This window comes from Vicia villosa, linkage group LG1 (assembly GCF_029867415.1).
Source record: "Vicia villosa cultivar HV-30 ecotype Madison, WI linkage group LG1, Vvil1.0, whole genome shotgun sequence".
Classification (NCBI taxonomy): domain Eukaryota; kingdom Viridiplantae; phylum Streptophyta; class Magnoliopsida; order Fabales; family Fabaceae; genus Vicia; species Vicia villosa.
In genome coordinates, this window is record NC_081180.1 from 196,258,664 (window position 1) to 196,330,752 (window position 72,089).

Sequence of the window (72,089 nt, forward strand, 5' to 3'; positions counted from 1 at the left end):
TCCACTCCATCCAGGTTAGGCTTTACAAGCTTTCAATTTACAGTCTTTGTTTAAATTACTGTCAAATATAGAACTGTTTACATATTGTTTAGAACTATGTTTGAGTGTAAACCCTAGGACAGTTAAACTATATATATATATATATATATTATAGGAATATGACATAGGATTGAGAATGTCTTCCCGGTGAAGGCTCTTTCCTAATTAGAGATCTGTAGTTCAAACCCCCAAGATGAATTATTCCCGGTGAAACATCTTGGCAAAAACCTTATAATCCAAAAAATAGGACACATCCACCCAAAGAGGAATTATTCCCGGTGAAACCTCTTACCCATTTGCTTAAAGCCAAAATAAGTTCAAACCCACATAGCTTTCTCTTGTGCTATAACAAGGACCCTCGATGACCCTCGATTAGCCTCCTCTCGGGCTTTGTACAAGGACCCACAGGCTTCTTAAAAGCATTTCCAGCTTCCTCTTGAGCTTGTATACAAGGACCCACTAGGTTTCTTATAAACATAGGAATAGGTCTTTAGTCACCTTTTAACATACCCTGGTGAGTTTTTTCCAATTTAAACCAGACTTTAAACAAGCTAAGTTTGTCTCAATTTTACATTGAGTACACCTTTTGGAATGAGAGACATGGACAGTCTCTGTCACCCTTATCTTCATCAATTTTCCTTAGCAGAGTCTAGGATCCATGTTTGCTTATCCTCAGCAAGAGTCAGCCTTCATCTTGGGCTTTAAACAAGAAGTCTCATTAGATAATCTTTCTGCCATCATTTTAATAAAAACCCCTGGAAAGGGTTAGCCTCCAAAATCACTTCTTCAAAAACCAAAGATTCATTTCTCTTAAGAGATAATTTCCCCAAAAAAAGAGTCAAAACCCCTGGAAAGGGTTAGCCTCCAAAGTCAATTAATAAAAACCTGTTTAAAAGGATAAAACCCCTGGAAAGGGTTAGCTTCCAAAAATCATTCTTTTCAAAAGATAAACTCACCAGCTGAGTCAAAATCCCTGGAAAGGGTTAGCTTCCAAAAAAAAATCAGTCTTTTAATAAATAAATCCTTCAGTAGAGTCAAAACCCAACAAAAACAGTTAGCCTCAACCTTGGGCTTCATACAAGGCACCAAAACAATAAAACTCCCCTGTTAATAGTCAGCCTCAACCTTGGGCATTGTGCAAGGCAGATAATAGAGCCTCCCCAGTGAGTCCTTCATTATTCAGTAGCCACAACCTTGGGCTTTATACAAGGCAGATAAACCATATGTCGTGTGTCAAAGATTCCTAACATCTAGGATCTTTTCCCATAGAGTCATCCATACTCAGTTTATTTAAGAGTCCGCCACAACCTTGGGCTTCATACAAGGCAGAAAATAATATTTCCCCTAGTTAGAGTCAGCCTCAATTCTGGGCTTTGTACAGAACACCAAATAAAACCCATCAAAAAGTAGATTTTCCCTAAGTAGAGTCAGCCTCAATTCTGGGCTTTGTACAGAACATAAAAATCCCTTGTAAATTAATCCCCAGTGGAGTTTTCTCCCAGAGTCATAATAATAATCAATCAATCAAAAAGCCTCAAGCTTGGGCCTCATACAAGCCAGCTAAAAATCAAATCTTTTATACAGTAGATAGACATAGCTTATCTCTATAGAGAGATCTTTCCTCTATCTCACCACATTCAAACAAACAAACATTACATTTCATTTTAATCAAGTCTCCCATTTAGGATTTTGAAAGGCATGAGCTGGCAGTAAAACCCAGACATGTGGTAACTTTCCCTAATTTGGATGAGCATCTTTCTTTCATTTAAGAGGCATTTGACTGGTATACTTACACATACATACACATGTAAGGTCCCCCTCTTGAATGAAATGAATTCAGTTATTCTATCACTCTTTTAATGTTTGTGGTGGAATAGTAGAAATACCTCTCTATAAAGATGACTTCATGTCTCTTTACTGTAAACAGAGATTTAATTCAAGCTTCAACCTTGAGCTTCAAGCAAGGCACCCAAAAAATAATTAATAATTAATTAGTTCCCCGAACTACATTAAGCTCTGACTTCCATTAGGGATATGTAGGCATGAGGTTCACAAGGAATCTCAGCGAGCTAATAAAATACCAAAAATAGTCAGTCTGTCTGTCTGTCTTTCTTTTATTCCATTCAATTCCTTCTCCTAATACAAAGGAGAAACTTTCCCAATAATCATTAGCAGCACAAACACATTTAGACACAGAGAAGGTTCCTGTAGAGTACTACAGATATGTAGGGTGTTTAAACACTTCCCTATGTATAACCGACCTCCCAGACTCCAAAATTTCTAGTCTAGGTGAATCCCCACACTTAGCAAACTCTTAGGGTTTAGTTGAGATCTTTTTTCCCCTTTCCTACTCGTAGGACAAATAAGAAAGTTCGTGTGATATCGTAGGAAGAACTGAAATAAAATTCATCCCACCACGGGCGCATTCTCCTTCCAAATTTCGCGTGAAGGGTCTAGCGTGCCGTCCTCCCAAGTGAAACGGGGAGGTAAAAAAAACGACAACCACATTTTCTTTTATTTCTTGTTTGATATTTGCATTTTCCATGAAATAAAAAATGATAAAATTAGTTTCTAACCAATTAGAGCTTTTAGAATTTTATAGATTTTATTTTAGAATTTAATTGATTTGTTTGCCATTTTTCTCTAATTTTTGATTGATGCACATTGAATATAAATACTTAGTTTTTGTTTTTAATTCAAAAATAGTCTTAAACATGGATAAAAAAATACGAAATGCTTGTGAGTATTTTCCTCTTTAGTTTAGATTTTAATTCTTTCTTTTTGTGAATATTTTCATACTTTGTGAAATGTCTAAAATACCCCTAGTTGTTTAAAGTCGATTTCGGTCAACTTAAACAACTTTCTTCTTAGTTGAATTCCCCTTAGATGCTAGTTTAGTCTTGAACTAGGAATTAGTCTTGTAAATAACAATTAGGCTAGAAAATAGGTTAGTCTCCCCTTTTTTCATTTCTTTTTTCTTTTCAATATTAAAACACTAATAAATAAAGACGCGAATCATACCTTACTAAAAGTGAGAGAGAAATGAGTGGGATTTATTCCCTAATATGTTTCTCACTCACTTAGTGGGAGAGAAATGAGTGGGATTTAATCCCTAATCTGTTTCTCGATCACTATATAATGGAAGAGAAATGAGTGGGATTTATTCCCTAATCGGTTTCTCTACCATTATACATTTTTATGTGATTCAAATTGCAAATAAATTCCCTTAAAAAATACTCAACCAAAAACACTTAAAACACCTAATAAAGGCTCAAATTAAAACAAAGTGATGAAGTGGTGCGAAACCTTGTATTGGGTTTTGTTCATCATGTAGTTACATAAAAAACACAAACCAAATCCTTGCTTTTCTTTTGCCTTGTTAGGCACCTAAGAACAAGTTAAGTCCTTTCCAAAATTAGGCGTATAAGTCTCCAAAGGTCGAGCATCGTGGATTGTGACCTTAACCTCTGTTCAACTAAAAAACACAAAACAAATGGAAATTATGGAGCCGAACTACGGTCGCTCTGATTCCTGAAAAGGATATGTAGGCATTGGGTCGCGGGGCCTAAGCGAGCACACTTGTAAATAATTCCTTCTTTTCCCCGTATTTTGTTTTGCATTCATTCGCATTTAGGTTTAGACATTAGATACACCCTTTAGATAGAAACAAACATAGGTGGATACCATCGAGTACGATGGGCGTGAGGGGTGCTAGCACCTTCCCCTTGCGTAACCGACTCCCGTACCCTATTCTCTGGTCGAAAGACCTTGTTCTTGTTCTGAGTTAGGTTTCCTGGTATTCCTTTCCCTCGATGGGATAAATATATTGGTGGCGACTCTGATTCCATTTTTCGCGGTAGCGACACATACGCATTTGCAAAGCAATCTTCTATGCAGGTAAGCTTGTCCACATCAGGGCGAGTGAATCCCATTGGTCCAGGTGAGCTTGCTAGGGCTATGGCAAGTAATCCTTTTGGGATTAATCAAAACTACGATAGTAAGCAGGTATGGCTAACTGCGACGACTTACTAACACAATAGTAAGTGGGCCACACCATCTACGATAAGCTTACTCCAACTACGATAGTGAGTAGGTATGACTAACTGCGACGACTTACTAGAACGATAGTAAGTGGGTCATACCATCTACGATAAACTCACTCCAGCTACGATAGTAAGCAGGTATGGCTAACTGCGACGACTTACTAGAACTATAGTAAGTGGGTCATACCATCTACGATAAGCTTGCTCCAACTACGATAGCAAGTAGGCATGGCTAACTGCGACGACTTACTAGAACAATAGTAAGTGGGCCACACCATCTACGATAAGCTTGCTCTAACTACGATAGTAAGCAGGTATTGCTAACTGCGACGACTTACTAGAACAATAGTAAGTGGGCCTACCATCTACGATAAGCTTACTCAAACTACGATAGTGAGTAGGTACGGCCGACCGCGACGACTTACTAGAACTATTGTAAGTGGGCCCTACCATATACGATAAGCTTACTCAAACTACGATAGGGAGTGGGTATACCAACCGCGACGACTTACTAGGACTATAGCAAGTGGGTTACCTACAAACTGCAAACCCTTGCTAACACCATAACAAGGTAACTACTTTCTACACAGCAAACCAAGAGTCCTCGCTATGTAAGTCTCAGGCGTTAGCAATGCAATTCCTCTTTTACTATCGGGTACAAGGCAAATTCAAGGGGTCTTCCATTATTTAATAACTCTTCGATCCAAAGACGTGAGAACTGCGTATCCTCACGCCATTCAATCCAAGGTGATTAAATAGGGGCAGCTGTCATACCCCAAAATTTGCCTTCCATATTTCATTCACAATGATTAAAGCTCAAGAGTTTCATCAAGGCATTCTCCTAAGCAAGGATCTCCTAAAACTAGGGTTTGGTACCTTGCTGAGGAAATTAACAAAATAAGGTCTCCAATGAAGTTCCCCATGGTTCATTATGTTTCAATTCACCTCCATGTCAAAGATCAAGGTTCAATTCCAAAGTTTGCTCATTCAATGGCTCAAATGGTCCACAGTCGACTAGGTTAACCTAAAAGTCAACCTTGGTCAAAGTACAATCAAAGCTCCTGACTTTTGGTCAACATCAAGAAGGGAAGATTATATCCATCATTTGATCAAGGGTTGATCACGATTCATCAATAAGAACTCAAAAATGAACAAATTCAAATGGTTCAAATTAGGGTTTTTTATCGGAGAAAGTCAACTCAACTTTGATTGGCCATAACTTTCACATGGAACATCAGAAATTGCTCACTTAAAGCCTATTTGGAAGGAAATTGGATTGTCTACAACTTTGTATCTCACAAGCCAAGGCCAGAAATGCTTCATTTGGAAGATATAATACAAAAGATTATAGGTCCTTTTCAAAAGTCAATCAAAGACAATTTTTTGTCAAAGGGCATATCATCAAGATAAAATCCCCAAATGAAAAGTATGTTCCAAAGTGACTTATAGAGGACATCTTGAGGTTTTTAAAAAGTCCTAGAACTCCTTCATAGCTTAAACATTGAGAGAGATATGCCTTGTCAAAGTTGGGTAATTTTGGAGGTAAAATGTGAAATAAAAGAGGTTCAAATTGGAATTTTTTTTGCAAATGGGCCTATCTTTTTATGACTCAAACTTGGTCCACAAGGTACCTAAGTTATCCAAACCATTGGCCACGAATTATAGCCTTTTATTTGATTTTTTATAAATTTTATTTCATTAAAAAATGATTTAAAGTGATATAATTGAAAGAAAAATCAAATATTGGATTAAGGGATTCACATTGATCAATTCCAATCAATATTTATTGCAAATTTGCAATATAATTTCGTGTTATAATGAGTGAAACAGATTGGTACAAGATTTGACAAAAATAGAAGGTTTCTATTCAAGTTTCAAATCAAATTTCCAAGCTTGGCAAGATTTGATTCAAAAGGCTTTTGGATTGTTTTGGTTGACCTAATTCAGTCCCCTAAAAATACATAACATAGGGCAAACGAATAAGGGTTGAAAATTCTGGTGAAGAACCCGATTCAAAGAACAAAAATTCCACTCAAGAGCATAATTCGGTTTTGGAAATTGGGAGAGTTTCAAAACATTTTGACGATTACAATACGTTCCTGGGATCACTCTGAAGCTACCTGGACCGTTACTCTGCATCAACATCCCCAGAACAATCTCCAATTTGCCAAGGTTCGTTCTTGAATTTCTTTGTTTCGAATGCATTTATTCATGATACATAAGCGTGTTTTGAATGTGTATATGTGTTTGTCGTGGTGTTTTGAGTCTTTCTGATTGATTAATTTGGTGTTAACACACCCATGCCGTAATATGCCATAGTCGGATTTTTAGGGTTTGAAAGAGGGCTTTCTGATTTAGAAGAAATTAGGGTTAATTACAGGAATAGTTGGGTTCGTGGGACTTGGACGAAACGAATGATACGGTCGCGAAACATTTATATTCATGTATGGGGTTTTTAGGGTGTTGGGTGCATCTGCTACGAATGTCCCTAGTAGCAAAGTCGTAGCAAATATTACAGGTTTTTTTGCAGGTTCTATGAAGAAGACGATGAGCTGGCTCTTTGCCAATGGTCCATTTAAATTAGCGCGCGCGTTTCATTTACAGTTTTTTTGGATTTTTATTTATTATATTTGGGAGGTACGTGTATATCAAAAGGGCGCGTTGGGTGGAGTGGCTTATGTGTGTGTGTGTGAACCCATGGGCGCGGGTTTGAACACCCCCCCCCCTTTTGCGTTTTTCCTAATGTATTTATTTCTTGATTCCATGCGCCTCAAATATGTGGCTTATCATGTGCCTTCAAGTCCACCCATAGGATCCTTCGTTCACTTAGATCTAACGTCCCAAGCCTAAGGACCATGCCATAAGCCTTAAGTGCAGCCACACCGAATTCAAATTCCTAATTCCTATCTTATTTCAATTACTTAAATATTTATTTAATTATTTTTTTTAATATTTATTTACACAATAATAAATCTAATTTTTTTATTAAACTAAAATATTATAAATGTTAAATTTTATTTTATTATTCGTTCCGATTAAATCTATTAATCATGATGGGTAATAATCGGTTCTTTTGAATATTTGATTAATTAAAATAAAAATAAGTTTTATTTGGTTAAAGGGTTTCAACCATCTTATTGGTTGCGATGATTAGCCTATTTTTCCTCTAAATTCATTATTATTTATAATCGAATCTATCGATTATGAGGGATAATGATAAAAATTAAATAATTAATTCTATAAAACATATTCATTTGTTATTAGTGATAATTGAACCTATCAATTAGAATTGGTAATAATGCACTACTAATCTATTAATTATGGTGGTCACATCTATTGATCATTGCGATTAATAGTACATATTAAAAATCAGGGTTGTACGCCCAATCCTAAAACACTTTCAAAAAAACTACGAATTATCATAACTACGATAAGGCAATTCAAAAAGCCTTCAAACCACTTCATATCAAATCCTAAGGGCGTACAACCCTTTTCCCAAACTAGGTTGACTCTGATCCTCTTCTATATGTTGGTCTTGCTCTTCTCCCAAGATGGCATTGACTAGGTATGTGAACTCTAAATTCGTAGCCTCTGTGGGTAATTTGGGGATATAATCCTCAATGAATACTTCACCAGTTGATGATGATGAATAGCAAGGTTTGTATATCTCTTTTGGCTGAGTGAGGTACTCATAATCAATGTTCCATCCAGTCAGAACAATGTCTTCAAGAGAGATTTTTGAGCTTTCAGGAGCGGAGTATTTCACCATGTAGTCGAATTTTCCACTCGGTTCTCCTAATGTATCCCAGGTTTCTTCGGGGATAGGAGGAACTTCTTCTGATGAACCATGACTTCTGGTGGTGAAGCTGTTGGTAACTTCGTCACTACTTGGTTGAGTCTTACTTTTAGAGTGTAGTGAAGCTATCCGGATAACAGCAAGGTGAATCAGACTCTGTTATAGAGACGTATCCTGCTCTGTGAAGATAGGATAGCCATTTCTCTTCATCGGTGTTTTCCGTCCTGATGGTATTGACTGTTTGTTGAACAGGTTGAAGAAAACCTCCGCTGCGGAAAGTTTCTTGAATTGGAAGAACTACCTCAATTCCTGGAATAGCCTTTGATGTTGGAAAGAATCCAACTCCTGTTCTGTTTTTGTTGTTGGTAGGAATCTCAATGTGCCCCCAACGATTGGTAGTGCCATCCTTTACAACTTGGATTGCATCTTTGTATGAAGAAATAGACGCTGCTTTCTCCTTACCCTTTTCCTTATCCAAGGAAAGTGCTTGAAATTTAGTTCTAGTGACTTCTTTTGGTTCTATGTCGGAGAATGATGACAGGTTGCTGACGATCAGAGCTGGTTCTCCACATACGGTTACCAATTTTTCATTTCGTAGGAACTTCGGTTTCTGATGAAGTGTTGAAGTAATTGCCCCAGCCGCATGAATCCATGGGCGACCTAGCAAACAACTCTATGCTGCCGGGATATCCATAACTTGGAAAGTGATTTTGAAGGTGTGAGGTCCAATAGTTATGGGAAGATCCACTTCTCCAAAAACTGACTTACTCGATCCATCGAACGCTTTGACGATGACGTGACTGTCCCTTAGCGGTAAATCCTTGAAGGATAATCTTGACAATGTTGATTTGGGCATGACGTTGAGAGAGGATCCGTTGTCTATTAGGACTCCTATGGGAACATCACCCATGCAGCTAACTGAGATGTTGAGTGGAAGGTTATGGTCCACTCCTTCTTCAGGAAGATCTTCATCACAGAAACTAAGGTTAGTTCCCGCGGAGATGTTGGCAACGATGTTATTGAATTTCCCTACAGTAACACCAGGTTCTATGAAAGCTTGTTCCAAAACTTTCTGTAGAGCTTCCCTATGAGCCTCAGAACTCAATAGTAGGGAAAGGACAGATATCCTACACGGAGTATGTAGCAGTTGATCTACAATGTTGTATTCACTCCTCTGGATTAACTTCAAGATCTCATCATTTTCTTTCGCTTGAACAACATTGGTCGGATGATTGTCTTGCTTATGTGGTGCTTCTTCTGAAGGTTTCTCCACATTTTCTATTGTTCTGTTGAAGACTCGTCCACTTCTAGTGTCTCGAATGATATCAGCAATGTTGATAACAGACGATAATGGTATCTCTTTACCATTTTCAATGAATGTAGCGTTGTACTTGTATGGTATAACCTTGCTGGACTCATACGGTACAGGACCTGGTAAGTAGATGACTAACGGAGCAATTGCTGTCTTTCTGCTGTCATACTTGACTTGTATTGGTTCAACTTGATTAATTTGAGGAGATACGGTAAAGACTTCGTCATCTTCTCTGTTGGCAAGAACTGTAATGGTATTTTCATCCATTAGTTTCTGAATGTCGTTGCGGACGCGCAAACATCCTCGTGAATTTCTTCGACAGATTCTGCATCTACTGTAAGGATGGAAATCCGTTCCAAAGTAGGCAAGTCCATTTAAAGTCTTATGGAACCTGACTACCGATCCTTCGATATCTTCAACTCTATAGATCTTGTATTCTCCTGGACATCCTTGAACCATGTTGACTTCGTATTCAGTTTTGACTCGGATGTGTTTAATCCATCCTAAGTCCATGTGTTTAATCCATCCTAGTATCTTTGAAGGATAGCATTCCGCTCTTTACTAATCTTTGGATGTCGATCTTGAAATTGAGACAACTCTCAATGTTGTGACCTGGTGCCCCCTGATGATAGGGACAAGATTGGTCAGCCTTGAACCAAGGTGATGATTCATTTGCAGGATTTGGAGGACTCTTGGTCTGAATGAGTCCTTTTGCTAGTGGAGATGGAAACAATTCCGCATACGGCATTGGTCGTCAAAGGGAGGATACCATTGTGCCCGATTGTTGTTGAAATTTGGAGGTCGAACCTGTTGCTGAGGTTGTTGTGACCTTTGTTGAAATGGTTGTTGAGAAACCTGAGGTTGATAAGCTGGCGCTGAGTTAACAACCGGAGTTATTGTTGCAACCTGAGGTTGAAACCTCTTTCTTGCTTTGTGTAAGATGCTGCTGATGTCTTAATCCTTTTTCTTTTGGAAAGAACTTCCATACTTCCTTGGACCAATAGAAGATTCTGGTTCTTTGTTCAAGCGTCCTTCTCGAACTGCTTCTTCTAAACGTACGCCCATGTTTACCATCTCGGTAAAGTCACTTGGTGCACTTGCGACCATTCGTCTGTAGTAAAATGGACTCAAAGTCTTGAGATAGATTTTTGTCATTTATTTCTCTTCAAGAGGAGGACAAATTTGAGCAGCAACTTCACGCCATCTTTGAGCGTATTCCTTCAAGCTCTCTTTATCCTTTTGAGTCATGGACCGGAGTTGATCTCTGTCGAGAGCCATATCCAGATTGTACTTATACTGTTTGACGAAGGCCTCTCCGAGGTCTCGAAAAGTACGAATCTCTAAACTGTCAAAGTTCATGTACCATTTGAGTGCAGCACCAGTTAGGCTGTTTTGAAAATAATGAATGAGCAATTGTTGATTATCAGTCTGAGTTGACATCCTTGGAGCGTACATTACGAGGTGACTTTGTGGGCATGAATTCCCTTTGTACTTCTCGAAATCTGGTACTTTGAATTTGTGAGGAATCTTAACATTTGGAACCAGACAGAGGTCTGCAGCATTCTTTCCAAATAGATCTTGTCCTCGGAGAGTCTTGAGTTCCTTCTGCATTTGCAGAAACTGTTCCTGGAACTCGTCCAATCTTTCATACACGCCAGCATCCTCACTGGGAGCGTGATGATACACTTGTCCGCCTGGTGGATGAAAAGTATGCATAATTGGCTGTGGAAAAGCCATGACGGCAGATCTTGGAATCTCAGTGTTCTGTTGCGCATAACCCATTGCCATTGCTCTTGGAACTTCAATTTCCAGAGATCTGTAACCCTCTGGTGGATGCATATCCATTGTAACTCTTGGAACTTCACAAATTGGGGGTATGTACCCGTCTGGATTGAAATTATACGGCATGCCCCAAGGTCGGTTGGGTGGCATGGTATACTAAGGAATAGGAGTAGAAACAATCTCGGAAACCACAGTCCTTTGTGGTTCTTCTGGCGGAGGTCGACTTTGTGCAACCACCGGGGCTTCTACCATATTGTTGAGTCTTTCAACAGATTCCTTGAGAGTAGTGACCTCTTCTCTGAGTTCTCCATTCTCTTGCTCTAAGTCGTCCATTCTTTTCTTGCGACTCGAATGAGTGTTGTATGAATGAGACAGCTTGAATGTCTTTGTTCACCTCCTTATCCTCCTCTCTTTCTGGAGAAAGGGAAGTGACGATTAGATCCGCGACAATTTTCGTGTCAGTGCGTACGACTAAAGCGATGCATGATGTGCAATTAAGTTAATATTTTTCAAGGAAACACCATAATTACGTTAAGAAACATCAAAATTTTATTGATTAAGCGAAAACGCCATTTTTTAAACACTTTGAAAAGGGAAATACAGAGAAACAGAGAGAAAGGACTCTAAAACTTTGACAAAGAGCCGACTTCACGTTCTAACATTTTCTTCTATTTCTTGAGCTGAGCATTCTCTGACGTGAGTTGATCGATGATCCAGAAGCAGGAGGGATATGATGAGAAGGTGACGTTTGTGTCACTTGACGATCGAGTACTTCTAGCAACTCATCCTTCCTTCTTAGGATGTTTTGAATCTCAACATTTTCCGTGTTGACGATTCGATACTTGTTTCTCCAAGAATTCCTTTCTTCACACACCTTGGATAATGCCGCTTGTAGTTTCTCAACATCGGTGTAGAAAAGGAAAATTGGTTCCCTTAGGGGAATAGGTTCTTGACGCTGATATGGCATCCTGAGCTTGAATGCCTGATGCGTACCCATTGAAGGTAAGGATCCAGGGAGATGCAAAGTTGTTTTCCTAACAATCTTCTCCCTTTGCTGTGAACAAGACGCCAGGCTTGGGTAATCTCCTTCTTCAGCATATTACCATGATCGTCGATGTTCTTACTTGGTATATTTTTCATTGGATAGCCGTATTGACGATGGGCTAAAGCTGGATTATAACTGATTCCTCCTTTAGTTCCAATAAGGGGTACGTTGGGATAACTTCCGCAACTAAAGATGATCTTGGTTTCGTCGTTGTCAGGACTACACCAATCAATGTCCGAATGAGTGAGGGACATGATTTTCTGTGACCAGCAAAGGCCATCCCTCATGTTCCAGAAAGTGCTAGACTTCGGCAGGTGCGAGACGAACCATTTGTATAACAACGGTACGCAACATGTGATTAACCCTCCTCGCTGCAGGTTTCTTGAATGCACAGAGTGATAAGCATTCGCAAGCTAGGTTGGAACTGGATTTCCAATTAGGAAACAAAAACAATCCATAGATAAGCAATGCCAAGATGTCATCAAAAGCGCTCATATCTTGGATGCTGACGAAGTACCGAGCTTGATCCAACAGGAACTTGGAGGGCAATCCTTGAATTCCTCCTTTACTCACCATATGAGTTCTAATGTCGACTACGTTCAAAGGAGTAGTTGCAGCAATGATGATGTCGTCAGGACTCTTTTCCAAACCGGAGTACGGATCTTGTGCGTACACGGGTATTCCAATTAGACGAGAGTACTCCTCCAACGTAGGCATGAGTTGATAATCTGGAAAGGTGAAGCAGTGATACGTTGGATTGTAAAACTGTACCAAAGTGGGAAGGATCCCACCCACAATGTTGGTATTGAGAAGAGGCAGAAGTTTTCCATACTTCTCCTTGAAAGCCTAGGGGTTGACCACCAGTTTTCCGAGCTTTTCCAATTCCTCGACCTTAGGAATTTTGAAGGTTTATTTCCTAGCTCTCTTTCTTCCGTAATCCATGGTATAGATCCTTAAGTCCTTTCTCCGTTTCTCTCTTTCTCTCTCTCTCCGAAGTTCAAAACGTTCGTTATTTAGTTTCCTTGAAAAATGACTCGAAAAAGACTATTTGGTTTTTAGTTATTATGATGTATGAATGCATGAATGCGCACACAAGAGTTTTTAAACAAACATGGCGTAGAAGGGTGTAGTGGTCATGGAGTCACAATGCAAACCTCGCCCCAGGGTAAACTAAGGATACGGGTTTTTGTACCTGTAGAACGGGTTCTAAGGGTCACAGAGCTTTTGCTCAATCTTAAAGATACGTTGACTAGTATCTCCAAGAGAGTTTTCTCTGAGTGTAGTATCTGCGTGACAATTACTTTCGTAATCACCGCTCTACGTCCTAAAAAAAGGCTTTAAGTGGGGTTAATGTGTTTCTAGGGCCTCTTGGTACAAATCAGTCTCGGAATGCATTGGCGCAGTTAATCACAACCAGCCAGGAAAATCCCAAGAGTAGATTTGGGAACCAAGATTAGAGGGTCTTCACCGAGAAGACATCCTTCATCCTATCTTATGTTGCACTCAAATCCGGGTATAGGATTTCTCACCACAAGAGGGGATCAAGCCCTTTCTCGATACAGAAAAAACAAAATGAACAAGTATAAATGCAGCAAACACATGAAATGACACAAAGGTTAGGCAGGACCTCTCTTGTTTGAGGGGAAATTTGGCATCCCTAATTCCTCATTGGGGGCTGGACCAGCACAGGTCAACCATTGGTTTGGATGAGAAACCAGGGTTATTACTTTCCCCAGCAGAGTCGCCATTTTTCTGTGGTGTCGTTTTTTTACCTCCCCGTTTCACTTGGGGGGACGGCACGCTAGACCCTTCACACGGAATTTGGAAGGAGAATGTGCCCGTTGCGGGATGAATTTTGTTTCAGTTCTTCCTACGATAACACACAAACTTTTTAATTATCCTACGAGGAGGAAGGGGAAAAGGATCTCAAATAAAACCTAGGTGTTTGCTAAGTGTGGGGATTCAACTAGACTAGAAATTCTGGAGTCCGGGAGGTCGGTTATACATAGGGAAGATTTTAAGCACCATACATATCCGTAGTACTCTACGGGAACCTTCTCTGTGTCTATGTGTTTGTGTTTGTTGCTAATGATTGGGAAAGTTTCTCCTTTGTGTTAGGAGAAGGAATTGAATTGAATTAAGAGAGATAGACTGACTATTTTTGGGTTTTTTATTAGCTCGCTGAGATTCCTTGTGAACCTCATGCCTACATATCCCTAATGGAAGTAAGAGCTTTTTGTAGTTCGGAGAACTAATTAGGGAAATTAATTGTTTTTGGTGCCTTGCTTGAAGCTCAAGGTTGAAGCTTGAATTAAATCTCTATTTACAGTAAAGAGACATGAAGTCATCTTTACAGAGAGGTATTTCTACTATTCCACCACAAACATTTAAAAGTGACAGAAAAGCTGAGTTTGTTTCATTAAGAGAGAGACCTTACTTGGTTGATCAAGTATGCCAGTCACGTGTCTCTTGAATGAAAGATTCTCGACCAAATTAGGGAAAGTTGTACAAGCCTGGGTGTGTTGCCAGAGCATGCCTTTCACGAGTCCTAAATGGGAGAATGTTTGAAATGATTGTTTGTTTGAAATGATTGTTTGTTTGTTTGTTTGATATGATTGTTTGTGGTGAGATAGGAGAAATATCTCCCTATAGAGATAATCTATGTCTATCTACTGTTTGAAAGATTTGATTTTAGCTGGCTTGTATGAGGCCCAAGCTTGAGGCTTTTTTAAAGGTTTTCTTTTATTGACTATGGGAGATGACTCCACTTGAAATTAACTTTTGATTGAATGATTTGTGTTCTGTATGAAGCCCAGAATTGAGGCTGACTGTAATTGGAGAGTGTTTTATTTTGTTTTATGATTGAAAGGTTTATTTAGTGTTCTGTATAAAGCCCGGAATTGTGGCTGACTCTACCTAGGGAGACTCTATTTTTGTGCCTTGTATGAAGCCTAAGTTTGTGGCTGACTCTAGCTAGGGAAGTCATTGTTTTCTGCCTTGTACGAAGCCCAAGGTTGTGGCTGATTGTTGAGGAAACTGAGTATGGATGACTCTATGGGGAAAAGATCCTAAAGGTTAGAAATCTTTTGACACAGGAAATGAGGTTTATCTGCCTTGTACAAAGCCCAAGGTTGTGGCTACTTGATGGAGAAGGACTCACTATGGAGACTCTATTATCTGCCTTGTACAAAGCCCAAGGTTGTGGATGACTCTGGATAGGGGGATACCTATGAGTAGGATTTTGACTCTAAAGGGGATATCTGCCTTGTACAAAGCCCAAGGTTGAGGCTGACTTTTAAAATGGGGAAAGATCTTCCAGTGTGGGATCTTTTGACTCAGAGGGGATTTTTGACTCTATTGAGGATTATCCTATTGTTTAGGAACTAAAGGTTGACCCTACTGCGAATTGTGCTTTTGTCAAGCAGGGATTGATGAATGAAAGATCCAGGTTTTGAAGATTGACTCTAATGGAGAATTTGTTTGAGTGGTTGACCTAAAGTAGACTGTACCGGAGAATTGGTTTTTATAGATTGAGATTGTCCTAGGTGGGATTCAACTAGTGAGATTATCTTTTAAAAGTTGAATTTTTGGAAGCTAACCCTTTCCAGGGAATTATGACTTTAAAGGACTGATTTTGGAGGCTAACCCTTTCCAGGGGTTTTTGTTAAAATGAAGGAATGGTGTGGAGGCTAACCCTTTCCAGGGGTTTTACTCAGCTGGAGATTTTATCTTTTGAAAGCTTAATTTTTGGAGGCTGACCCTTTCCAGGGGATTTTGAATGATGGCAGAATGATTATCTAGTTGAGACTTCTTGTTTAAAGCCCAAGATTAAGGCTGACACTGACTGAGGATAGACAGATATGGATCATAGACTCTGATAAGGAAGAAGATTATTGAAGGGTGACAGAGACTTTCTATGTCTCTCATTCCAAAAGGTGTACTCAATATTGAGATTGAGACGTTCTTAGCTTGTTTAAAAGTCTGGTTTAAGGAATAGAAGAAACTCACCAAGGTAGGCTAAAAGGTGACTAAAGTCCTGTTCCTATGTTTATAAGAAACCTGATGGGTCCTTGTATACAAGCTCAAGAGTAAGATGGGAATATGCTTTTAAGAATCCTGTGGGTCCTTGTACAAAGCCCAAGAGGAGGCTAATCGAGGGTCATAGAGGGTCCTTGTTATAGAACAAGAGAAAGCTATGTGGTTTTGAACTTATTTTGGCTCTAAGCAAATGGGTAAGAGGTTTCACCGGAAATAATTCCTCTTGGATGGATGTGTCCTAGTTTTGGTTCTAAGGCTTTTTTCAAGATGTTTCACCGGGAATAATTCATCTTGAGGTTTGAACTAAAGATCTCTAATTAGGAAAGAGCCTTCACCGGGAAGACATTCTCAATCCTAGGCCATAGTCCTATAATATATATATATATATATATATATATATATATATATATATATATATATATATATATAGTTTAACTGTCCTAAGGTTGTACTCAGACGTAGTCCTAAACAATATATATATATACATTTTATATTTGACAGTAATTTAAATGAAAGCTTATAAATTGAAAGCTATAAAGCCTAACTTGGATGGAGTGGAGGCCTTTGAAGATGTATGTACAAAGCCTTACCAGCAGCTTGGTTGTTTATTGATAACAGTTGAATATTTATTATGAACAGTTAAAGGTTTTTGAAAACAGAAAAAGTGAAGATGGACATTAGGTCACATAGGTATCTGAAGAGTTTCACCGGGAATAATGCACTTCAAATACCAGAAGAATGTTTTGAAAATAGATAGAAGATTTTGTAAATACAGTTTTGAAAACAAACTAAGAAAAGAAAAAGGTGTTGGGTCTTACACTTTATTAGAGGCCCAAAAGAAAATGATTTACTGTTTATGAAAAAAAGAGTTGAAAATGATTTGAAATGATACAAGGTTTTGTTGTTGGAAAACCTTAATCGTCTGTTTAATCGGAGATTGAAAACAGTTTTGAAATTTGACAAAAGTCAACTTAATTATGATAAAGGCAAAGCCTATACCTAATTAAGACCTAAATGGTTAGGGTTTTACATCAAAAATATTCACAAAATGGTTAGGTTTAAAAATCAAAAGGAAAATGTATATTAAAAGTATTTAAAAATAATTAAAAACACACCATTTTAAACCTAATAAAAACACATAAAATAAATAATATTTTTGTGATTTTTTTGATTATTCACAAAATAGATATATTAAATGACAAGTGTGTGAAAAATGAAGTTAAAATGAATTAATTTGATAGGTTAAATGAATGGTTGAAATTGTGAAGAAAATAAGTGAGAAAAGTGATAAAAAAATTAGTTTTGGTCCTAGCAAGGCTCGAACCTACGCCCTTATGATCACTTCACAAAACCTGGCCAACTGAGCTACGCGCCCAACTTGTAATATATACACACAGAATTCGTTATATTTTAAAAAGACCCAGGAGATTCAAATTTCGCGCGTCACCATCTTCATCTTCAACCTTGAGCTCAGAAAAATATGAATTTCTAACTCTCTCGTTTCTCAACCAAACCCAAAGATGTAAACATGGATTTCACTTGTTTTTGAATGAGGAACAAGATTATGGGCGCATAATTTATTTATTCTAAGTGTACTAAAGAATTTTAGTATAAACACGAAGAACACACAAACCCTAATTTTAAAATTAAATGATGATGAAGATGAATAAATGAATGATGATAGAGGGTTTTTAACCCTCTGATGATGCTGAACAAATTGATATCGAGATATATTAAAAAGGGTAATTGAATAAGAGTGTTAGAGTTTGAAAAAATACCTCTGAAAATGGAGGTCGATAGCTATGGTGGAGAACTTCTGGCTATGGATGAACGATCACAAAAGCTTCCTGGGGACTCAGTGTTGCTAACTGAATGCTTAGTGCAACTTGAATGCCTCAGAATTGCTCTACTCGACCCCTTCTATTTGAGCTCCAAGTGAAAATGGAAGGTAGTGATTCTGCCCTTACAGATGGGCTGCGACCATCTGGATAGCTTCACTACACCCTAAGGAACGTGTTTGAACGCTTGGACTTTTTTTACACCTTCTGAATTGTTGTGCAGACCTCCAACTGGTCGAGCTCCAAAATGAAAGTGGTTATAGTGTTCCTCCACTTACAGAGGTGATCCAGGTGCTTGGATCACTTCTAATGAACCTCCTTAAGATGTTAGAAGGCTTACTTTCAAAAGAAGAGCTCTGGTTTGAAGAATTCGATTCTTCTTGCCAAAGAACTTTTGAAAACCATAAGCATGAGGGAGAGAAGGAGAAAGCAAGAATTGGAGTTGCTTTGGTGTGTTTGATACAGAGGTATGCACTTGTATTTATAGGCAAAATGTTCAGTGTATTTGCAGAGAGTGAGCTTTGCTTAATGAGGTTAACTTAGTTTCTTGGTTATGAAGAAATGTGAGAAAGATCCATATGCAATGATGAGTTCTTTGATACCACTCCCTAGCCATCAATTTTGCTTGATCTTAGGGGACAAATTTGATGTAGAAATGAGCTCTAATTGGTTGGGAGAAGATTCCTTTGATGAATCACCACTTGGCCATAAATTCTCAAAATGCAATCATTACATAATCACATGTTTCAGTTTTGGAATATTCCCTTCAAATAATTGTGTAATGATGCAAACGACTCTCTCCTATCCTTGCAATGTTTCTAAAGTTTAGAGGCACCAATTAGTGTAAGCACTTGCATAAAATTGCAAATTTCAAACTTAGGCATGACCTATAATTTCACTTCAAATGCCTAACTTTGATCAATCATATCTCTTAGCTCAGGATGAATTTGGAGAAGGTTGAGCATAATTTGGAAAGCCCTTAACATGTAATTCAATTCATTAATTTGGAGTTTCTTCAAAATCATTTGGGAAATTTGTGAAAAATGGGCTTAAAGTTTGAAGAAAACTAGGGTTTTTTGTTAGTTTTATGGAGGCAGCAACTTTGAAGCTCCATATCTCTTCAATGGTTTATTTCTAGCCAAAAAATCATATGTGACAAAGTTAAAAGTGAAAAGTGATCTTGTACAGTTAATCCCTAAAATCATATATTAATCCCTAAAATTCTTGTTTTGATCCAAAACCCTAAAAGTCAAAAGTGATCTTGTACAGTTGACTTTTTCCAGATGAAGTGAAATTTTGGACTTTGGTAATGAATCAAGTCTTTATCCTCAAATGAGTGATATGAATGGATTATATTGAGGTAATAGAAGCTCTTGAGTCATGTTTTGAGTTGTGGACCCATGTCCTGATTAAAAGTCAACTGTCCAGGTGAATTAGGTCTAAAACCCTAATTGTCGACCAGATGAAATTGATGACTGTAGACCTTGAATTGAAGTACAATGCTTAGTGGATGTTGTTATATGGATCATTTGAAGATGATTGAATCCTTTGAGTGATGCCCTGGGGATATTTAGGGTTTCCCAAATGTGGTCCCTGATCTTAGTCCTTGATGGGCCCAAAACCTTAGTCTGGTGATTTGAGCAAACCTGAGCCCTGATGACTGATGTCTAATCAACATAGGTGGATAAATGAATCATTTGAGTCCCATGATTTTATTAGAGGTTATTCTCATATTGATTGATCTTTTGCCTGAACTCCTTTGTCCTTGAGCACCCTCGATTGGGTATCAGACAAACAAGTGACTGCTTTGAGTACCTGTCTTGAGTTTGATGAGATGTTTGGAGGTAAGACATCTCGGGGGGTCAAAATTAGGGTATGACACTTATGATTCTGATGAATCAGATAAAGAATCTTATATTGGTGATCTCACTATAAGTGAACTGTCTACTAGTTTCTTTGAGAACAGTCTAATGAATGAGAAACTGTGTGCAAAAGTAAGGGAATACAGAAGCATCAATAGATTTATGCTAGATGAAAGAGTAAGCCTTGTTATGGACATTATAGATCGGGAAAGAAAACTAGAAAAGTTAAATGTGAGCAATGATTCTAAAGTACAGTCTAAAATCAATGTCACAGAGAATGTTGCAACAACATTTAAAGACAATGTGGCAGAAAAGGGTATGTTGGGTATTTGCTACCAAAACTTATTATAGCAATTAACCAACGTGAGGGAATACTACTTGGGCTTTGTCAAAATCCGTGTTTTGAAATTTCCCTCACTCTGTGTGCATATAAAGCTCCCTCGATCCCCTAATATTCTAAAAACGACAAACCTTCCTAGTAGTACTGCTCACTACTCTCTGAGATTGATTTATTTCTTTTACTCTGACAAGTGTGAAACAAGTTCTGGCTCTCTAAGGTTCAGAATGTCTCAGCAATCGAATGATGAATCTCCCATTACAGACTCAGCAACACCTGAAGAGTCCTCTAACCCTAATAGGGTTCTTAAGGTTGTCTCTTTAAGGACGATTAGCAGTGACGAAGTAAAGGCCACAAAGCCTAAAACGACTCATGCAAAACAACCCAAGGAGGGCATTCACAACAAGGGTAACAAATCCTCAGCATATGCTACCATGGATAAACTTACTAAAGAAGGATCCAAGTATGTCGATAGTGCAATTACCAGGATTGTTAATCGTATTCTGAAGGAAAATCATCAAGTGCCTAGAATATATATTCCTCTTCAAACTATAATGGCTGATCCACTCAATAACACCAGTAAGGCTGACACTGTTCACATAGTTGATAGTGACCTAGAAAACAACAAGGATGAACAAGGGATTACTAAGAATACCAATGTCACCAAGGATGTCAATGACATTGACAATAATGAGCACCCTAAGGCCAATACTGAAACTAATACTAATGTGGTAGACTTAGATGAGTACTCTGAAGACGAATTACTTACTTCATTGAATCCTAGTGTAGCCAACAGGCTAATGACAAGAAGAAAAGGCAAAGCTGTTATTCAAGGATCATCAAAAGGGAGCACTCAAGTGAACAACCCTATCAAAGACACTGTCAGAAGGAAGAGTATTTCTCCAGGACCTGTCAAGAGCAAAGTTGTTACCAAAAGCAAAGGGGTTGGTCCCTCAAAATCTTGGAGCAGGGTCATTCCAAAGAAAAGAAAAGAGCGGGAGATTGTTGAACCTGAATCTGATGTTGAAGCAAATGTCCCTGACATTCCATCAAGAAAGAAGCCTACAACTAGTAAGCTTGCTTCTAACATCCCTGAAGTCCCCATTGATAATGTGTCTTTCCAGTATGCCTCTAGTGTCAGCAGATGGAAATATGTTCTCCAAAAGAGGTTGGTTGTTGAAAGGGAATTGGCTCCAAATGCACTTGAAAACAAGGAGGTCTTAGAGCTAATTCAAGAAGCTAGACTGCTAAAAACTGTATGCAATCTTCCCAAATGTTATGAGAAGCTGGTCAAAGAATTTGTGGTAAACCTGTCTGAAGATTATGGCAACAGCAAAAGTGCAGACTACATGAAGGTGTTTGTAAGAGGTAAGTGAGTATCATTCTCTCCTTCTGTGATTAATCAATTCTAGGGAAGAACAGATGAAGCTCAAACCAAGCTGGAAGTAACAGACAACCAAGTCTGTCAAGTGATCACAACCAAGCAGGTAAAAAGCTGGCCCATGAAAGAGAAGCTAACTGCAAGTAAGCTGAGCATCAAGTATGCAATGCTTCACAAAATAGGAGCAGCTAATTGGGTTCCAACAAACCACAAGTCCACTATCTCAACTGTGCTTGGTAGATTTCTGTATGATGTAGGAACAAAGGCAAAGTTTGATTATGGAGCATATATTTTTGACCAAACCATGAAGCATGCTGGAAGCTTCAGTATTAAGGGATCAATTGCCTTTCCATTTCTCTTGAGTGGTATAATTCTGGATCAATATCCAAACATTCTCAACGAACATGATCTGGTGTGCAAAAGAGAAAGTCCCTTGGCTATCCATTACAAACTATTTAAGGGAAAGCATGTTCCAGACATTGTCATGACATCAGCTGAAACCTCCAAATCAGGAGCATCAATCAGTAAAGCAGAAGTAATAGCAATCCTAAAAGAGACTTGCAAAGATTTGGAAGCTATAAAAATGTCTCTTGAACAAATGATACGAACTGTGGAGCGGGATGAGAATGAGGAGTTTGCAGATACAGAAGAGATGGAAGAAAAAGATGATCAAGAAATGGAGGAAGAAAGTGCTAGTCCTGCTGATGACTCTGAGAAAGAAAGTTCTTCAGACACCTCAGCTGGTTCTAACTCTGAGTAGTAATTGCAACTAGAGTCTAGTGTGTTTGTTGTTTTTGTTTGTTTGATTTGTTCTGTTGCATTTCGTACCGTCTGTTTTATTTTTATTTCGGTTTGTTTTATTTTTGGACTTATTTAAACTCGTTGAGCGAGGAGAAGACACTTTCTTTGGCTTTGGCAACATTTGTGGCCAAACTGAGGGAGAAGTATTATGTGTGTCACCCCTGCACAGCAAGACTGGTGGTTGTGTGTGATCAACAATTCTAATTTCTTATCTTTGTGTTGATCTGTTTGTGCTTGTGCTACTCTTATGCACTGTCTGTTATTTGTCTGAGCACTGTGTGCATACTGCTTATGTATGCTGATTGTTTGTATTAGCTTATGTTTGTTTTGACTATCCGTTGCAAGTGTTTCTCTGGTATGATGTGACAAGATGTTTTAGCCAAAAATTTGCCAAAGGGGGAGATTGATGGTGCTTTGCATGTTGGCTGCTTTATTGGTAAAACATATCAGGTTGTTTGTGTTTATGCAGATTGCATATATGTGTGGAGCTAATATAGGTTTTGTAAGGAATATCATGATCGATGTCATGACATCCATGTGTGACAGCAGGAGCTGTTATTGTTTATGAATTGTGTTTCCTGATTTATCCTTTTTATCAGTTTAGGAAACTTTTTTATTGAGTGCTGCATATTTCGTCTAGAAGATCCTATTGACAGTACATTATGTAACAGACAGTTGGCGTGTGAATTAGGTTAACTTTGTTAACCCTAATGTGTTTCTAAAAAAGCCCAAGGCCCAAGACTGCTTATAAAAAGACCTGCAATCCTAATTTGGAACGCAGACAGAAGATTTTGTATTGTGAAGAAGTGTTGTTTTGTAACTGTCTCTTGTGATCCACGCTATTATCTTTGATGATTCCGTTGGAATTAGTATGTGTTTTACTTATGTCACTCTAAGCTTTTAAACACGAGTGTGTGTCTCTTGATTGAAGCTTTTAAGCAGATCAAGGTGTGTTTTTGAATAGTGTCTTCTATCTGTAATTGTTTATTGTGTATGTGTATCACTGCTGTGATTGAGGGGGAGTGGAATGGAGATATTCCATTGTTACGACCGGCTTTAAAATTTTAAGCTATTAACCTAAAATACAGAGTCGCCACCTATGTTTTTATTCTATCCTAAGATAAGGGTAAACATGGGATAAAAACCTAAATAAGAGTTTCTAGGTAAGTTGAGAAATTAGGGTCGAGGGAAGGTGTTAGGCACCCTTGACCCTTCCTTAAGGTTTTCTAAATGTCTCTAAGGTTTGTAAGAGTATTATGGTAAGGTTTATGATGAAAATTTTGTGGTTGAAAATAAACAGTAGGGTAAAGAATAAAATCTCAAACCTACTTAGTTTTGGGGGACGGGGACTCGTTTCGGTTGTCCGAATGCCTACGTACCTCCTTAATGGAGGATCAGAGTCAACGTAGTTCGTAGATTTGTTGGTGTTTTTTATGGGATTATATGATTTATTGATTATTTGAATCGTTGTGGTGTTTTGAAGTGTACGCAGTTCGTAGTTTACGTAGATTCGTAGTTAAAAGAAACAAATTTACAATTTGTATATAATCCCTTATTTTTGTATTTAATATATTTAGATAACTGTTTAAGAATTTTAATTGGTTTCGAATAGTTGTATTTTGAATTTTAATTATGTTGAAATGTTTTAATTGAATTAAAAAAGTTAGGTGTTTTTAGATTAAATTTGAATCGTCGAAGGAGGTCAAGTCTCCATCAGAATTAAGTCGCTCTAGGCGAAGTAATTAATTCGATTAAGTCTTGATAAATAATTTTTTATCTTTATCAGAATTAATTCGCTCAAGGTGAAGAAATTTGACTTTGTTCATTTATCGCTTTGAGCGATTGCGTTTGATTATTGCTCTAGGCATAAACCAAATTTCGCATGAATTTTAATCGGTCCGAATTGAACAATGAATTGGTAAGTTTGATTATTTTGATTATATGCAAGAGTGATGAATTATTTCTTGAATTGAAAGAATAACTTATTTTTGTGTTTTTATGTTTAACCCCTAAATCTTGAAGCTAAGAAAAAAAAAAGGCTAAAACTAATAACATTTGGGCTTAACTTTGTTACAATCCAAAATACATGAAAGGCCCTTATTTAAAAATAAAATTCACTTAAAATTTAAACATATAATAAAATTAATAATAATAAATAAACAAACAAAAAAAAATCATAAACTTGAGATTTACATCTCTTTTCACGGTTCAACAACAAACTCTCCACAAAAAAAGGACCAAATCCAACAAGCATTGTAATTTAAATAAATTAAAAAAACAATAAATAATAGAAAAAGAAAATAAATTCTAATAGTTAAAACACACATATTTCCAAACACATCAATATCACTCACGTTTCACTTTTATTTTTATATCAATTTTCTTCAAATTCCAACTGGTAATGAAACTTTGGGATAAAAGGACTCACCGATGCAATACGGCGAAGTGCTTCCTCGCGGTGGCTGTGTCGACGAGCATGAACCAGACGCAATTTCAGCGAGTGGTGCGGACTGAGGCTTCGCAGGGTTCGTGGTTGTATGCGTCGGAATACGATTAGCGGATGGATCTGCGGCGGACCTGGATCTGAGAAGAGCGGTGCAGGATGATCGGGAATCGGATGTATGGAGAGGTGGCTCGAAGGCTGCGCGATGCGGTAGTCAGAGGTTGCTTCGTCGGGGGTGGGTGGCTATAGCGATGCGGTTCCGAAGAGGCTATCGGCGTTTGGGCATGTGAAATCGAAAACCTTTTAATCTCATTCTTTTCTTCTGGTTTGTTTTGTTTACTGTGTCATTTGCAGCTATGGTGAGAACTCTAATATGTGTTGTTGTGTTCAAGGTGGGAGATGGATATCAATGGAGTTTTATGGATTGTTTAGGTTGTTAGTGAAGGTTTTATGAATGGATAAAAGGATTTTTTTATGGGAATATTGATGAACATGATAAAGGGGTGGATTTTGGCTTTAGCTCCGCACTCTGATTTTTCGGCCTCCTCTAATGTATCAATCTTCTTCTGTTTATATAGTGTGAGAATCATGTTTAGAATTTAAGACGGATTAATTTGGTTTAAATGGTGAATTGAAATTTTGATTGAATGCGATTGATTTATTTTAAGAGTAATTTTATTATGATTTGATTCATGCAGATTCGGTGTAGTTTTTGGTTGATATTTGATGCAAATTTAATGAAGAATTTTAATGTTGGTTTTAATTTAGTTTGATTCTGCATATCTGGGAAACATTTTTGGAACCGAATGAAAACCGCATCTTTTTCTTTGACAGCCATGATGGAAATTGGTTTGATGGTTATTATATAAATATTCTTATGTAATGAGTGAAAAGAGATACAAGAAAAAAATTGAAATAATTTTAACTAATAATAAATCACTAAAGATCTAACTAAAATAATAATGTTAATAATGACTAATATAATGATAGTATTAATAACTACTACAAACTAATTTTAATAATATCAATAATTATAATTAATCCTAAAAAATAAAAAAACTACTTATTAAAAGGGAGATGAGATTAGAACTCAAGATTTATGGCAAGTGAATTCTTGAATATACTTCCTTGTCAATCGTGATATCCAGTTTATTCAACATAAAATTTCACAACAAAACATGTGAAGTGTCAAGCGAAATCTATTTATCTAGGCTATACAAATAATTTAAATTAACTGTTACATATACTTTTTTTAAAATAAGAATTACAGTTAAAATTGAATAAAACTTATAAGATCAAAGTTAAAAATAAAATAAAAAAATTTAAATGTTAGAATTAAGGCGGACAAATTTTGGGGTATGACATCCATATCTAGGTAGAACCTAGGTAGAAGGGTCATTGGGTAGTGATTAAGTGAGGAGTTGTAAACTGGGAGTTTAGCTCTGAATTGATACTGCTAATAGTGGACTTCATCCCTGACTTGGTAGCCCCCAGAGTAGGTTGTTTGAACCGAACTGGGTAAACAATTATGTGTGTTCTTTACTGTTTTATGTTGTTTACTATTATTGTCTGTGCTGCGTAATTGTGGATGTCATAACATCCAGTTTGACATCGAGCGTGTGTTACTAGAATTTTCAGCATCTATCATAGAAAGGCAACTGTTTCTTCAAACTATGTCAATAAAGACCAACAATACATTCTGTATTGTATTGGTAAACAAGAGAAGGTGGATCTTCCCTACATCATTTTCAACCACATGTGGAATCATGTGATAGACTCTAGGGAGCAAGCCAGAATGAAGTCTACAAAGTACAAAAGGAACATCATTCATTTTGGAAGGATAATCACAGATCTTCTAGTTCAGACTGGATTGGTTGGTGATCTGGAAAAGGCTGGTATTATTAAAGATCCTTTTGCAATGTGTGGAAGTACCATGAATGCCCACACTTTGAAAAAGATGAATCTGATTGAGACAATTGCTGCTACTCCCAGCATGGATCATGAAATCTTGACAAGAAAGGCTCCTGCTCGGGCTGATTTTGAATTGTTTTTCAAAAATGAGCATCCAAACATTGTTGTCAGCTATCTGAATCTCTGTAAAGAAGAAGGCTCTGCGTATGATCCTGTGTGGATAAGCAACAAAAAGCTTTTCACTACAACTGATCTTGTACCAGAAACAAAGGAAGAAGAAAAGAAGGAAGAAAAGAAGGAGAAAAAGAGGAAGACTGTTGGTGATGGACCTTCCAAGCCTCAGAAGAAGCAAAAATCTTCAGGTATTACTATTTCTGAGCCTGTTTTTATTCCTGTTTTAATTTCTAAACCTGCATCAACAGAAGCTCCACCAGAAAAATCACCAGAAAATCCCCAGAAAATCCTCCTCCAACCACCAAACCTTCTAACCCTCCATCTTCTGCCTCCACCAAGTCTAAAGGCAAACAGGCTATTCTTGATCTAACGCCTCTAAACACCATTCTTCCAGAAAAATCTACACCTTCTGAAACTCAACCCCCTCCTTCTGTATCTCAACTGCAATCCACTCCTCAAACTTCTGACCCCCAACGTGCTGTTGACATTCCAGTTTTCTTCAACCTCCCCTCTCCAGAATGATCCTTCTCTGATTCATTCATTCGTCTTATGAACACTTTTAAATCACCAAACACTACCTCTGACCCTATTGTCGTAGTCTTAGACTCTGACAATGAAGCTGAATCCTCCCTTCTGCCATCCTCTTCAAACACTTCCTTTGTGCTTGACAGAGAACCTCAACCTTATGCTTTCTTCAACCCAGAAAAACCAATTTCCATCCTCAACCCAAAATCTCCACTCACTCCTCTCAAAACCAACCCTCCAAAACCTTCTGTTGATATACGTTTTGAATCATTAAAATTAAAGGTCAGAACAGGGTTAGACGTTCTGAAGGTTGCTCATGATTCCAAGCTGGATCATGCGTCTGCTGAAAAGCTCTGGAGAGTTTTTGCTGAAGATGTGCAAGCAGAGTTTTTGGACCTCCAGAAGGATTGCCTAGCTGCTCCTGGTCCTGTTGGACTTGCTTTGGAGTACACTGCTGGTGTCTACTCTCATCCCATTTCAGACTGGAAGATTCTGGAAGAGAAGCCCTTTGTGGATGAAATGGAAGTAGAAATTCCTTTGCCTCTGGTCGTCTCGAAGCCTTATCTGTATTCAGTGCTAACTAGAGACTTTAAGGCTCTGTTTGAATGGTTCAGAGAGAACCCTCTATAAGAGAATCCTGACATGGTGTATCCTCAGATTGAGTATCCTCCAGAAGTAGAGATTCCTGCTGCAAAAGAGCAACAAGCTGAACAGCGTCATGCTGAAGAGATTCAAGCTCAAGAGATTCCTGTTGAAGAGGAACCAGTTGCTGATAATCAGATGATTCAAGCTTCTGATATTCCTACCTCTTCTGCTGGTCCTTCTACTTCTGCTCTATTTGAGACTCTGAAGGAACTCCAACAGAATCAAGCTTCCTTGGCTAGTCGTCTGGACAAGCAAGATGGCACCAATGAGGAATTCAGAACCTGGATGCAGAGACAAGAAGATACCTCCAAGAAGCAAGCTGAAGACACTGCTGAGATTAAGAACCTTCTGGCAGCTTTATCCTCTAAGCTTAACCAGTCGTAGTTTATGTCTTGTGTCTTAGTTAGTTTTCTTTGTTTTTTGCATCTGCTTTGTTTGCATCTTCCTTGTACACTCTTCTGATTAATCAATGAAATCTATTTCTCTCTTGTTTTTTATTGTGTCTTTCATCTGAATCTTTTATACTTTTTGATGTTATGACAAAAAGGGGAAGAAGCGTGTTAATTGAATTGATTTATAATATCAGTTGTTGGGCTTAAGTCTCAACATTCCTAACTATTATATTGCAAGTTTTCTGTTTCTGATAGTTTTGCAGGAATGTGATACTCTGAACAAGCTCAATATGGGAGAAGCAAAAAAGGGAGAAGCGAATATATGAGGAGAAGCATCTCTGAAGAAAATCTCTCAAAGAGTTGAAGCAATCAAGCTTAATGTTCTGTTACATAAAGTTTGAAGATCTTTCAAGCTCTGATACAAGCTATACTTTAAAGTGCTCTGATACAGACCTTGCTCTGATTGCTCTGATACAAGAAGTTTCAAGATCAGAAAGAAGTTATGATCTCATACAAGAAAGTTTATGCTCTGATTCAAGAAGCTATGAAGCTCTAATATAAGCAATCCTTCTTGATGTTCAAAAAAACCAAAGTGATTTCAAAGAGAAATTCAAAGCTCTAAAGCTGTCCAATGGAAGCTCTGAAGTGAAGCTCTGAATTATCTGAAGTTCAAAGTTCTAAGTGAAAGTCTCAACTGAAATGGAAAAATACTCAGGGAAGTCTTTTATTTATAAAATCTTCTAGTATTAATTTCAGGGGGAGATTGTTAATCTCAGGGGGAGACATATTCACACACTCTAACTAATATGCTTAATGCTATATCTGTGTATTGTCTTTTTCATCTGATATTCTGGATACAAATTCATATCAATTCTGTATGTTTTTGTCATCATCAAAAAGGGGGAGATTATTAGAACAAGAAATGTTCTGATCAATATTCTTAGTTTTGATGATAACATTATGTATGAATTTCGTATAAAAGAATGTGGTACTCTAATTATTCACGTTTTCCATTTCAGGAAAAGTATAAAAGAGTATGCACAAATCAGCGTTCAGAAGCACTGACCAAGAAGTTCTGGATGGCTTCATCAGAACATGGTCTGGTAAGACATCAGAAGATGGTCCTGCAGAATCAGAACTTGAACTGGAAAGCATCAGAAGATGGCAGTCAGAAGGAAAGCTCTGAAGCTCTGATGGTATCACGCTTAAAGCACTTCAAGTCTGAAGACAGAAGTTGCATTATGCACCAAAGCTAAAGACTCTGATATTCAAACGTTCTATTCTACATATTCCGAGTCCAGAAGAAAGTACAAGTACAAAAGGCTATAACGTTAAATCTTTGTCTGACAAAAGGAACGTTAGAAGCTACAAAAGGCAAAGTCAGTAAAAGCAGTGAAAGCATGGCTCTAGGTAGTTGACAAAAGTGTGAAACATTAAATGCAACATTGTACTATTCACGCAAAGCATTAAATGCTCCCAACAGTCATTTCCTCTCACCGCCTATAAATAGAAGTTCTGATTCAGAAGCAGCAAGAGAACTCTTGCGCAAAAATACCAAAACACTGTCAAACTGAAATCTAAGAAAAGCAAAGAAGAACTTCATCTTCAACCTCACAACTTTGTAATATTTTAGTGAGTGTTAAGAACTAGAACTTAAGAGAAATATCACTTGGTGATTACAACTTTTTTAGAAGCAAATTAAACTCTTGTAATATTTATTTTACATTGATTGTAAAATGATTTCCTAGAGTGATCAAGTTGTTATCAGGATACGCTAGAAGACTTAGAGTGTTTCTAAGTGGAGAACCATTGTAATCAGTTTGATTAGTGGATTAAATCCTCAGTTGAGGTAAATCACCTTGTCAGGGGTGGACAGGAGTAGAAAGTTAACAACGAACCAGGATAAAAATAATTGTGTTATTTATTTTTATCTACCATTTTTGAGAAGTTACACTTATTCAATACCCCCTTTCTAAGTGTTTTTCACTCCTTCAGTTGGCATTAGAGCGCCGGTTCTAGGTGCAAGCACTTAACCGTGTTAGATAATAGATTCAGGGAGAAAAACACAAAATGGTCAAAACAACTACTTCTACTTCTCCTCCTGATCAAAACAATAGTAACAATGGAAGCAGTAGCTTCAATGGTTACAATAGACCACCTGTCTTTGATGGTGAGAACTTTGAGTATTGGAAGGATAGACTTGAAAGTTACTTCCTTTGTCAAGATGGTGACTTATGGGATTTGGTGTTGGATGCTTACACACATCCTATAAATGCAGGTAGGTGGGATGTTCTATGAGGTAAAAGGCCCAATACCCAAACCAAAGTTGACACATAGGATACCTAGGATAGAGTGGATAGTCATGACGCCAAGGAGATGTCAGGTATTGTCTAGTGCAATCATGAGACCCATGCCTAGTCGAAGTTTGAATGGGGTATCTTCATTGGCATGTAGATGCAACAATGATGGTATTTCAGGAGACTCTTAACGCTGGTTGCCTTTTGACCTACCCTGACCTAGATTCACCTGTGAGTAGGGAGGGAATCATATTCTTTGCATGTGCAGGTACATGTTATGTTGGTGACTATTGGTTCTCCTTGTATTCAAAAAGGTGTCGTACGTTTGATCCTATTACATCTGACCTACAAAGGCTTTACATCAGTTACTCAGAGGATTGTACAGTGGTTACTAAGATTATATGGACCTTGATCCCATGCTTTTGCATTGCATAACATCATTGATTCATCCACTTCATTTGTGGGGGATTCTAATGTCTATTTCCAAAAAAAAGGAAACGAGAAAAAAAAGGAGAAAGAAAAGATATTTTATACAAAACAAAGTTTTGATTTCAAAAAAGAGAGAGAAAAGAAAAGAGAAACAAAAGTGTGTGAAAATACTTTAGGATTCTCCATAAATGAGACATGCATTCAAACTATCATGCATTTCATAGTTCTCTCTGAACCTTATGGGTGCCCTTTCTACTCAGATTCTGACTTCAACAATAAAATTGGCTTCTCACCGCTATGTGCTTGAAAGTTAACAATGGAACAACTCCGTGGGGTTTTGACTGAGATAAAAACAGAAATGGAGACTCGCATGAATCAGTGTATGGAGGTTATTCAACTTTTTCCCTTAAAAAAAGAAAAGTTATGAATCAGAAGGGCTGAAATACTATTGAGATTCCTATTATTGTTAAGGAGGATTCACATCATGAGAACAATTGGGAATTTGAAGCCTTCAAGTTCTTGATTATAGAATCTGACAAAACGTTCCTCCTCCTAAAGGATAGGTTGAAAGCCATAGAAGGTCGTGACTCTGTTGTTTTAGACGTTGTTGGTTTGTGCCTAGTGCCTAATGTCAAGAACTGTAAGGGTTACTTATTTTCTCTCTGAATAGTTTGGACATGCAAGTCAAAGTGGTAATCATCTCTTGTACATATGTGGAAGTTGCTTGGGGCTCCCGACTGAGGGATAAGAAAAACATTGTCTATCTTGAGCATTGCACCATTTGCATTGCTCGAATCCCTAAAGCATTACAAATTCTTCTGCAACTCCATCAGACTATTTTTCTATGTGGTAATCAAGAGTGTTCTGCAAAGACGTTTCTCATTCTCAAGGTTCCGCTTCATATCCTAGGTTGCCTCCTCCCGGAAATTCCTTCTCAGAAGCCTTTGCTTGTCAACAAAGAGAGAAATAATATGGGAAACGAACCAATGTAATTTCAGTGCTTTGTGCTCAATTATATCCCTGATTGTTGGTATTCCAGTTGGTGTTTTGGGTCTTCCTCACCACAGATAGTTCTCCTGATTTCGATGATAATGCAACATTCCTCCAGTCATGATGGTGATTACCGTTCTAACATCTATGCTTGGGGCTCCCGACCGAGGGATAAGCAAGATGTTGCACCCCAATTTTTGACCACTGAGAACCCACCATAGCCCAAATACTAGGATCATCATTGTTATCATAATCATCATGCATTTATCATTTGCTAACCCAAAATACCAAAAAATTGTTGTTTGTTGCTTGTGTCCTAAGACAGGAGGCTAATCAAGAAGAAATTGAGGAAATTAGGGTTTTGAGGCCCACAAAGAAATTCAACATTCTTCCATGATTCAAGGGGTTCTCCAATCAATATCAAGGCCCAAAGATGGTTCAATACAAGATCAATCACCTTCAAGTTCATCAGAAGTTCCAATTAGGGGTTTTGACCTAATTTCACTAGAGGGTTGACTTTTAATCAGAAGATGGTTCCAAGACTCAAAATATGATTCAAGGGCATCCAAATAAACATTATAGTCCATTCATATCATTCATTTGAAGAGGAGAGCTTGATTCATTTGAAAATCACAAGACAACCATTCATTTGGAAAAAGTCAACTATGCAAATCAACCTTTGACTTTTGAGGAAAATAGTCAACCATGGACTTTTAAAGATCCAAATCATCATCATATAGATATTGAAGACATTTGATCAAAGAAAATTCAAAGAATTCATCAAGAATCAAAAAGTCAACAAAAAGTCAAACTAGGGTTTTTAAGTGTATTTTGACCTAGTTCATGGATCTCAAAATTTCACCTACACAACCCAAAAAACTCCCAACATGAAAGTTGTAGATATAGGCAAAACAAACAACTTATCAAAATGGAACTTTTTTTGAAAAGTGATTATTTTGAGAGATATGGAATTAAGAAGATAATTTTCAAAGACTTAGAAACATTTTCAAGTGTTTTTACTTGGATTTTATCTTAACTTTATGGCCATTTTTCTCAATGATCCAAAAGGAGTTTGAGAAAACATTCAACTACTCATTTGAAGTATGTATCAAGGGATTTCCAAAGAGCTAAGTAGCATGAAAATCCATGGCTCCATTCATGAGATATGATTTTGTCAATATGGCACCATGAACATTTGAAATGAAGAAATTTTATGAAGAAAGTGAAGAACCAAGTCCAAAATCCTTGCAAATCTGAAGGAATCTCTCAAGTACAACCATTTTAACTTGTTCAAGTGGCCAAACTCAGATGATTTCACTTGCTTTTGAGCTATGGACCAAGTGTTCTAAGCTTTGTTCAAAATTCATGCCATTTATGGACTAAAGTTATGACTTCCACTCTAGTAAAGCATTGCTTTTTCACAAGTCAACTTGTCTTGAGCCTCTAACTTGTTCCCTCTGCAAAAAAATCAAATTGAAACCAACAAGCAAGCCTCTAAGATCATATCAAAGTCCTTGCAAGCATGCTTAAAGTTTGTACTCACCATGGGAACCATAAATTTCTCATTTCTTCACAAAGAAGCAACATGGTACAAGATCACATGTGAGCTTCAAACTTCTGAGTTTTTCCCTCCCACAAACCCTAAATCTTGCCTATAAATAGAGGGCATTGCTCATTGCATCCCTTACACCGGAATTCTCCAAGTCATACCTCACTTAAAATTCTCCATTTTCTAATCTTTGCATTTTTATATTGATTCTGAGTTCTAAGGGTTTTGGGTGTCAAACAAGAGTTTGAACAACTTCTAAACATCAATTAGAAGCTGTCCATACCTCTCTTATCCTTCAAACACTTCCAAACCAAATTTCACTTTTCAACCTCCATTAAAGACTTTTTTAAGCTCATAACTTGTCATTTTTCAAACCAAACACTTTCAAACCAAAATAACCTTTCAAACAGCTTCTATTTGTCATTTGAAAGCTATCCATAACATCTAAACACTTTCCAAACACCTATAACCAGAAATCACCATTCAAATTTCTCTTAAAAAGAACCTTTGAACCAAACTTGCCAAAACAAAATCCACTCGTGCATTTTGAGGCTTTATGGTTTAGATAGCTTCTAAAAATCATATAGAAGCTCAAGACAAGTTGATCTGTAACACCATTTTCATATCTAACTCACCATAATTCTTTTAAGTTCTAGGTTACCAAAATGTTTGTTATAACATGCTGAGTGTTAGCCCTAAGGTTTTGAGAATTGATTATTCGGTTTAAGCATTTAATTTTAATTTGATATTTCTAGGGTTCATACGAATTTCCAGAAATTCTTGAGTTTGAATGTGTTTTAATTGTTGTTAAGCCCACTGTTAGAATCGTGAGTCAATTCGGATCATGTTAGGGTTTTAATTTGTCAAAATTGGTTGAGTATTGGTAACGTTTAAATTTGGCGCCATTGTTGTTGTTATTTTGTTCATCGTGTCTGTAGGAAGAAGATGAAGTTGAAAAATTCTGTTTAGGGTTGATTTTAAAATATAATGAAATGGAGTTGATTCACTGACGACTAAATCGTTCTAGCACACTTGGTAACCTATGCGCCCTTAAGACTCTCATGCCTCAGGTCTGGGGTTCGAATCCCCCTCGTCCCAGACCTTTTGATTTTATTTTTTTTACATTCCATTTGCTTTTTTTTTTATATTTGGTTAATTGAGTGGGCCTTAAGATCAGTTGTAGCGCATGGCCCAGTGGCTTTGATTTTAGACTGCAAACGTGAGGGCCTGGGTTCAAGTCCCTTTGAGGACAAAACCTAATTTTTTTTACTACTAATTTTATCATTTTCTTTATAACTTTGGAAAATCATAAAAAATAGTAGATTAGGTCTTTTTAATCCCTTCTTTTTTGTGTGTTTTATTTAATTAGTGTATTTTAATACCATGATTAAAAATCCCTAAAATATATTTATTTTATCATCATTTAAAATTGATCAAAAACAAGTCTTTTAACATATGAAAAATCAACAAAAATATGTTTCTTTTTGAATATTTCTCTAAAGTGACTTAGTATATTTTTGTCAAAACTTGTTTAAGGTTAGGTTGGAATGTCATTGACTTTCTTATGTACCCTTAGACCATTTCACTTAAAGAAATTGGTATTTAACAATTAAAATTAATTAGGTTTAGGTGAATGTTTTCAAAATCCTAATTTCTAAAACCCTAATTTAAAAACCCTAACCAAAAAATTGCAACATGTTGATCTTTGTTTATCCATGTTTATTTGTGTTTGTACATACTTGTTGATTATAATTCATGCTTTGTACTTAAATGTTAAACCTCGTCTTGTACATATACTTGTTGATTTTATATCCATGTGATTTGTACTTGTTATTATTCTTGTTTATCTAACCCAATGTTTAATCATCACATTAATCATTCATCATTCATACATGATTTGAATCTAAGGGCTTAGGTACATCCATCTCTTGCTTGTTAATACTCACTTGTTTGTTCTTGTACATACATGAAGTATTTATTGTTAATTGTTTAAGCTTGATGTTTTATCCAAAGGATGGGAATGATATTGATTAAATTGTCAAGGTACTTAAATTCTTTTCCAATCTCTTTTATTTTTGTGTCAAGTATTTTAAAGCTTTTCACTTGTTTATGGTTTAGTATTGTTAAAGCTTAGCCAAAACCCTTTTGTTTTAAATCCTTGGTATTAAGAATAGAATTATTCCCAGTGAAACTATTCTTGATCCATTGATCTTGTTTTTAAACCTTGGTGTTAAGAGATGAATTATTCCCGGTGAAACTTCTCTTAACCCATTGACCTTATATTTTAAAGCTTGGTCCTTCCTTGATTTGTTTTAAAATTTGTTAAGTATTTTAAAGCTTAACCTGTTAAAACTTATTAGGTATTTTAAAGCCTAATTCCTTATTCCAAAATTGTTAAGTATTTTAAAGCTTAACCTTTTTAACTTATTAGGTATTTTAAAGCCTAATCTTTTTTCAAAATATTTCGTTAAGTATTGTTAAAGCTTAACCCCAAAAAGATTTTGGCCACTTTGGCCCCCTTTTTTCCTTTTAAGAGAGGAAAAATAGAAGCTCTGACTTCCCTATTGCAAGGGGTATGTAGGCCTAAGATGCGATGTCTTATCGAGCTCACTTTCAAAACTTCTCTTCTCATCCCCACCCTCTATTTCAAACAAGTTTTTCACATAGGTTTTCACAAAAAGGTTATTTATAAACAAAAGATAATAACACAAAAACAAAGAGGTTCCCATGGAGTACCATGGATATGAGGTGTGCTTAAAACCTTCCCCTTGATTAAAATGAGCTAAGTCTTCCCATGACTCTAGTCTCATCAAATTCACCGCTACAGAAAAGTGGCGACTTCACTGGGGATGTTGATCAAACTATTGGTACATCTTTGGTGGGGTTGACCCAATCTTTGTTTTTGTTATCTTTTGTTATTATTTTTGTTTTATACCTAACCTTTCATTTGTTTGTCTCTTTCTTTTTATGTGTATACTTGTTATTTTATTGGGTTGTATTGGGAAAGGGAGTCATGCCCCTTGTGGTGAGACAAATCCTAACTCGGATTTAGAGTGTACACTTATTATACGAGACTGGTATAGTCATTTTAATCTCAAGGGAGTAGTCCCAAAGAAGTCAATTTGAGATCCATCGCTCAGTGGAGGCCTCTTTGGAAGTAACTTTGTTGACCATGTAGTTGGGAATACATCGTTGCATTCAACTAGGCTGTAGAAGCTGGGGACCTAGAAACCCTTAACAAATCTTGGCCATTAAGATGTAGTGTGGAAACTATGTCTGATTCATTTCCAGAATAGTTGTTACACGAGGCTACGCTCAGATGAGGTTCTCTTAGATTTTGTTTAAATGAGTATGTTGATACAAAGTTTACAATCTCCAAGATGGGCTGCTTGAGTCTGGGAAACAATAGAACTTTTAACTACATGTACAAAATAACCATAGTACACACCTTTGGGATGGGTAAACCTTTGGCTCCATGCTCGTGACTTTGAACCCTCGAGCCCATGATTTTTCTATGTTCGCATTCATTCATCCATGCATCTAAAAACATAATATATTTCAAGGAATTAAAAGAAACCTTTTGTTTTGTAAACATTATAGGGATGGAACCTGAAAGAAGAAAAACCAAGAAATATACTTTCAAGAGTTTAGAGGTGGAAGAATTAAGGAAGCTAGGATCTTTGATTGTTGATCAAGACAAGTTTTGTAGCGAGTATAGAAGATTGTTGTATCTCATTAGAACCAAGATGGAAGAAGGAATCCTCTCCACTTTGATTCATTTCTATGACTCATTGTATCATTGCTTCACCTTCCCTGATTACCAACTATTGCCTACCTTGGAAGAGTATTCAAGCATTATTGGGTTACCTATTACCGGAAGAGTTCCTTTCACCGGTTTAGAACAAGATCCCAATCCTTGTGAGATTGCAAAACCTACTCATTTGAGAAAGGGAGAAATTGAAAAGAACATGGTTACTAAAGAAGGATTACCTGGATTACCTGCCGAGTTCTTAATTGAGAAATCTCTCACCTTGTCACAAGAAAGAAAGGAAGAAGACTTTGAAGCTGTTTTTGCCTTGCTGGTGTATGGATTGTTCTTGTTCCCAAACATTAACAACTTTGTTGATATGAATGCCATCAATATCTTTATGAAGAAGAATCCTGTTCCTACCTTACTTGGGGACACTTATTATTCTATTCACCTCAGAAATTCCTATGGAAAGGGAATGGTTACTTGTTGTACTCCTTTGCTATACAAGTGGTACATATCTCATCTACCTGACACCTTTGAATTCTGGAGCCAGAAAGAAGGATTGAAATGGTCACACAAGATCACGACTCTTACCAACACTGAGATTGTTTGGACAAACAATCACTTTTGTAGAATGAAGACCTTAGACTGCTGTGGTGATTTCCCTAATGTGCCCCTCATTGGTACAAAAGGAGCAATCAGCTATAGCCCCATATTAGCTCGTCGTCAATTTGGGTTTCCCATGGATAAAAGACCAAGGAGCAATTTATTGGATGGGTTCTTTCTAGAGGAAAGAATTGAGAACAAAGAGTTTAGAGAGAGGATTGCTAATGCTTGGCATCCAAGCCATAGAAAAGAAATCAAAGATTGGAAGACCGAATGGGATCCCTCTCCTGAACCCTTTGATAGTTGGGTCACTACCAGAGCTGCTGAAATGAGAATGCCCATTCTCTATGGAACATCTGCACCCCCAATTGAGGAGTATGTTCCAGCCATTGTAGTTCCTTCAACAATTGAAAGTATCCAAAAAGCTCTAAGAAAAATGAAGAAATTAAGAGACCATTGGAAGAAGAAGTCTGAGTATTCTGATGCTGAAATAGGAATATTGGAAGAATCCTATGAAAAAGTGCTTAAAGAAAAGAATGATCAACTATTCCTTCAAGACACTTGGCTCATAGCTAAGGATGCTACCATTTCCAAGTATGAAAGAGAAAAGAAGAGGAAGCAAAAAGAAGAAGACCTCTCTCCAAAAGAAGTTGCATGGAAGAGTATTACTGAGAAGCTAGAAAAGGTCAAGCTGAAGAAGAAGAAGACTCAAGATGATATGGATACTTCTCACTAAGCTTTAATGATCACTCTTGGATTTTACTAGCTTCCTTTGTATGCTATCAAAATAAAATGGTACTTCGATGACCCTCGATGACCCTTGATGACCCTCAATGACCCTCGATGACCCTTATACGTACCAAAGATGCCTTGTCCCTTTGTTATTAATGAATGAAATTTCTTTTTCAAGTTACTATGTAGTGTTTACATTTGCAAAACTCTTAAATAAATCCTTGAAAGATATTGTGATATATTTGAAAATTAAAATAAAAAGAGTCTTTTGCATTGCATGCATCATACCACATTCACATTCACATCTGAGTCAGAGTCTTATTCATTCCTCCCTCTCTCCTCAGAGTCAAGCTGACGCACCAGTATAATACTCACGCCAATCGTCAAAGAATGGAAGACGGTATTGTTGATGATCAAGAGTGGCAAGAAGAAGTTGTTGTTCTACGCTCCGGTATTGAAAGATTAACTTCCATGGTTCAAGACTTGGTGGCTTCTCAGAATCAGCCACTAACCCAAGCCCAGACTACTGTGATCTCCGAGATAGAGACCGCTCAGATTCCCGCAATTCTTGCAATTCCTGTGAAGAATCCTACGACCATTAGACCATATGGGATAGAGATGGATTTACAATTGGCTGGACAACAGATTCCTGTTCAACAGACAACAATTCCTCAAGCTATTATGACTGCTACTCCTGCTGTTGTAAACACTGTTCCTCTTCCCAACGAACAGATTTTCCATGGTGCTCCTTCTGAAGGTATGGGTAGATTGGAAGAATTTGAAGACCAATTTTTGGAAATGCAAAAAGAGATCAAGGCCCTTAGAGGAAAAGATCTATTTGGAAAGGAAGTGAATGATTTATGCTTGGTTCCAAATGTCAGAGTTCCGCCCAAGTTCAGACTCCCAGATTTTGAGAAATACAAAGGGAATTCTTGTCCTCACAGTCACCTGATCATGTATGTAAGGAAAACGTCCATGCACACTGAAGATCAACCCCTGCTGATTCACTACTTTCAAGATAACTTATCTGGAGCTGCTTTGAAATGGTATATGGGTTTGGATAGTACTCACATCCGTACTTTCCATGACCTCGGTGAAGCTTTTATCAAACAGTACAAGTACAATATTGGTATGGCACAGGACAAAGATCAACTCCGTGCTATGTCTCAAAGAGAGAAAGAGTCCTTCAAAGAGTACGCGCAAAGATGGCGTGAATTAGCTGCTCAAATCATTCCTCCCATGGAAGAAAAAGAAATGACCAAGGTGTTCCTTAAAATACTAAGCACATTTTATTATGAGAATATGGTAGCAAGTGCTCCCAATGACTTTACTGAAATGGTAAACATGGGGATGCGGCTTGAAGAAGGTATCTGAGATGGTCGCCTAGTCAAAGAAGCCAGTTCATCACTATCTAGTGGTGGCGTCAAAAGATTTGGTGCTAACTTTGCCAAGAAGAAGGAAGAAAATGTTAGTGCCATCTCAAGAGGAAGGAAAAGACAGTATCAACCACAACAAATTGCTGCTGTGACTTCAGTTGTTAGCCAAGCTCCACCTCAGAATGTGCAGAAGCCTCAGCCTCAACAGCCTCGACAACAGGCTCCTCAACAAAATCAACAAAGGAAATATCCGCCTTTTGATCCTATTCTGATGACTTATACGGAATTACTGCCTTTGCTTCTTCAAAGGAATCTAGTTCAGCTGAGGGATCCTCCTCCTCCTCCTGCTAATCCACCATTTTGGTACAAGACGGATACTCGCTGTGCTTTTCACAAGAATGCTCCCGATCATACTGTGGAAAATTGTTACCCTCTCATGAGTGAAGTACAGAAACTGGTCCGAAGCAATATGCTCACCTTCAAGGACGTTAATCCCAATGTTCAAAAAATAGTCCACTACCTAACCATAGGAGTATCAATGCAATACAGACTCAATCCGGTTATGAATACTTACATGATGTTCGTGAATCAACTCGATATTTGGTATAGATGCACATTGTATTCTGTGGACTTAACTATTTTCCTCCTCGTGATTACAGTGCTTATTCAGTTTGCTCAAACTCCATTCAAGGATGTGAAACTGTGATCAATGATCTTCAGAAGCTGTTGGACAGAGGAATCATCAGTATATCAAGGAGGAAAAGAAGTGAAGATACTCATTTTGTTAATATGGTGCAAGGGTGCCCTGGGAGGTACCAAGTATGGGATATCCGTTTTATCAGAGAACCATTGGTCCTAATGCATATAAGGCTATGCCGGTTGGCTTTCTTTCAACATGATCATAATGCCTGTAGAATTTGTTCTATGAATCCTCGAGGCTGTCTTCAAGTTAGAAGAGAAATTCAGAAGATGTTGGATGAGAAGACTCTCCACATTACCTATGAAAGAGATGATGACATTAATATGGTGACTGCTAAATTTCCGGTCCCCGAAGTTATGGAGATATCTTATGATAGTCAAAACATGGTTGTTATTCCTCTCACAATTCAAATGCCAAATCCATTTCCTTACAACTCAAGTACTACTGTTCCTTGGAGATATGGTGCCACCATCATAACAGGGGGAGAAGAAGTTAAACATGAACCTGAGTCAACTATTGTGAACATTGCTGATGTAAGCCGTATGACTCGAAGCAGTCGTTTGTTTGCACCAATTCATCCTAAACCAAAAAGTAATTTGGAAGTACAAGTTCCTCCTCAGAAGAACGTGCCTAGGGAAGAGCCTGTTATCCCTAAACCCGTCTTTGAAACTAAAGATGATGATGCGGAAGAATTTTTTAACCTAATCAAGAAGAGTGACTACAAGGTAGTTGACCAACTCCTTTAGACACAATCAAAGATATCCCTATTGGCCTTATTGGTACACTCAAAAGCTCACCGGAATGCACTAATGAAAGTTCTGAAGCAAGCTTACATCGAACAAGATACGACCCTTGAGCAGTTTGATAATGTTGTTTCCAACATCACCGTCAATAATGTGTTGAGCTTTAGCAAAGAAGAACTTCCCCCAGAAGGACTAGAGCATAATCATGCCCTACACATCTCCATGAAATATGGAGAAGATACCCTGACAAATGTGCTAGTTGATACTGGTTCATCCTTGAATGTCATGCCTAGAAGTACCTTAGAAAGACTGTCCTATCAAGGGGCAAATATAAGGTTAAATGGAATTATTGTGAAAGCTTTTGATGGTTCAAAGCGCACCGTGATCGGAGAAGTTGATCTTCCTATCCGCATTGGACCTCATGATTTTGAAATCACTTTTCAGATAATGGTAATCTACCCCGCTTACAGCTGTTTGTTGGGAAGACCCTGGATCCACAGTGCTGGAGCTGTCACCTCCACTCTCCACCAAATGCTGAAATTTGCTGTAAGGGATAAGTTGATTACTGTTTATGGAGAAAAAACTATGTTCGTAAGTCAGTTATCTTCTCTCCCCAATATGGAAGAATTTGAAGCTCAATTCCAAGCTTTGGAAATTGTCAAACTTGAACACGGAAAGAAAGCTGGTGCGTCTATTTCATCTTGGAAAGATGCCCAACAAGTGGTTGCCCAAGGATCTTATGAAGGCTGGGGGCAAGTTATTGAACTTCCCACCAACAAGAACAAAAGTGGTCTAGGATTCACATCCCAGAAATTAAAAGGAAAAGAATCTGAGTATGGAAGCTGCAGCAAGACTCTGCATGAGACTTTTCAAAGTGCTGGCTACATCAACCCAAATAAACAAGACATAGCTGCTATCATTGAAGATGTTTCAGAATATTCGAGCTTCGTGACGCGTAGAGAGGACAACTCCAACCAAACTTCCGTCAGCATCTCTTCTGTTGTTAACGAGTCTAAGTAATTTTCTGTCTTTTAAAAAACCTTTCGCTCTGACCAAGGCGGAAGAGTAATGTGTTGGGCTGTTTAAAATAATCCCTTTTGTTCTGCCCAAGAGAAAAGTGAGCTTATGTAGGGCCTTGTTTCAAATCATTAATAAAAAGCAATTTTTGCTTCCCTTTTGTTTATCGTTTATCTTTTCTGAAAATGGTAACATCTAAAAAAAACCCATAAAATCAATCAAAATTGTTTTTCAAATTTGCACATACGCCTTTTCTTTTATTTTTTCCCAAAAAGAAAAACATAAATCATGTGCAGATTATCTCTTGATAAACCCGCTGAAAACAATGATCCTAGGCCCTCTCCCAACTTTGAATGTCCTGTGTACGAAGCTGAAGAAGAGAGTAGTGAAGAGATCCCTGAAGAGATCACCCGTCTACTTGAGCGCGAGGAAAAGATCATTGAGCCGCACAAAGAGCCTTTGGAAGTAATCAATTTAGGTACTGAAGAAGAGAAAAGAGAAGTGCGCATTGGGGCATTGTTAGAAACAAGCGTCAAAGAGAAAATGGTTGATTTGTTGAAAGAATATGTGGATGTCTTTTCTTGGAGATATCAAGATATGCTTGGGTTGGATACCACTATTGTAGAGCACGTATTACCGTTAAAGCCGGAATGTCCGCCTGTCAAGCAAAAGTTGAGAAGAACTCACCCAGACATGGCAGACAAGATCAAATAAGAGGTACAGAAGCAAATCAACATTGGTTTCCTTGTCACATCAGAATATCCTCAGTGGTTGGCCAACATAGTGCCCGTTCCCAAGAAGGATGGAAAAGTCAGAATGTGTGTTGATTACAGAGATTTAAACAGAGTGAGTCCAAAAGATGAATTCCGGCTACCCCACATTGACATGTTGGTGGACAACACTGCTAAGTTTAAAGTCTTCTCATTTATGGATGGATTCTCAGGTTACAATCAAATCAAGATGGCACCTGAAGACATGGAAAAAATAGCTTTTATCACACCTTGGGGCACGTTTTGTTAGCGTGTAATGCCATTTGGTCTGAAGAATGCTGGAGCGACTTATCAAAGAGCCATGAGGACTCTCTTCCATGATATGATTCACAAAGAAATTTAAGTTTGTGTGGATGACATGATTTCCAAGTCCGCATCAGAAGAAGAACATGTGGGGCACCTACTGAAGCTGTTCCAACGTTTGAGAAAATACAAGCTACGTCTGAATCCAAGTAAGTGCACATTTGGTGTCCGCTCTAGGAAGCTGCTAGGTTTTATCGTCAGCCAAAAAGGTATTGAGGTTGACCCCGACAAAGTCAAAGCCATTCAAGAAATGCCTCCTCCAAGAACGGAAAAACAAGGTAGAGTATTTCTTGGACGATTGAATTACATCTCCAGATTTATATCTCACATGACTGCAACTTGTGGACCAATCTTTAAGCTTCTCCGTAAAGACCAAGACTATAAATGGATAGAAGAATGTCAAAAAGCTTTTGAGGATATCAAAGAATACTTGCTGGAACCTCCAATCCTAAGCCCTCTAGTGGAAGGAAGACCTTTGATCATGTATTTGACCGTACTTGAAGATTCTATGGGATGTGTCCTAGGTCAACAAGACGAGTCTGGTCGAAAAGAGTATGCCATTTATTACTTGAGCAAAAAGTATACCGACTGTGAAACAAGATATTCACTTCTCGAGAAAACTTGTTGCACTCTTGTATGGGTTGCTCGCCGGCTAAGGCAGTACATGTTGACTCATACGACATATCTCATATCCAAAATGGATCCAATCAAATACTTTTTTGAAAAGCCTGCGTTGACTGGAAGAATTGCCCGCTGGCAGATGTTGTTATCAAAGTACGACATCCAATATCGTGTCCAAAAAGCCATCAAAGGAAGTGTTTTAGCCGATCATTTGGCCTCCTAACCTATTGACGATGACGAATCTTTACAAGACGATTTCCCAGATGAAGAAATCATGTACTTGAAATCAAAAGATTACTGAGAACCTTTACATAGAGAAGGATCTGATCCTGAATCCCGATGGGGTTTGATATTTAATGAAGCTATAATGTTTATGGTAGAGGAATTGGGGCCGTCATTTATTAGAACAAGAATTGTTCTGATCAATATTCTTAGTTTTGATGATAACATTATATATGAATTTTGTATAAGACAATGTGGTACTCTAATCCTATGCATTTTCCATTTCAGGAAATATAAAAAGAGTATGCACAATTCAGCGCAAGAAGCACTGACTCAGAAAGTTCAAGTATGCAACATCAGAACATGCTCTCGCAAGACATCAGAAGATGGTCAAGCAGAATCAGAACATGGTCTATTGAAGCATCAGAAGAACTTGAGATCAGAAGCACTGAAGTTCTTATCGTATCACGCTAGAAGCACTTCAAAGTCAGAAGACAAGAAGATGCTCTGCACCAAGCTGTTTGACTCTGATTAATTCAAATGTTGTATCTACAAACATCTGATCAGAAGCAAGTACAAGATGGCAGGCTACGCTGACTGACAAAAGAAACGTTGGAAGCTATTAAAGGCAAAGTCAGTTAAAGCAGGAAAAGTAAGGCTCGAGGTAGTTGACTAAAGAGTGAAACATTAAATACAATGCTATACGGATCACGCCACGCATTAAATGCTCCCAATGGTCATCTTCTCAAAACGCCTATAAATAGTGAAGTTCTGATCAGAAGCAAGGTTACCAATTTACGAACAACTCTTTCATACTTGCTGAAACGCTGCTGAATTAAAGAGCTATCAAACTTCATCTTCAACCTCACTTCATTGTAATATCTTAGTGAGATTTAAGCTTAGAACTTAAGAGAAATATCATAGTTGTGATTATAGCTTATTAAGAAGCATTGTAATACTCTTGTAAGAATTTGTTTACATTAATTTGTAAAAGGTTCCTAGAGTGATCAAGTTGTGATCAGAATACTCTAGAAGACTTAGAAGGTATCTAAGTGGAAAACCATTGTAATCAAGGTTGATTAGTGGATTAAATCCTCATGTGAGGTAAATCACTCTAAGGGGGTGGACTGGAGTAGTTTCGTTAACAACGAACCAGGATAAAAATCATTGTGCAATTGTTTTTATCTTAAGAGTTTTTAAAGTCACACTTATTCAACCCCCCCTTTCTAAGTGTTTTTCTATCCTTCAATTGGCATCAGAGCGCCGGTTCTAAGGTGCAAGCACTTAACCGTGTTAGAAAAGATTCAAGAAGAGAAAAACACTAAGTAAAGATGTTTGAGACTCCACCACCTTCATCTACATCTGGCTTTGCTGAGCAACACAATGGAAATGGTAACAATGGCTACACTAGACCACCAGTATTCGATGGTGAAAACTTTGAATATTGGAAAGATAAACTCGAAAGTTACTTTCTTGGATTAGATGGTGACTTATGGGATCTTCTGGTGGATGGTTACAAACATCCAGTGAAAGCTAGAGGAGTAAAGCTGACAAAACAAGAAATGAGTGATGATCAAAAGAAAGAATTCAAAAATCATCACAAGTGTAGGACTATTCTGTTGAATGCTATTTCTCATGCTGAATATGAGAAGATATCAAACAGAGAAACTGCCTATGACATATATGAATCATTGAAAATGACTCATGAAGGAAATGCCCAAGTCAAGGAGACCAAAGCTCTCGGTTTAATCCAGAAATATGAAGCCTTCAAGATGGAGGATGATGAAAACATTGAAAAAATGTTCTCAAGATTTCAAACTCTAACTGTTGGATTAAGAGTGCTTGACAAGGGATACACAAAGGCTGATCATGTCAAGAAGATCATCAGAAGCTTGCCCAGAAGATGGGGCCCAATGGTGACTACATTCAAGATAGTAAAGGATCTGAATGAAGTCTCTTTGGAAGAGCTGATCAGCGCCTTGAGGAGTCATGAAATTGAGCTGGATGCTAATGAACCTCAGAAGAAAGGTAAGTCTATTGAATTAAAATCTAATTACAAAAAATGCACTAACGTTTTTCAGGCTGAAGAAGAAGATTATGAAGAATCCGAATCAGAAGAAGAAGATGAACTGCCCATGATCTCTAGAAGGGTAAACCAACTCTGGAAAAGCAAGCATATGAAGTTCAAGAACTTCAAAAGTTCTAAGAAGCTTGAAAAAGGAGAATCTTGTGGAAGCAGAAGATATGACAAGAAGAAGGTCACGTGCTTTGAGTGCAATGAGCCAGGTCACTATAAGAGTGAGTGTCCAAAGCTTCAGAAGGAGAAGCCCAAGAAGAAGTTTCATAAGAAGAAAGGTCTTATGGCAACTTGGGATGATTCAGACTCATCAGAATCAGAATCAGAATCAGACTCCGAAGGCGAGCAGGCAAACATTGCGCTGATGGCCACAGTTGATGATGGATCAGAATCTTCATCAGAATCAGATTCTGAAGAGGTATTTTCTGAACTATCTAGAGAAGAGTTAGTTTCCAGTTTAACAAAACTTCTAGAACTCAAGGCTCATCTTAGTATCAAATACAAAAAGCTAAAAAAACTATTTGAATCTGAAACTAAGAAGCTGGAAGTGGAAAATTCTGAACTGAAGGAAAAAGTTTTAAAATTATCCAAAGATATTGGATCTCCTTCTGACTCAGAAAAGTCCATTCCTAGTCTGAACCATATTCTGAAAGAATATGACTTGAGCTTTAGAAAGTTCTTATCTAGAGGTATTAGAAGAAGTCAACTTGCCTCTATGATATATGCTGTTAGTGGAGACAAGAGAGTTGGCATTGGCTATGAGGGTGAAACCCCATACAAACTTGAACCTGTAGATGATATGAAAATCACATACAAGCCATTGCATGATCAGTTCAAGTATGGCCACTGCCATGATATTAGGCTCACATCACATGCTAAAAGCTTTCACATTACATACACTAAGAAGCATGTGAGACAACCTAGGAAATATCATGTAACTCAGAGTAAGGATTATCATGATGTACCTCCTATTGTTTATAATGCTAAACCCAAGTTCAATCAGAACTTGAGGAGAACTAACAAGAAAGGACCCAAGAAAATGTGGGTACCTAAGGAAAAGATTATTCCCGTTGCAGATATCCTTGGCTGCAAAGAAGACAAAGGAAAGCATGTCATGGTACCTGGACTCTGGGTGCTCTCGACACATGACGGGAAGAAGGTCTATGTTCCAAGACCTGGTGCTTAAATCTGCTGGAGAAGTTAAGTTTGGAGGAGATCAGAAGGGCAAGATAATTGGCTCAGGAACCATAAGTATTGGTAACTCTCCTTCTATAACTAATGTTCTTCTGGTAGATGGATTAGCTCATAACTTGTTGTCCATAAGTCAATTAAGTGACAATGCTTATGACATAATCTTTAATCAAAAGTCTTGTAAGGCTGTAAGTCAGAAGGATGGCTCAATCCTATTTACAGGCAAGAGAAAGAACAACATTTACAAGATTGATCTTCAGGATCTTAAGAATCAGAAGGTAACTTATCTTATGTCTGTTAGCGAAGAGCAATGGGTCTGGCACAGAAGATTAGGCCATGCTAGTTTGAGAAAGATTTCTCAGATTAACAAACTAAATCTGGTCAGAGGACTCCCTAATCTGAAATACAAATCAGATGCTCTTTGCGAAGCATGTCAGAAAGGGAAGTTTTCCAAACCTGCATTCAAGTCTAAGAATGTTGTTTCTTCCTCTAGGCCGCTAGAACTTTTGCACATTGATTTGTTTGGCCCAGTCAAAACAGCATCTGTCAGAGGGAAGAAATATGGATTAGTCATCGTAGATGATTATAGTCGCTGGACATGGGTAAAGTTCTTGAAACACAAGGATGAGTCTCATTCAGTGTTCTTTGAATTCTGCACTCAGATCCAATCTGAGAAAGAGTGTAAAATCATAAAGGTCAGAAGTGATCATGGTGGCGAATTTGAGAACAGATTCTTTGAGGTTTACTTCAAAGAAAATGGTATTGCCCATGATTTCTCTTGTCCTAGAACTCCACAGCAAAATGGAGTTGTAGAGCGAAAGAATAGGACTCTACAAGAAATGGCCAGAACCATGATCAACGAAACCAATATGGCTAAGCATTTCTGGGCAGAAGCAATAAACATTGCATGCTATATTCAGAATAGAATCTCTATAAGACCTATTCTTAATAAGACTCCTTATGAATTGTGGAAGAACAGAAAGCCCAACATTTCATATTTTCATCCTTTTGGATGTGTTTGTTTTATTCTGAATACTAAAGACCATATGAGTAAGTTTGATTCTAAGGCACATAAGTGTTTCCTTCTTGGATATTCTGAACGCTCAAAAGGCTACAGAGTATACAATACTGAAATATTGATTGTTGAAGAATCAATCAATATCAGATTTGATGATAAGCTTGGTCTTGAAAAGCTAAAGTAGTTTGAGAATTTTGCAGAAATAGATATCTCAATTTCAGAAGCTGATGAACCAAGAAGCAAAGTATCAGAAGCTGAAGAACCCAGAAGCAAAGGATCAGAAGATCAAGTTGCTGCCTCTTTAGAGAATCTCATAATTTCTGAAGAGCCAACTATCAGAAGATCTTCTAGACTCAACTCTGCTCACTCAAAAGATGTCATTCTTGGAAAGAAGGATGATCCTATCAGAACAAGATTTTTTATGAAGAATATCAGTATGGATTCTTGATCAGAATGAGAAGATGAGAAGTTCTAACTCGTTTCAGAATCTATTTTAAAGTAATACAGCTGTCACCAGCTATTCCAGAAGATGAACACGTGTTCACTCAAAAGGAACAAGCGTGTGTGCAGTTGATGAGACGCCGCCCTAGGTAACTGTGCAAATCATTTCAAATTTCACGTTATCCCACCTAACGTCATTCATCATTAAATGCGTTTGATTTTCTTGATTCTGTAACTGTTCATTCTCATAATTTCATTGCATTCCTTTTTCAAATCCGTAACTATTTATACTCATTTCATCATCTCATTTTCTCTTTTACGCATTCATTCTCTCTCCTGTTTATGCACTTCTGCAACCTTTTTGCCCTATTTGATTACCCTAAAAGAAAGAAACCTAGAAATCTCAGTTGTGCAACAATGGCTGCTTCTTCATCACACATTCCTGATTCTTCGTCTCCTTCTCAACAACATCATCATGAAGAAGAAGAACTATTCTTTCCACCACTCACATGCACAATTCCTCGGGAAAATTTAGAAGTTATCTGTGAGTTGATGGTTGACTTTGATAATCTGGAAGAACATCAGTTTCATCTCAGAGAGAATATAGTCTTTCAAGGATGGTCATCATTATTTCGTGAATTCTGTGGACCAGTCTATCCTGATTTGGTAAAAGAATTATGGGTTAATGCTTTCGTCATTCCTAAAGCAATAGTTTCTTTTGTTCATGGAAGATTTTTCTCAATCACTGAAGACACATTGCGAATGCTGTTTGATTTGAGAGAGCCTGTTGGTGATTTTGAACTCTCTCGAAGGGCAAACTGGGATCATGTTCTTGCTGAACTATACCCAGATGTGATGAAAACAAAAGATGTCAGGGATCTGAAGGACATCTACAAAGTCTGGACAAAGATTCTTCTAGGTTGTTTCTATCACAGGAAAGCAACCCATTCTCCAAACTTTGTCAACAGAGACCAACAATACATCTTGTACTGCATTGGTACTTAGAATAAGGTTGATGTTACATACATCATTTTCAATCATATGTGGACTACTGTAAGAGATACTCGAGATGAGAACAGAACCAAGAAAGGAAATATTATTCCTTTTGGAAGAATCATTACCAATCTTCTGGTTCAAACCAAGATGGTTGAAAGACTAGAAACTGTTGGAGTTGTCAAGGACCTTGTTACTGTCACGTGAAGTATCTTGAATTCCAATACCCTGAGAAAGATGAATCTTATTAAGGTTATTGGAAATACTCCCCAACCTATTCCAGGCGTCAGAAACTAAAGAGGACCTGTGCTAGCTGAGTTTGAGATGTTCTTTTTAAATGAACAACCAGATATTAAAGTTCATTATCTGAATGTTGTCAAGAAAGGTGGTGCTATAGATGCTCCTACTGGGATCAGTCGTCAGAAAGGCTCAACTTCCAAGCCTGAAGCTTCAGAAGATGTTTCAGAAGCTGCTCCAGAAGTTGTCGCCAACAAAGAAAGAAGGACAAAGCGAAAGTATGATCTTCCTTCTGTCAATGAGGAGAAGGATAATCAAGAAGAAGCTGCTGCAGAAGTTGATGAAAACGTTGTTGTTGAAAATGAGAATATACAACAAGAAGATGTTGAGAAAAAGAAGAAAAAGAAGAAGTCAAAGAAAGAGAAGAAAGAAGATGCTGAGAAAGAAGAAGAAGAAGAAGAAGAAGAAGAAGAAGAAGAAGAAGAAGAAGAAGAAGAAGAAGAAAAATAAGAAGAAGAAAAAGACAGTTGTTGAAGCTGAAAAGAGGTCAGAAGAAGAAGTGAATCAAGAAGAAGTGAATAAGGAAGAAGAAAAGAATGAAGCTGTCAGAAAGAGAGAAATTGCTTTAGGAAAGCTGAAATCTGTTTATCAGAAGAAGAAGCGAAAGGCTTCAGAAGATTATTCTGAGAGGCCCCAGAAAAAGAGCTCTTCAGGTATACATTTTTCTGAACCTGACTCTGTTTCTGTTTTAAGTTCAAAATCTGTACCAACAGAAGTTCCTCAACCCTCTCAACCAGATATTCAACCAGAAATAGCCTCCACCACATCTCCTTCACCCACCAAAGTTCTCACCCCTCCTTCTTCACCCATAACTAATACTGCTTCTGACCATCCCATTGATACACTCGTTCTAGATATTCAACCCCTTCAAACACTCTTTCCTCCTCACTCAAATATCTCCATTTCTCAACCTCCTCCTCATGAAAACTATTCCCCCATTGCTAACCCAGTTATCAACAATTCACCTGAATCAGAATCTAAAAGTACTGGTTCTTTGGCACAATTGTTTCGTGACTGCAACTTCACCCCTAAACCCCGTCCTGAACCTGATCTTGTGGTGTTAGATGCTGAGTCAGAAGAAGTAGAATCATATCTCTCCCTTGATAGAGAACCTCAACCCTACTTCTTTCTGAACCCAGATTCTGCTGTCACCAGATCCTATGAAGAATTATGGGTCAGTCCTCTCAAGTGCAGGTATTGTCTTGAAGAAAAAGAATTTATTGATGAGCTTGCAGAAGATGTGTCTGACCAAGTGCCTTGTCTTGCCATGGTCGTGTGGAAGCCCCACTATTCTGTTCTGGCTGGAGATTTCCAGTCATTGTTCAACTGGCGAAGGGAGAATCCCTCAAAGAAAGCACCAGACATGGTATATCCAGCTGTTGAATACCCTTCAGAAGTTGCTGCTCCTACACCTCCAAGGAATCTGGCTGAGATTCTTCAGGCTCTTGAGAATGAAGATTCTGATATCCCTGTTCCAGATTACACTAAAGATGCTTCTATGTCAGAAGCTGATGCTGAGAAGCAAAGTGCTGAGAATCATCCTGTTGAGAAACTTCTTGTTCAGGAAAATCAAGATGATGTTCTCATGATAGATGCTGCTGTTGAGCATGCTACTCCTCTAAATGATAGCTGTGAAGCTTCTTCTGATGAAACTTCTCTTCTGGTGAACACCATGAAGGATCTTCAAAAGAATCAAGATGCTCTAGCTTCTCGTTTGGATAAGCATGAAGATACTCACAATGAGTTTTGTTCATTCATGAAGACGCAGACTGAAAGCACTTCTGAGATTCAAAACCTTCTGGCCAAGATATTCTCTAGGCTAGGCTAGTCGTAGTCTTTTGATCTTAGTTGTTTTCTTGTTTCTTGCATCTGTTTCTTGCATCTGCTTCTCTCCTTCTGTATCTTCTGATATTTTTTGTTGAATCAATGAAACATTATCTTCTCTCATATTGTTTGTTTTTCATCTGAATCTTTTATGTGCCTTTTGATGTTATGACAAAAAGGGGGAGAAACATGATAATTGATCTGATTTATTATATCAGTTGATGGGAGTAAGTCTCAACATTCCTAACAATATTTGCAAGTTCTATGACTTTGAGATTTTTTGCAGGATTGAAGATATTCTGAAAAAGCTCAACATGAGAAGCAAAGACATGGGGAAAAGCAATTTTGTAAAGAAACATGCTTTTGGAAATTGAAGCAAGCTTAGTGCTGTGAAGCTTCAAGATCAGAAGCAAGAAGGAAGAATGTTCTGATATTCTCGTGGCAGAATATGCTCTAACACATTCTTATCCCTTATATGTTCTGATACATATTTCTTTTAAGAACTTATCAAAGCTTGCTCTGATATTGTTTAGCATTGCTCTGATATATGTTCTTTCTTAAAAGAATGTTCTGATTCATTCATGCTCTGACTTTTGTCGTCTAGTTTGTTCTGAAACATTTCAGGATGTAAAGATGCTCTGATGATGCTCTGGTACATTCAAGAATGTTCTAATACAATCAAGCCTGCAATGATTCAAGAAGAAATTCAAAGCTCTGAAGCTGTCCTATGGAAGCAAGAAGCAGAAACTCTGAATGTTCTGATGTTCTAGGCAAATGTGAACGTCTCGACTGAAATGGAAAATACTCAGGGAAGTCTTTTATTTGTAAATTCTTCTAGTATTTATTTCAGGGGGAGATTGTTAATCTCAAGGGGAGACATATTCACGCAGTATGTTTATATGCTTATGCTATAACTGTGTAATTGTCTTTAGTCATCTGATATTCTGATTGCAAATTCATATCAATTATATATGTTTTTGTCATCATCAAAAAGGGGGAGATTGTTAGAACAAGAATTGTTTTGATCAATATTCTTAGTTTTGATGATAACATTATATATGAATTTTGTATGAGACAATGTGGTACTCTAATCCTATGCATTTTCCATTTCAGGAAATATAAAAAGAGTATGCACAATTCAGCGCAAGAAGCACTGACTCAGAAGGTTCAAGTATGCAACATCAGAACATGCTCTCGCAAGACATCAGAAGATGGTCAAGCAGAATCAGAACATGGTCTATTGAAGCATCAGAAGAACTTGAGATCAGAAGCAGAAGCACTGAAGTTCTTATGGTATCACGCTAGAAGCACTTCAAAGTCAGAAGACAAGAAGATGCTCTGCACCAAGCTATTTTCCTCTGATTAATTCAAACGTTGTATCTACAAACATCAGATCAGAAGCAAGAACAAGATAGCAGGCTACGATGACTGACAAAAGGAACGTTAGAAGCTACTAAAGGCAAAGTCAGTTAAAGCAGGAAAAGCAAGGCTCGAGGTAGTTGACAAAAGAGTGAAACATTAAATGCAATGCTGTACGGATCACGCAATGCAATAAATGCTCCCAATGGTCATCTTCTCAAAATGCCTATAAATAGTGAAGTTCTGATCAGAAGCAAGGTTACTAATTTACGAACAACTCTTTCATACTTGCTGAAACGCTGCTGAATTAAAGAGCTATCAAACTTCATCTTCAACCTCACTTCATTGTAATATCTTAGTGAGATTTAAGCTTAGAACTTAAGAGAAATATCACAGTTGTGATTATAGCTTATTTAGAAGCATTGTAATACTCTTGTAAGAATTTGTTTACATTAATTTGTAAAAGGTTCCTAGAGTGATCAAGTTGTGATCAAAATACTCTAGAAGACTTAGAAGGTATCTAAGTGGAAAACCATTGTAATCAAGGTTGATTAGTGGATTAAATCCTCAGGTAAGGTAAATCACTCTAAGGGGGTGGACTGAAGTAGTTTCGTTAACAATGAACCAGGATAAAAATCATTGTGCAATTGTTTTTATCTTAAGAGTTTTTAAAGTCACACATATTCAACCCCCCCCCCTTTCTAAGTGTTTTTCTATCCTTCATCATTGTTATTCCACAAGGTTCTCATGTGCCATTCACTGCAAGACTGATGTTCGACTGCACCAACAATATGGCAGAGTACGAAGCTTGCATCATGGGACTAGAAGAAGCCATCAATCTTAGAATCAAGATTCTGGATGTATATGGAGATTCTGCTCTAGGTATTAATCAGATCAAAGGAGAATGGGAAACCCGTCATCCTGGTTTAATTCCTTATAGAGATTATGCCCGAAGACTACTAACCTTCTTCAACAAAGTTGAGTTCCATCACATACCTCGTGAGGAAAATCAAATGGCAGATGCATTGGCAACTCTAGCTGCCATGTATCAAGTAAAGTTTCCAAATGAAGCTCCTCAGATTACAATTACACGCTTGGATAGGTCGGCTCATGTATTTGTTGCTGAAGTTGTCACAGATGACAAGTCATGGTTTTATGACATCAAAATCTTCTTACAGAAACAAGAGTACCCACCTGGGGCATCTAGCAAAGACAAAAGAACTTTGAGAAGATTGTCTGGTAATTTCTTCCTGACTGGAGATGTACTCTACAAAAGGAATTTTGACATGTATTGCTCAGATGCGTGGATAGACACGAAGCAAACCAATTAATGCAAGAAATTCATGAAGGATCTTCTAGCACTCATGCCAACGGACATGCAATGACAAGAAAGATACTAAGAGCGGGTTAATATTGGATGACAATGGAATCTGACTGTTATAGATATGTGAAGAAGTGCCACAAAGGCCAGATCTATGCTGATAAGATCCATGTGCCTCCGACGCTTCTCAATGTTATCTCCTCTCCATGGCCTTTCTCTATGTGGGGAATTGATATGATTGGAATTATTGATCCTAAGGCTTCAAATGAACATCGTTTCATCCTGGTCGCCATTGACTACTTCACCAAATGTGTCAAAGCTGCCTCTTACGCCAATGTTACTAGACAAGTGGTAGTAAGATTTATCAAGAACAATATCATTCGCCGCTACAGCGTGCCCAACAGGATCATTACTGATAATGGTTCTAATCTGAATAACAAGATGATGAAAGAGTTATGTGGTGAGTTCAAGATTGAGCATCATAATTCCTCTCCCTACCGTCCTAAGATGAATGGAGCGGTAGAAGCAGCTAAAAAGAATATTAAGAAGATTGTCCAGAAGATGGTTGTAACTTAAAAGGACTGGCATGAAATGCTCCCTCTTGCTCTGCATGGGTACCGTACTACAGTTCGTACTTCGACTGGGGCAACACCTTTCTCCTTGGTATATGACATGGAAGTCGTACTCCCGATAGAGGTTGAGATTCCCTCCTTAAGGATTATAATGGAAGCCAAGCTATCGGAAGCTGAATGGTGTCAAGATAGGCATGATCAGTTGAATCTTATTGAAGAGAAAAGAATGACCGCATTATGCTACGGCCAGCTTTACCAAGAAAGGATGAAGAGAGCCTTTGACAAGAAAGTCAGACCTCGAAGATTCAAGGAAGGTGATCTCGTGGTCAAGAAGATATTACCTCTTCAACCAGATCCCATGGGCAAATGGACTCCCAATTATGAAGGCCCATATGTTGTTAAGAGAACCTTCTCAGGTGGTGCTTTGACTCTTACAACTATGGATGGTGAAGAATTCCCACGTCCCGTGAATACCGATATGGTCAAGTAATATTTCGCCTAAAGAAAGAAAAAAGAAAGAAGCTCGCTAAGTTGAAAACCCAAAAGGGCGACTTAGGCAAAAATGAGCGTCTCGGTGGACTGAAAACCTGAAAAGGCGGTCCAAGCAAAAATTAGAGACAATAAAAGAAAAGGAAAATATCCCGATTAATTGAAAACCCGCAAAGGCAATTCATGCAAAAATTAGGTATGGCAAGTAACCACATCCGGTATCACCTGACCATCCTGAAGATTTCATGAAGACTCTCAACCGACGTCAGCGTATGCGTGATATTCAAAGTTGATAGGGAGACTAGTGATCATTGTATTTCAGTGTACCCTTTCTTGAAAAAGTTACCATTTTCAAACTTTGTAATCCATGGAGTCTTGCCGTTCGCAGATTACCATTCCATTAATAAAATTTGAGCCTTATCTCATTTCTTAGAATTCTTATTTTATTCTATCTTGCAAACTTTTGTTTTAAAATTATTAGATTTGAAACAAAGTCAAAAGTTGTATCCCCTGCAAGGATCCTTTGATAATGAAGATTGATTCCTTTGATAATGAAGATTGATTTGAATAATATTCTCTTCCCCTGCAAGATTTGTATCCCCTACAACCGAAGATATCATTAACAATCAAGCGAATATATACCCTGGTGTTGTCATTTCCCAGTGTGGTCATCTTATTATGTGTCTTTTTTTCCAGTATACACACAACACTCACTTATGCACTCATGCATTCATACATCATATATTCATGCATATCATTTGCATCTTGTTGATATGATTAGCTTATTATTCCCCAAGCAATGTCTTTACTCCTTCCATTCAAGCGTCAGCTTTAGGCAGAAAGACCCGTAATTTTTATGTTCCTCAAAGAGTTTGTTCCTCATGGGAAGATATTGTTTCAGCTTATTCACCTGTCTGTAGATAGGGTGAACCCCCATTTTGAGCTTGTTCCTCAATGGGAAGTGTCTTGTTTGGTGCTTCATTCCAACTCTGCCTTGGATTGAACTTTGTCTCTAGCAGATATGATTATTCGGATCAGCAAATCCTGAATTATCAGAGTGCATTTATTTTGCACGATTGAAGACCTGCTGTTTTCCCTAGAAAGTTGGCTTTATATCCCCATCAATTACTATTGCAGTTATTACATGACAACAAGTAATGATCTCTTTATTTGAACAGCTTGTATGTCCCCAATTTACTTCTTGAAAGAAGATGGCAGTCTCTACGGAGCAAGAAGAATATTTCCAAGCAAAGAAGTTTGGGAGTAACGGAAGTTTCACAGTAGATGGTTGGCCTTCTCAAATGATGAAGACAATCTGTTGAAGAACCTAATTTCGCAAGTGATTAGTCTCTTGGTGCAAGAAGACGGTTCACTATAGAAGATTCACAATAGATGATGAAGACAATCTATTGAAGAAACTAAAGAAGATTATGAATGGTTAGTCCCTCCAGCGTCGGGACAATTCATGTTGAAGTTTGTTATCCTTTATGAATGGTTAGTCTCTCCAGCGTCGAGACAGTTCATGATTGAAGTTATTTATGAATGGTTAGTCCCTCCAGCGTCGGGACAGTTCATGTTGAAGTTTGTTATCCTTTATGAATGTTTAGTCTCTCCAGCGTCGAGACAGTTCACAATTGAAGTTATTTATGAATGGTTAGTCCCTCCAGCGTCGGGACAGTTTATTATCCCGTATGAATGATTAGTATCTCCAGCGTCGAGACCGCTCATTAAGAAAACCCATTGATTTCCTTCCCCCAGCATGTGAAAGCAGCCCAGGAAGAAGAATTAACCTTGTTGTGTGAGAATCCATAGCTTGGTGTTGTGTCGTGTGTGAATCCATAATGTATCTTTGTCATTACGAGAGAATCCGTAATTGACACCTTCTGTTCTGAGAGAATCCAGAACTCCTTTTAATCTTATTCTGTAAAGTCTTGAGTTTACCAAAGTCTGTTACATTGTCAGGGACTGTTTATCTCGTGTCCCTAGTATGACTGGTTCCTTCCTCCTAGTTTGTAGGAAGAATGTTGTTTGTTTATTTATTCCATGCCAAAAAAATCAAAAAAAAATATATGTGTTGTTTTCAAATCATGCATGTGGGCTCTCAGGGTCCAAAATATGCTATCTTTTATATTTAAGTCCCTCCTACCGTGCTGAGACGAAGATTCCACCTTCCCCTCATCAGGTATCAGGAACTTAAATAGGGGCATCTGTTGCACCCCAATTTTTTACCACTGAGATCCCACCATAGCCCAAATACTATGATCATCATTGTCATCATAATCATCATGCATTTATCATTTGCTAACCCAAAATACCAAAAAATTGTTGTTTGTTGCTTGTGTCCTAAGACAGGAAGCTAATCAAGAAGAAATTGAGGAAATTAGGGTTTTGAGGCCCACAAATAAATTCAACATTCTTCCATGATTCAAGGGGTTCTCCAATCAATATCAAGGTCCAAATATGGTTCAATACAAGATCAATCACCTTCAAGTTCATCAGAAGTTCCAATTAGGGTTTTTGACCTAATTTCACTAGAGGGTTCACTTTTAATCAAGAGATGGTTACAAGACTCAAAATATGATTCAAGGGCATCCAAATCAACATTATAGTCCATTCATATCATTCATTTGAAGAGGAGCTTGATTCATTTGAAAATCACAAGACAGCCATTCATCTAGAAAAAGTCAACTGTGCAAATCAACCTTTGACTTTTGAGGAAAATAGTCAACCATGGACTTTTAAAGATCCAAATCATCATCATATGGATATTGAAGACATTTGATCAAAGAAAATTCAAAGAATTCATCAAGAATCAAAAAGTCAACAAAAAGTCAAACTAGGGTTTTTAAGTGTATTTTGACCAAGTTCATGGATCTCAAAATTTCACCTACACAACCCAAAAAATTCCCAACATGAAAGTTGTAGATCTTTGAAAAACAAACAACTTATCACAATGGAACTTTTTTTAAAAAGTGATTATTTTGAGAGATATGGAATTAAGAAGATAATTTTCAAAGACTTAGAAACATTTTAAAGTGTTTTACTTGGATTTTATCTTAACTTTATGGCCATTTTTCTCAATGATACAAAAGGAGTTTGAGGAAACTTTCACCTACTCATTTGAAGTATGTAGCAAGGGCTTTCCAAAGAGCTAAGTAGCATGAAAATCCATGGCTCCATTCATGAGATATGATTTTGTCAATATGGCACCATGAACATTTGAAATGAAGAAATTTTATGAAGAAAGTGAAGAACCAAGTCCAAAATCCTTGCATATCTGAAGGAATCTCTCAAGTACAACCATTTTAACTTGTTCAAGTGGCCAAAATTAGATGATTTCACTTGCTTTTGAGCTATGGACCAAGTGTTCTAAGCTATTTTCAAAATTCATGCCATTTATGGACTAAAGTTATGACTTCTACTCTAGTAAAGCATTGCTTTTTCACAAGTCAACTTGTCTTGAGCTTCTAACTTGTTCCCTCTGCAGAAAAATCAAATTGAAACCAACAAGCAAGCCTCTAAGATCATATCAAAGTCCTTGCAAGCATGCTTAAAGTTTGTACTCACCATGGGAACCATAACTTTCTCATTTCTTCACAAAGAAGCAACATGGTACAAGATCACATGTGAGCTTCAAACTTCTGAGTTTTTCCCTCCCACAAACCCTAAATATTTCCTATAAATAGAGGGAATTGCTTATTGCATCCCTTACACCAAAATTCTCCAAGTCATACCTCACTTGAAATTTTCCATTTTCTCATCTTTGCATTTTTATAGTGATTCTGAGTTCTAAGAGTTTTGGGTGTCAAACAAGAGTTTGAACAACTTCTAAACATCAATTAGAAGCTGTCCATACCTCTCTTAGCCTTTCAAACACTTCCAAACCAAATTTCACTTTTCAACCTCCATTAAAGACTTTTTTATGCTCATAACTTGTCATTTTTCAAACCAAACACTTTCAAACCAAAATGACCTTTCAAACAGCTTCTATTTATCATTTGGAAGCTATCCATAACATCTAAACACTTGCCAACCACCTATAACCAGAAATCACCATTCAAATTTCTCTTAAAAAGAACCTTTGAACCAAACCTGCCATAACTTTTTCAAGTTCTAGGTGAAATCAAGCTTTGTTTTGCAGGCATCTTTACAAACTTTTAAGCATTGCAAAAGCTTCCCTGAGGTTCATTGAAGCGTTTTGAACACTTGAGGCATTCCCAGGTCCATTGAATTGCTCCCTTTAAAGCCAATTTCAGAGGTATGTAAGCTCAACTCTGAGTTCCTCGAATGGGACTCAATTTATGCATTTCTTAATACCAAAATGTTAGTTATAACATGTTGAGTGTTATCCCTAAGGTTTTGAGAATTGATTATTCAGACTAAGCATTTAATTTTAATTTGAAATTTCTAGGGTTCATACGAATTTCAAGAAATTCTTGAGTTTAAATGTGTTTTAATTATTGTTAAGCCCACTGTTAGAATCGTGAGTCAATTCTTATCATGTTAGGGTTCTAATTTGTCAAAATTGGTTGAGTATTGGTAACATTTGAATTTGGCGCCATTGTTGTTGTTATTGTGTTCATCGTGTCTGAGGGAAGAAGATGAAGTTGAAAAATTCTGTTTAGGGTTAATTTTAAAATATAATGAAATGGAGTTGATTCACTAACGACTAAATCGTTCTAGCACGCTTGGTAACCTATGCGCCCTTAAGACTCTCATGCCTCGGGTCTGGGGTTCGATTCCCCCTCTCCCTAGGCCTTTTGATTTTTTTTTTTTTTACATTCCATATGCATTTGTTTTGATATTTGGTTGATTGAGTGGGCCTTATGATCAGTTGTAGCGCATAGCCCAGTGGCTTTGATTTTAGACTACAAACGTGAGGGCCTGGGTTCGAGTCCCTTTGAGGACAAAACCTAATTTTTTTTTTACTACTAATTTTATCAATTTCTTTATAACTTTGAAAAATAATAAAAAATAGTAGATTAGGTCTTTTTAGTCCCTTCTTTTTTGTGTGTTTTATTTAATTAGTGTATTTTAATTTCATGATTAAAAATCCCAAAAAATATTTATTTTATCATCATTTAAAATTGATCAAAAACAAGTCTTTTAATATATGAAAAATCAACAAAAATATGTTTCTTTTTGAATATTTCTCTAAAGTGACTTAGTATATTTTTGTCAATACTTGTTTAGGATTAGGTTGGAATTTCATTGACTTTCTTATGTACCCTTAGACCATTTCTCTTAAAGAAATTGGTATTTAACAATTAAAATTAATTAGGTTTAGGTGTATGTTTTCAAAATCCTAATTTCTAAAACCCTAATTTAAAAACCCTAGGTTTAAAACCCTAACCAAAAAATTTCAACATGTTGATCTTTGTTTATCCATGTTTATTTGTGCTTCTACATACTTGTTGATTCTAATCCATGCTTTGTACTTAAATGTTAAACCTTCTCTTGTACATATACTTGTTGATTTTATATCCATGTGATTTGTACTTGCTATTATTCTTGTTTATGTAACCAAATGTTTAATCATCACATTAATCATTCATCATTCATACATGATTTGAATCTAAGGGCTTAGATACATCCATCTCTTGCTTGTTAATACTCACTTGTTTTTTCTTGTACATACATGAGGTATTTTTTGTTAATTGTTTAAGCTTGATGTTTTATCCAAAGGATGGGAATGATATTGATTAAATTGTCAAGGTACTTAAATTCCTTTCCAATCTCTTTTATTTTTGTGTCAAGTATTTTAAAGCTTTTCACTTGTTTATGGTTTAGTATTGTTAAAGCTTAGCCAAAACCCTTTTGTTTTGAAACCTCTTGGTATTAAGAATAGAATTATTCCCAGTAAAACTATTATTGATCCATTGATCTTGTTTTTAAACCATGGTGTTAAGAGATGAATTATTCCCGGTGAAACTTCTCTTAACCCATTGACCTTGTATTTTAAAGCTTGGTCCTTCCTTGATTTGTTTTAAAATTTGTTAAGTATTTTAAAGCTTAACCTTTTAAAACTTATTAGGTATTTTAAAGCCTAATTCCTTATTCCAAAATTGTTAAGTATTTTAAAGCTTAACCTTTTAAACTTATTAGGAATTTTAAAGCCTAATCTTTTTTCAAAATATTTTGTTAAGTATTGTTAAAGCTTAACCCCAAAAAGAGGAACTACAGAAGCTCTGACTTCCCTATTGCACCTAAGGGGTATGTAGGCCTAAGATGTGATGTCTTATCGAGCTCACTTTCAAAACTTCTCTTCTCATCCCCACTCTCTATTTCAAACAAGTTTTTCACATAGGTTTTTCACAAAAAGGTTATTTATAAACAAAAGATAATAACACAAGAATAAAGAGGTTCCCATGGTGTACCATGGATATGAGGGGTGCTTAGAACCTTCCCCTTGTATAACAAACCCTCCGTAGCCAGATCTCTGATAAGTTTATTAGTTTTGATTTTAAAAACTTTTGTGGGTTTTATTCGCTCTTTCACCCATTCCTTTTTGGAAACAATAAAGCGCGGTGGCGACTCTGATAAGTCTTCCCATGACTCTAGTCTCATCAAATTCACCGCTACAAAGACGTATTCTTATCTTGAGCTTTGCACCAATTGCAAAAAAATCGGACAACTCATGTATGCCTTCACTAGAGTCTGTTTTTGGGAAGTAATCTAAAGTGTTTTGTAATAACAAATGATAATGCTAGGTGATTACCAAGCTGGGGCACTTGACCATTCAACTGAAGATTGTTAGCCGCTCAGAGGCAAAGCTCAAGTCCTTCTTGATTTCAGAACCACAGTCACTCCTAGAGCTTTATGTATAATTGAAGTCTCAATGGGGCATCAAAACTGCAGAAGCCATTCAAGAGCAGTATGTCTAGATGGAGTCAAGTCTCCTCAACAATGGCATTCATTTAGTTAATTATTGCATTCTCATTTGTAACTGTTCTGGACAGGCCAAATTATTCTAATTGGGCCAATCCACTCTTTGGCCCAAGGCATCCTGGCCCACACTCGTTGCACCCTTCCCCGGCCCGCTCCGGGCGAAAATAAGACAATACCGAGCACGCTAGAGCATCGTGCTCGGCAACGGCCTACTCCCGCGCCTTCTGAACTAGCGCCTCGCAAGGGTCCTCAAAAAGTGGAGTCCTTTTTGCATAGAACAGTCCTATAAATAGCCCTCTAACCCTAGAGGGCAAGGTAATCTCTTTTTGACCCAAAATCTCTCACTTTTGTTGTACCTTGTTGTCCGAACACTTACTTTGGCATCAGAGTGCTTTGCAGGTACAACCACTTTTTTTCCTCCAACCGTTCCGGATTTCAAGCTTCACCGTTGCTGGCCACCTGTTCTGCTCGGAAAGATCAGTGGCGCCGTTTGTGGGAAACTATCAGCTCCCCCGTTTCTTTTCTTGCACTTCTTGATCCATTCTTGTCCCCTGCAAGAATTCAGAAACCAAAGCTCTAATTCAACCATCATCCATGGCTGGCAACAACGAAGACTTCTCTTCTTTGGACGCAACAGTGATCACCAAGAACGACGTCTCGCTCGTCGTTCCTCCGCCCGGGAATATCGCGTCGCATCCCCGCGACGGTCTCACAGCATCTCCCTCACCGGAAGACTTCCAAGACCACTCTGTCCATCACCTCGGAGAAACCAGCGGTAAAGACAACCATGAAGCAGTTCTTGATAACCCCTTCTCCACCAAGGGTCCAACTCCCCAGGACCAAACTATGGCCGCCGTTTTGGCCGCCCTTGTGCAAACGAACGCCCTAATCCAACAACAGAACGATAGGATCGGGGCGCTCGAGCAGAAGCGTCGCTTAAAGACTCCCCCCGGTCATAAACCTCGCTCCCATAGCGAGACAGTCACTTCGACCAAAAAGAAGATCCAAGTCACCTCCCGCAAGATGTAACACCCCATAAATTCATATTTATTAATTTAATTAACTTTTAAATTAAATTATTGGAGTTAACATTTTATTGGAATTATTTGGGAAATAATGAAATATTAGTCATTGGGCTTAGTGTAGTGGTTAGCAAAAGGGATATGTTAACTATGTAAGCCTATTGAGACATTTTCTATTTTTCATAAAAATAAGGGAATTAGGAAAAAGAAGGAAGGTAGAAGCAAGAGAGCAAAAGTCTGAGAAACAGAAGAGATACGTGAAAAGAAGAAGAACCAAAGAGGAAGAGGACCTTCGAAGATTCGACTCTGAGGTAAGGGGGGATTCTTCGGGTTAGTAGATATTATGCAATTAAGGGTAGTATAATTGATTAGGATTGTCATTTGATTCAATCAAGTGTGTTGGGTTTTGGGGAAATTGCTAGGTTTTGATGAATATTCATGATTTTGTATGATTTGATAAATTTGGGTGTTAACAATGATGTATGTTGTTAATTGATGTTTAAAACTTGTTTGAGTTGTGTTATAATGTGCAATTTAGTGCTGTTTGTATGTGATATTCGTTTGGGAATAAATTGGTTGAATGGGGAAAAGTGTTTTGCTGTCAAAAACCATGAAATTGCTGCTGCAGGTACATGGGAACCGGTTCCTGTGTGGGAGGAACCGGGTTTCCCTTATAAAAAGCAGAGGCGTGGGAATTCTGGGTGCTGGGAACCGGTTCCAAGCTAGTGCTGGGAACCGGTTCCCCTTACACGAAGCCAGGAACCGAGTTCCACATAGGGAGGAACCGAGTTCCACTGTGGGTTTTTGAAAAATAATTTTTTTTATTTTAAAAACCCATGACTTTTGATCCGAGTGTATGATTTATGTGTCGTTTGGGGCGTTGTGAAGCTGATTAATAGCCCTACATGATGAATGGTGAAATGGACGGGGGTCCGAGTTTATATTTTTGCTTCGATTATTTATTGGGTGATGTTAATATGAATATGTGTAATATATTTGAATGGGTGCTGAGACATGTGCATGCTTATTGGTGATGAACTGGTGATTGGTAATGAGACGATGCAATACATCAGATCGGTGATGTTGTAAGCATGTTATACGTTGCATTCATTCACATACATTTTGGTGATGGATCCCGGTGACGTTGTGGATCAAAATGGTGGGCATAATTCCCATTGTGAGGAATTTGTGCCGATTGGACTGTATCTTGATGATGAAAAGATCAGTTGGATGGGTTTAGCCCATGTATGGTACCACATGCATAATGTCTGTTCATTCATGTGCATAATAACATGATATAACTAAATGATTGTGTAATATGATAGGTGATACGTGTGAATTGGTGCTTTGCTTAGTTGTAGTAAATCTGAATACATGTATGGTTGGGTGAATGATAATTGCTATGATATTTTATTACTTATGACTGTATAATGCTTACTAATTTCGAATGAAACTCACCCTTACATGTTGACATTTTCAGATTAAGGAGTAGCAGCATCTTGATTGGTGAGGATAGCTCGTAGGCTAGTCCATAGTTCGTGTCGAGTCATGCTCTTATTTGTAACACTGGGAACGATAGTCTTAGAGTTACTTATGATACACTATTTTTCCGTTTTTGAATTATGTACCATTGATTTATGTTGGTGATGTTTTATAACACTGTTGAATGAGTTTCCGCTGTGCTGAATATGTGTTTTGATATTTGTGGATTATTCCTAATAAAGCATTACAAACGACTTGGAGTTTTCTTTATTTTATTAATTGTAACATCCTTGTTGTATGATTACTCTGATTATTATTGTATTTTCCGTGGGGGTTTAGAAGGGTGTTACAATAGTGGTATCAGAGCATAGTCGGTCGTTAGAGTCAGAGTCTTAGTGTCAGTATTCCCTTGTATGCGACTAGTGTAAGGTAGACACTGTCGATACTCTTGTTGTAACGAGAATGTTTTGTGATTTAGCAGAACAATGGCTGGAAGAGGTGGAAGGAATGATGATGCAATTGCAGAGGCTCTGGGCATGATTGCTGGTGTACTGGGAGGGAATGCCAATAGAGCTGGGATTGGTGCTGACAGGCAGTTGAACAGCTTTCAGAGGAACAACCCTCCATTGTTCAAAGGCACCCATGATCCTGATGGTGCTCAGAAATGGCTGAAGGAGATTGAGAGGATCTTCCGAGTGATCGATTGCACAGAAAATCTGAAGGTGAGGTACGACACTCACATGTTATCAGAAGAAGCTGACGACTGGTGGGTTACTACTAGAGCTGAATTGGATTCTGATGGAATCACGATTACTTGGGCCATATTCAAGAAGGAATTTCTGAGGAAGTACTTTCCAGAAGATGTCCGGGGAAGGAAGGAAATCGAGTTCTTGGAGCTGAAACAGGGTAAGATGACAGTGCCGAAATATGCTTCTAAATTTGTGGAGTTGGCTAAGCACTACGTACACTACACCAACGATGCAGCTGGGGAATTCTCTAAGTGTATCAAATTTGAGAATGGCCTTCGTGACGAGATCAAGCAGGGCATCAGGTATCAGAGGATTCGCCGATTTACTGATTTAGTAGACTGTAGCAGGATCTTTGAGGAGGATAACCTTAAGCTGAAATCATCTCACTCTCGCGAGTTAGTTGATAAGAAGGGTAAGAAGCCTACGGATAGAGTTAAACCATATGGTAGAGGAAACCCAAAAGCTGGTGATTGGAAAAGGCCTAGTGGAGAGATTCTTGCGCTCCCGTTAGGTGCTACAACTGTGGTGAACCAGGGCATAAGAGGAACGAGTGCAAGAGCGAAGAGAAGAAGTGCTTCAAGTGTGTTAAGGCAGGTCATATTGCTTCTGACTGTAGAATGAAGACTGTGACTTGCTATAAATGTGGCAAAGAGGGTCATATCAGTCCGCAGTACACCAAGCCAAAGAAGAACCAGTCTGGAGGAAAAGTTTTCGCTTTGTCTGCATCAGAAACTACTCCAGAGGATAGACTGATTAAAGGTACGTGTTTCATACATAACACATCTTTAATTGCGATTATTGATACTGGTGCGACTCACTCGTTTACTTCATTGGATTGTGCTAAGAGGTTAAATTTAGAGATATCGAAAATAAATGGAAGTATGGTTATTGACACTCCTGCGTTAGGTTCAGTGACCACTTCATCTGCATGTTTGAACTGTCCTATTGATATATTTGATAGAAAGTTTAGAATGGACTTAGTGTGCCTTCCGCTTGAACAACTTGACGTTATTTTGGGGATGAACTGGTTTCGATTCAACCCAGTTCATATCAATTGTTTTACGAAGACGGTCATCTTTCCTTAAGAGGTTAGTGTCAAGGATTTAGCGATGACTGCGACACAAGTGGGTGAAGCGGTTCAAGACGGGGCATCCGTGTTTATGTTATTTGCATCGATGGAAATGAAAGGAAGAGCAGTAAGTAGTGAATTGCCAGTGGTATGTGACTTTCCAGAGGTTTTTCCAGAAGATGTTAGAGAGCTACCACCTGAGAGGGAGGTAGAATTTGCTATTGAATTGGTTCCTGGAACCAGTCCTATGTCGATGGCACCTTATAGAATGTCGGCATCTGAATTGACTGAATTGAAGAGTCAATTAGAAGAATTGCTAGAGAAAGAATTTACTCGTCCGAGTGTGTCACCGTGGGGTGCACCGGTATTGTTGGTGAAGAAGAAGGAAGGATCTATGAGGTTGTGTGTAGACTACAGACAACTGGATAAAGTTACTATCAAGAATCGGTAACCATTGCCAAGGATTGATGATTTGATGGATCAGTTGGTCGGGGAGAGTGTGTTCAGTAAAATTGATTTAAGATCTGGGTATCATCAGATTCGAGTGAAGACGGACGATATTCAGAAGACTGCATTCAGAACAAGGTATGGTCATTACGAATACACTGTGATGTCATTTGGAGTTACTAACGCACCTGGTGTTTTATGGAATATATGAATAGGACTTTTCATCCTTATCTTGATAAGATCGTCGTGGTGTTCATTAACGACATTCTGATATATTCCAAAAGCGAAGAAGAACATGCCGAGCATCTCAGAATTATATTGGAGTTGTTAAAAGAAAAGAAGCTTTATGCCAAATTGTCGAAGTGTGATTTCTGGTTAAGCGAAGTAAGTTTTCTTGGCCATGTGATTTCCAAGGATGGTATTGTCGTAGATCCGGCGAAGGTAGAAGTTGTGTCTCAGTGGGAAGATCCGAAGTCTGTTTTCGAAATTCGTAGTTTTCTGGGCCTTGCAGGAAACTATCAGAAGTTTATAGAAGGATTTTCGAAGTTAGCTTTACCGTTGACGAAGTTGACTAGAAAAGGGCAAGCGTTTATTTGGGACTCGAAGTGCGAAGAAGGATTTCAAGAGTTGAAGAAGAGGTTGACTAGTGCTCATATTCTGATTTTGCCGAATCCGACGGAATCTTTTGTTGTTTATTGTGATTCTTCATTGATGGGACTGGGGGTGTACTAATGTAGAACCGACAAGTAGTGGCTTATGCGTCGAGACAACTCAAAGTGCATGAGAAAAATTACCCGACTCGCGACTTAGAGTTGGCGGCAGTGGTGTTTGTGTTGAAACTATGGGGGGATTACCTTTATGGTTCAAGGTTCGAAGTGTTTAGTGATCATAAGAGTCTGAAATACCTCTTTGATCAGAAAGAACTTAATATGAGGCAGAGGAGGTGGTTAGAGTTCCTTAAAGACTATGATTTTGGGCTGAATTACCATCCGGGTAAGGCGAATGTTGTTGCTGACGCTTTGAGTAGGAAGTCCTTGCATATGTCTATGCTGATGGTGCGAGAACTAGATTTGATTGAACAATTTCGAGATTTAAGTTTGGTATGTGAAGGCACTTCGAATAGCCTTAAGTTGGGTATGCTAAGGCTGAAAAGTGGGATTCTTGATGAGATTAAAAAGGGACAGAAGACTGATGTTGACCTGGTTGACAGGTTGAATTTGATTAACCAAGGAAAAGGAGGTGAATTCAGGATTGACGAGAATGGCATAATGAGATTTGGCGACCGCGTTTGTGTTCCTGATGTTGCTGAACTGAGGAAGAGTATTTTGGAAGAAGGACATCGTAGCGGATTGATTATTCATCCCGATGCTACCAAGATGTATCATGATTTGAAGAAGTTATTCTGGTGGCCTGGAATGAAAAAGGAAATAGCTGAATTTGTTTATTCTTATTTGACTTGACAGAAGTCAAATATCGAACATAAGAAGCCGTATGGAACTATGCAACCTTTGTTTATTCCTGAATGGAAGTGGGATAGTATATCTATGGACTTTTTTTCTGGGTTGCCAAGAACATCTAAGAAATATGAAGCCATTTGGGTTATTGTAGATAGACTGACGAAGTTTGCTCACTTCGTATCGATGAGAATGGATTATCCTATGGAAAGGTTGGCTCAGTTGTATATTGAGAAAATAGTGAGTCTACATGGTATTCCTTCGAGTATCGTGTCAGATAGAGATCCAAGGTTTGCATCTAGATTCTGGGAAGGTTTGCAGAAGGCCTTGGGTACTAAGTTGAGGTTGAGTTCTGCTTATCATCCGCAGACATCCGAAGTCGGAAGCTTCCCTAAAAGCCATCATCCAGGGAAAAGATGAATCACTCCGGGCCTATATAGAGAGGTTCAACAAAGAGGCCGTGCAGGTGTCCACAACAGCCCACATGAAGAAGTTCTTGCTCGAATGAGGCCTCCGGCCATGTTCAGATTTCGCCAAAGCCGTTGGGATCGAGACGCCCGCCAATCTGGACGAATTTTTCCTCAAGGCCCAGATATATATACATTATGAGGAAAAAGAGGCCGTTTACGCGGTCCGCAACTCCAGACAGGAAGAAAATACCAAAGGCGCGCGTCAAGACGATTCTCGCCGGGGATCTGACAAGAAGAAAGAAGACAAAGGTCGAGATCCTAAGGACTACAAAGCCCCAGCAGGAAAATTCTAGGAATACACCCCACTGAACGCATCCAGGGAACGCATCTTGAATGAATGCGCGAACGCTGAATTCCAAACGGGCAAATTTCGCTTCCCAAAGTCCGTGCCTGCACGACCAAACTCGTACAAATCGAAGTTCTGCCGTTTCCACAAAGGCCACGGGCATAACACCGAAGACTGTATCCACCTAAAGGACACGATGGAAATATTGATCCGAGAAGGACACCTAAAGCAATACGCAAAAAAGCAAGAGGCCATCAAGGAAGCCAAACCCGCGGTCGAGGAAAAGCCAACAGAAGATAAGCCCGCCATGCAAGTGGCCATGAGTATCACCAGACCGGAGGACTTTTACCTCCCCGATTGGGCTAGAATGTCTTCCCCCCTCTCTTCTCACAGCCCGTGGGAATTCTTCCCCTCCGCCATGGTCATATCTGGAGGAGGGTTCAACAAACTTACCGCCGGATCCGTAAAACGGAAGTTCGACGAGCTAATTTCAGCGAATTCGAGCAAACTCGCTACTCTCGACCTCGCCAAAGGTGGCTCCTCCCCCATAGCATTCTACCGGGAAGAATTGTCGGGTGGCGTCCCCAACGCAACCATCCCTCTCCTCATCCGGGCTCGAATGGCCAACTTCACCGTACGACGCATTTTGGTCGATCAAGGAAGCTCGGTAGAAATTATGTACTCCCAACTATTCAAAACGTTGCAACTGAATGACCGCCACCTCACCCCCTACGTAGGCTCCGACCTACAAGGTTTCAATAACACTGTAATGAAACCGTGGGGATTCGTCGAGCTTATTGTCTCAGTTGGGTCGGCAGAAACCGCGAGGGCCGTCAAAGTCCAGTTTTTAGTCATCAATTGCTCCTCGATCTACCAATGCATCTTAGGACACCCAACAATGGCCGAACTAATTGCCGTCCCCTCGACCGTGCATATCAAACTCAAATATTACACAACTAAAGGGCAAGTCGCCACGCTCCACGGAAACATCGAAGCGGCTAGGATATGTTTCGAGGCCTCCGCCAAAGGCCTCAGTCCGATAAAAGCAGCCTCTCAAGACAAAGCAGCAACCAACGCAGGTTCCGAGCCCAACAAGTCAATGCCGCACATCGACAGCATCGACCTAGACAGTCGCTTCTACAAGGAATCCGAGGGAAAAACTGATACTAAGACATCAGAGGAAGGACTCCGACCAATCCCGGACAGAGACTTTGAGCTAATAACCCTCGGAGATGATCCGACCACGGGGGTCAAGATAGGGACAAACCTACCTGAACTAGCCAAAAGGCAACTCAAGGTCTGCCTCAGGGAGAATGCCGACCGATTTGCCTGGAGCACAGCCGAGATACCCGGCCTCAACCCAGAAGCAGCGTGTCCCCACCAGACGATCGATCCCACCTGCAAAGCTGTTGCCCAGAGGAGAAGGAAGCAGTCCCCGGAAAAAATGGATGCGCCCGAACTAGCTGTTAAGGACCTCTTAGAGGCTAAATTCATATCGGAAGCCAAGTACATGCAAGGATAAATTCATACATGCAAGGATAATTCATGTTATGTCTTTATCCATCATGGTTAGAAGCTAATGTTTGATTCATGGGCTTCTTCATCAAGTTATAAGGCACCTCAAGGTTTCATGTCAAAGATATCTTCATGATTCTATTCTTTGTTATGCTTTAAGTTATACTCTTCAAGGATTCCTTAAGGTGTGGTTATGATGCAAGAACCTTGGTTTGTGCAAGTAGTGGATACATGTGTCTTTTAATACATCAAGCCCATATTTTGTATGGCAGGACTGTTTCAAGTCTGAGGCATTGTTCTTTAGGGTTATTTCAAATCAGAGGCACTATTCTTCCTAATATTTGTTTCTTGACTCACATTTAGATTGAGGGAATTGAATTGAGTCGGAGTTTATTGAATTGGCAAATTGATTTGGTTTTTGTTCATTAAAGGTTTAAGCGGGTTTGAGTTCAAAGGATAGTAAAAAAGAGAACCAAAGTTCTTAAACATTTTTGGGTGTAAGTTCTTGAGATCTAAATAACATCGTTCAAGTACAAGTGAAAAAAGAGAAGAAATGATTTGCATATTGGAAATGTGTCTTCGAGTTCAAAAGTTACAAGATTACAATACCGTTTCGAGTTCCACTCAACATCATCAAATTCATTCAAAACTCCAC

General features: G+C 38.1%; 3 protein-coding genes and 1 long non-coding RNA gene across 5 annotated transcripts in view; 3 read left to right on the forward strand and 1 right to left on the reverse strand.

Moving 5' to 3' along the window:
* Positions 1 to 20,319: 20,319 nt before the first annotated feature.
* On the forward strand, positions 20,320 to 21,468 carry LOC131662246 (uncharacterized). The gene has a single exon (XM_058931973.1). It carries the CDS (start codon positions 20,320 to 20,322, stop codon positions 21,466 to 21,468), a length of 1,149 nt encoding a protein of 382 aa, XP_058787956.1.
* A 15,763-nt stretch (positions 21,469 to 37,231) lies between these two features.
* On the forward strand, positions 37,232 to 38,722 carry LOC131662250 (uncharacterized). Its single transcript, XM_058931984.1, has one exon. The coding sequence runs from the start codon at positions 37,232 to 37,234 to the stop codon at positions 38,720 to 38,722; it is 1,491 nt and encodes a 496-aa protein (XP_058787967.1).
* A 386-nt stretch (positions 38,723 to 39,108) lies between these two features.
* LOC131662257 (uncharacterized) lies at positions 39,109 to 41,540 on the forward strand. The gene is made up of 3 exons (XM_058931995.1): positions 39,109 to 40,084; positions 40,253 to 40,551; positions 40,704 to 41,540. Exons 1-3 carry the CDS (start codon positions 39,109 to 39,111, stop codon positions 41,538 to 41,540), a joined length of 2,112 nt encoding a protein of 703 aa, XP_058787978.1.
* A 30,431-nt stretch (positions 41,541 to 71,971) lies between these two features.
* Positions 71,972 to 72,089, reverse strand: part of LOC131621632 (uncharacterized) — a 1,539-nt gene continuing 1,421 nt past the window's right edge. For both annotated transcript variants that reach the window (XR_009289641.1, XR_009289640.1), the window contains exon 3: positions 71,972 to 72,089. This exon is cut by the window's right edge and continues 676 nt beyond it. This is a non-coding gene — a long non-coding RNA (uncharacterized LOC131621632).

Coding starts and splice junctions, on each gene's coding strand:
- LOC131662257 (XM_058931995.1), top strand. CDS start 39,109: ATGGAAGACGGTATTGTTGATGATCAAGAGTGGCAAGAAGAAGTTGTT. Junction 40,085..40,252: donor GGGGATGCGGCTTGAAGAAG/GTATCTGAGATG, acceptor CTGTGACTTCAG/TTGTTAGCCAAGCTCCACCT. Junction 40,552..40,703: donor TGAGTGAAGTACAGAAACTG/GTCCGAAGCAAT, acceptor TATTTGGTATAG/ATGCACATTGTATTCTGTGG.
- LOC131662246 (XM_058931973.1), top strand. CDS start 20,320: ATGTCTCAGCAATCGAATGATGAATCTCCCATTACAGACTCAGCAACA.
- LOC131662250 (XM_058931984.1), top strand. CDS start 37,232: ATGGAACCTGAAAGAAGAAAAACCAAGAAATATACTTTCAAGAGTTTA.